General features: G+C 38.3%; 2 protein-coding genes and 1 long non-coding RNA gene across 3 annotated transcripts; all 3 read right to left on the bottom strand.

Annotated features, from left to right (window-relative positions):
• Positions 1–35,266: 35,266 nt before the first annotated feature.
• LOC133571849 (uncharacterized) lies at positions 35,267–46,023 on the bottom strand. The gene is made up of 2 exons (XM_061924362.2): positions 45,935–46,023; positions 35,267–36,596 (listed from the first exon to the last, which is right to left on the bottom strand). Exon 2 carries the CDS (start codon positions 36,578–36,580, stop codon positions 35,336–35,338), a length of 1,245 nt encoding a protein of 414 aa, XP_061780346.1. The 5' UTR covers positions 36,581–36,596; positions 45,935–46,023; the 3' UTR covers positions 35,267–35,335.
• Positions 46,024–60,860: 14,837 nt separating this feature from the next.
• Positions 60,861–64,848, bottom strand: LOC140676702 (uncharacterized). Its single transcript, XM_072911835.1, has 2 exons — positions 62,069–64,848; positions 60,861–61,313 (listed from the first exon to the last, which is right to left on the bottom strand). The coding sequence occupies exon 1, from the start codon at positions 64,644–64,646 to the stop codon at positions 62,511–62,513; it is 2,136 nt and encodes a 711-aa protein (XP_072767936.1). The 5' UTR covers positions 64,647–64,848; the 3' UTR covers positions 60,861–61,313; positions 62,069–62,510.
• Positions 64,849–68,930: 4,082 nt separating this feature from the next.
• LOC140676706 (uncharacterized) lies at positions 68,931–70,373 on the bottom strand. The gene is made up of 2 exons (XR_012048599.1): positions 70,150–70,373; positions 68,931–69,396 (listed from the first exon to the last, which is right to left on the bottom strand). It is a non-coding gene; the product is annotated as an uncharacterized lncRNA (long non-coding RNA).
• Between the last annotated feature and the right edge of the window lie 1,716 nt (positions 70,374–72,089).

Genomic DNA, 72,089 nt, shown 5'->3' with positions numbered 1-72,089 from the left:
AGATTAATAATAAATTTTTAGGGTTTTGTCCCTCATAATGTTGACAAAATAATAGATTGGAAAATGACACAATATGTTACTGCATATGTCAGCAGCTAAATTAGGAGCCTTTGTTTGTTTACTTACTACTAAAAGACAAGTTGTCTTGTATGTTCACTATTTTATTTAAGGACAAACTTGCAATAAGAAACATATGTTTAATGTACCCTAAGATTTGTTGTTAAAATAAAGCCAATAATGCAATTTTTTGTGGTCCGCTTCATTTAGAAAAGTATCGAAAAGTATGGAAATAATTTCAGTACCGGTACCAAAATATTGGTATCGGGACAACACTACGCCAGAGTAGGGTAGTGGCCACAAAAAGGTGAAGTTGGCACCTAAAAGGGCAAAGCAGCGAGTGAGAACATTACAAGAATGGCACGTATGTTTAATGTCACATGAACACATTATCAGGCACGAGAGGAATGTGCCATGTTTGATAAAGTGCATTCTATATGGTGCATGCTGGGCTTATTGAAAAGGCCTTGTGTTGTCACGGTCCTATGAAAGATTGGCACACAAGATGTCCTCTGACGCTCCTCTAATTGCAACAATCAGCACATATTGAGACGGTCTTCGCTTTCCACGCAGGGAAAATGGTGTGTCTGGCTGGAGTGCAGTCCCTAAGGGACGATGCACACAGGACATTGCATTATCTGCCGGGAGTTAGGACACTGAACAGCAGCATGAAATATGGTCTTATGTCAGTTGGGGCTGAGGTTACACACTCGCCTTCGTCTACTTTTTATCGCCGTAAAGAATTACGCTTTTGTACGACAGCATGGTGAGAGGATAATAAATCTGCTGCCGTTCCTTTCTGTGTCAAACAGTTTGAAATGCGTAGCCATTTATGACCAATGTGCTTACTCATACAGGGATATTTCATTTGCATCGGAGAAGGATTCTTGCTTTGAAGTTTAAAAGAACACAATTTGCTGCTTCTATGTGCATCTTGAACTGACTCCACCATCTTGTGGTCCACTTCTGGATCTTTTGACCTTTCCATATTGCACAGTGGAAGCTCCATTTACGAATTAGTCTATTCGCAAACACTTCGATTTGCCAACTTTTAGATCACTGGCGCACCACGTCATATTATGTGGCCCGCGAAAGCCTGGAAATAATATGCGTTAATAAAGTACTTTGTCTTTTCTCACTGAATGTCTTTCTTATTTCCATTTGACATTAAAAAATACATGTACTGTATATCTTTTAGACTGTAATATCTAATAATCAGGGGTGTCAAAAAATCTGATTTTCGAATGAATAGCTATTCTTAATTGTAACGATTCTTAACTGATTATATATAAATATATATATATATATATATATATATATATATATATATATATATATATATATATATATATATATATATATATATATATATATATATATATATAATATATTATATATATTAGAGATGTCCGATAATATCGGACTGCCGATATTATCGGCCGATAAATGCTTTCAAATGTAATATCGGAAATTATCGGTTTCAAAATTATCGGTATCGGTTTCAAAAAGTAAAATGTATGACTTTTTAAAACGCAGCTGTGTACACGGACGTAGGGAGACGTACAGAGCGCCAATAAACCTTTAAGGCACTGCCTTTGTGTGCCGGCCCAGTCACATAATATCTACAGCATTTCACACACACAAGTGAATGCAAATCATACTTGGTCAACAGCCATACAGGTCACACTGAGGGTGGCCGTATAAACAACTTTAACACTGTTAAAAATATGTGCCACACTGTGAAACCACACCAAACAAGAATGACAAACACATTTCGGGAGAACATCCGCACCGTAACACAACATAAACACAACAGAACAAATACCCAGAACCCCTTGCAGCACTAACTTTTCCGAGACGCTACAATATCATCACAACAAAATTAGGCATAATAATGTGTTAATTCCACGACTGTATATATCGGTATCGTTTGATATCGGTATCGGTAATTAAGAGTTGGACAATATCGGAATATCGGCTATCGGCAAAAAAGCCATTATTGGACATCTCTAATATATATATATATATATATATATATATATATATATATATATATATATATATATATATATATATATATATATATAGTAACATAGTAATATTTCCTTCAGTGCCTTTAAATGTTTTTGCCAAAAGATGTTTTTGCGACACATTTTCACCATCATATGTTTCCATGCCACATTAAGTGAGAAAAAAATTTACATTTCAATCGTCCAAAATGATGATAATTGGATTTTCCAATGAATCGCGATTCTTATTTGTAACGATTCAAAAAATTATCAAAAATCGCTTTAAAAAATATTTTTCTATATTTATTTATTTATTTATTTAAATCTGTCCTGTCCAGCCACTCAAGAAACTGAGTATATGTGCATATTTATGTGTATATATGTGTGTGTATATATGCATATCTAAATATACAGTCGTGGTCAAAAGTTGACATACACTTGTAAAGAACATAATGTCATGGCTGTCTTGAGTTTCCAATAATTTCTACAACTCTTATTTTTTTGTGATAGAGTGATTGGAGCACATACTTGTTGGTCCCAAAAAACATTCATGAAGTTTGGTTCTTTTATGAATTTATTATGGGTCTACTGAAAATGTGAGCAAATCTGCTGGGTCAAAAGTATACATACAGCAATGTTAATATTTGCTTACATGTCCCTTGGCAAGTTTCACTGCAATAAGGCGCTTTTGGTAGCCATCCACAAGCCTCTGGTTGACTTTTTGACCACTCTTGACAAAATTGGTGCAGTTTAGCTAAATTTGTTGGTTTGTTTCTTCAGTATTGTCCTCGCGTTTAAGTCAGGACTTTGGGAAGGCCATTCTAAAACCTTATTTCTAGCCTGATTTAGCCATTCCTTTACCACTTTTGACGTGTGTTTGGGGTCATTGTCCTGTTGGAACACCCAACTGCGCCCAAGACCCAACATCCGGGCTGATGATTTTAGGTTGTCCTGAAGAATTTGGAGGTAAATCCTCCTTTTTCATTGTCCCATTTACTCTTTGTAAAGTACCAGTTCCATTGGCAGCAAAACAGGCCCAGAGCATAATACTACCACCACCATGCTTGACGGTAGGAGTGATGTTCCTGGGATTAAAGGCCTCACCTTTTCTCCTCCTCCAAATTGAGCTATATATATATATATATATATATATATACATACATAAACATATATTTAAATATGTATGCACTGTATATATGTATATATACATACATACATACTTATATATATATTTATGTATGTATATATATATATATATATATGTTATCCTGTGATTCTTATTTGTAACCATTCTTAATCGATTCAAAAAAATCAAAAATCAATTAAAAAAAGTATATATATATATTTATATATATAGTAATATATATTTATTTCCTTCTGTATCTTTCAATGTTTTTGCCAGTAGATGTATTTGCCAGACACATTTTCAGCACCAAATATGTTTCCATCCCCCCATAAAGTGAAAAAATATGAACAATTCAATCGTCCAAAGTGGTGATAATAATAAAAGGTGTATTTTCATTTTGGTTTCCATGTCATTTGCCAGTTAATAGAGCAACCAGCGCGCTTGAAAAGAAGTGCATTCGATTATCACCTGCAGAAAGAACCCGACACATTGGATGTGATCGTATCAGTGGAGGTGATTCGAAGCATTTTTTACTAGCTTTGGAACGATCACGCGGTACAGTCGTGTTCCACAGAAACCATTTTCTGCCCAGTGACTCATGAGGCGTTTAAGTACATTTTGTCCAGCCGAGTTCAGATTCATTGAGTCTGTTTAACGATCATGCTAACAGGAGTCTATCTGAGGCAAATTTGTTGGGTCATTACTTTTGCATCGATTGACTGAATGATTGAAATGTATTTCGGGGGGACAAAACCATGTTTTATGTGATTTTAGAGGCAAGGTAATACTTGGGCACCCCAGTCTTTGGACGGCCATTTTTTTGTTGGATATGTTATTTTTTGATTGATGCAAAATTTCCTCACGGTTTTGTGTCAGTTATCGTACGGCCAAACATTTCCGGTAACAAGCTACTTAAATTATGTGGAATGGAGCGCCCAAAAAAAAGAGGTGTTGCAAAATAAAAATAAAATGTGTGTACAAGCACTTTGTTATAGAACAGGGGTCGGCAACTCAAAATGTTGAAAGAGCCATATTGGACCAAAAATACAAAAACAAATCTGTCTGGAGCCGCAACAAATTAAAAGCCATATTACATAAAGATAGTGTGTCATGAGATATACATTAAATTGAGATGACTTAAAGGAAACTAAATGACCTCAAATATAGCTACAAATGAGGCATAATGATGCAATATGTACATATGGCTAGCCTAAATAGCATGTTAGCATCGATTAGCTTGCAGTCTTGCAGTGACCAAATATGTCTGATTAGCACTCCACACAAGTCAATAACATCAACAAAACTCACCTTTGTGGATTCATGCACAAAGTTAAAAGTTTGGTGGACAAAATGAGACAGAAAAAGAAGTGGCATAAAACACGTCCTCGAAAGTCGGACAAAGTTATACATGTAAACAAACCACGGTGAGTTCAAGGACCGCCAAAATTAGTAGGACAAAAAGGCGCTCGCCAAATACTTGAGCCAGTGAAGCATGTTTGATATAAACAGTGTGCTTTATAACAATTAGGGAGGTTTGTGTCATGTTTTTCCTCCTACAGAAACCATATTAAAACAAAAAATATATTTTTTCCCCCTCATCTTTTTCCATTTTTCATACATTTTTGAAAAAGCTCCAGAGAGCCACTAGGGCGGCGCTAAAGAGCCGCATGCGGCTCTAGAGCCGCGGGTTGCCGACCCCTGTTATAGAAGGTATTGCCAGGAGATAAAACGATATCAATATACATCGTGATAGATACATAATAGATATTGATTGATAATAAATATCAATAAAAAAATGTGTTCGATAAAACGTTATTTTCTTCTTTGTTGGAAGAGAGCGGAAGTTTGGTTGCATGAACAAAGGCACTCGCTCTCTGGTCACCAAGCAACGCAGGAAGTGGCATGCTAACAGCCAATCAGGTAACAGTATCAACTATCAAGTTTGGTGGCGCCATCTTGTTGTCTGGCGGTTGATTCTTTGCATGGAGTGGGAAGAGAAGGTAAAAATGAAGAAATTGTGGATAAAACAGGAAAAGTCACCTGGACAGTTTTTTTGGATTTGTTTCAAATGGACCATAGTCAGACCAATGTGGTCTGTAAATGAAGCAAGGCGCTCATCCGCCACCTTAGCCGCGCTCACCCTTTAGAGCACAGCTGTAACTTCCTGGCACTAAACCTGCAGAAAATAGTTCTTCTCAGGTTTCTCTTTGTTACACTTTATTAAACATTTCTTACATATTCCTTATTTTTGTACCTTCATCTTAAGTACTTATTGTTAAGTGTTCAATGTGGTTTTGCAATTTTGTTTACATTGTTTTGATTGTTTTTTTTTATTTTTTAAATTGCAAAACCGATTCTTGAGAATTGTGAATTGGGATGTGAATTGATTTATTTGAGCACCCCTACTTTTTAGGATAGGATAGACTTTTATTTACACCACAGTAGGGAAATGAGTGCAGATTTTTTACATACAGTTACAGAAGTAAAGAAAAACAAAAACAATTGGAATAAATTCTAAATATTACTCACTAATATGTACAGATAGAAGATACAATACAACAACAGAAAACACACACACAAAAAAAAAAAACTTTTAGTAACAAGAACACAGTGGAATGAAAAACAAAAAACAAATCCAGCCGTGCCATGTTACGCTACCTCGGTTGTACGTGACATCCCGCCCAGTTGCCAACTCCACTCCAGCAGCACTGAGAGCGGACACGGCCAAACTACATCGAGGTATTGCAGCCATTTTCAATGCCAACAAAGAAAAAAAACGCTCCAACGTAAGTTAAGTAAATGCTCTCGCTCACGTTGGCTTTGCTCCTGACATGCGACTAATTAGCATTAGCTTATTTACATGGCGATTTCAACACCTCCAAATGTGTTAATGAAAACCACAACTAAGATGCACGTTACAAGCAAAAATAACAATACTACTTACAGTATTAACACTTTTTAGGGCACAACAAAAAAACAAAACATGAACCATACACTACTGCCATCTAATGTATTGGACTTGCAACTGTAATTACAACTTGTTATCATTGCTGCATATAAGATAAGGAAAATAATAAAACAAGATTAAACAACAGTTATCATAGTCAACTCATTTATTATTATTATTATTATTATTATTATTATTATTATTATTATTATTATTATTATTAATATTATTATTATTATTATTATTATATTATTATTATTGTTGTTGTTGTTGTTATTATTATTATTATTATTATCAAAAGACTTAGACTTAGACAAACTTTATTGATCCACAAGGGAAATGTGTCCACACAGTAGCTCAGTTTCAAAGGATGGAAAGGGTAAGGATGGAAAGGATAATGCAGGTATTAAGTAGAATAAAATGTACCATAGTAGCAATATAAAATATAACATATATGTAATATTTACATATTTAAAAAAAAATATAATAAAAAAAAATAAAAAAAAATATATATATATATATATATATATATACATATATATATATATATATATATATATATATATATGGTATTTATATATACAATATATATATATATATATATATACAATATATAACAACTCCCAATTACCATGTACAATATTACAGTATATGTAACAGCTGCAGCAAAAAAAATAAATAAAATAAAATAAAAGCGCAGCATAAAATACAGAGTAGATCCAGCAGAAAATATGCATTATAAACAAAGAGAGGAAGATGACAAAACAATTAATATTTATCAACGCACACACAAAAGTACAGAAAATGGTACCGTATTGGTTCAAATGTGAATGGAACCCATGCGGAACTCGAGCAATCGGACATAGACCACTTGTCGATATACGTTATGCAGTAAGTACTTGAAAGTATGTTCCTTTTCACACCTGTAGGGGGAGCCTGGGAGCATTTTCCCACAATTGTTTGTCTTATAAACAACCGTGCGAGGTCTGAACTGTAATTGAGGAAAACACATTCTCCCCCTATTGTCACAGATGTTTGCGCTCGCGTTCCCACTGTCCTCCGAGGAAATACAAGTCTCATTGTCCCCTCGGAAAGGGGAGGGGGGGGGGGGTAGCTTTGAAGCCCAAATTCGAATCCATCAAAAAGCTGTGGCTGTTTGAAGGCCGTCCAAACGCAGGGGAATGCTGAAAACCAGTTGTGAGTAAATGATTCTAAAACGTAACGATTTCAGCGTCTTTGAGTCATGCTCTGCTTTCATGTGCTTGATCTGCACGCATGGATCGACATTATTAATATCATTATTATTGTTAAGATGCATTGGCTGAGGCAAACGCCTTAATCCAAATCATGATGTAACGATGCAATCAGACTTTATAGGAAACAGCAGCAAGGGACATGCAGTCACAATGTTCTCCATATTGTTTCTTCCTCATCCTCATCCTCATCCTCATCCTCGCGGTGCAACCCAATAACATCCATTCGCCCGCGGGGTACAATTAGGCCCCCCTTTTTTCTTTTTCTTTTTTTTTGTCCTGATGCCATCATCTGGTTAGAACACGACCGGGCCTTCTCAAAAATATGTCTGTATCGCTAACACGATTTATCCGATTAGGGCCATCGCTGGACCACAATGGGGGCTGTTTCTCTTTCTCACACACACACACACACACACACACACACACACACACACACACACACACACACACACACACACACACACACACACTCTTGTATTTGTTACCTTCTTGAGACCTCCATTAGGACCACCCTTTCTAGATACAAACGTATATAAAGATGTGTATTTACACCATTAATAATATATACAAACCATGCAAATATAATAACGCTTGTTGTGAAACATTTGTTGGAATTTCACAAGTAAAAGACCACAATTTCACAAGAAAAAAGGTAGAATTTTGGCAGTATTAAAATAAAAGTCGGAATTTTACTCAACGCAAGAAAAACCTTCACATTTGTGCAATATTATGATAAATGTTGTAATTTTACTCCACAAAAGTCGCAATTTTACAAGAAAAGCTTAAAATTTTGGCAATTTAAGGAAAAGAGTCGTAATTTTACTCGACAAAAGTCACAACTTTATAAGAAAACTTTAAAATGTTGGCAATATTATAATAATAATCGGAATTTTACTTACAAAAGTCATAATTTTACTCAAAAAATGTCACTATTTTACAAGAACCACAAAAAAATGGGCAATATTGTGATAAAAGTCAGAATTTGATATGACAAATGTCACCATTTTACATTAAAAAGTAATAATTTTACATAAAAAAGTAATCATTTTACATCAAAAAGTAATAATTTTACATCAAAAAAGTAATAATTTTACATCAAAAAAGTAATAATTTTACATAAAAAATTAATAATTTTACGAGAAAATATTGCAAGATTAGAGAAACAGAAAGAATATGGGAAATGGTTCCCAACTTTATAAGAAAAAAGTCGACACATTGTGAGAAAAAGACTGCTTTTAGTAAATTCATTTTTTATTTTTTATTTTTTTTAAAAATGTACTTCAAGTTATTACAGTATGTCTCTATATACATATTTGTTTTATCTATTTTTTATTAATTTTGGCCAAAGTTGGCGCATTTCAATTTCTTGCACACACTTGTTATTTCATATTGACCAGAGGGGGAGCACTTCAATTTTTTACATCCATCCATCCATTTTCTACCGCTTATTCCCTTTGGGGTCGCGGGGGGCGCTGGAGCCTATCTCAGCTACAATCGGGCGGAAGGCGGGGTACACCCTGGACAAGTCGCCACCTCATCGCAGGGCCAACACAGATAGACAGACAACATTCACACTCACATCCACACACTAGGGCCAATTTAGTGTTGCCAACACACTTGTTATTTCATATGTTGACCAGAGGGGGAGCACTTTTAAAACCGACGCACAGTCCAATTGAAAAATCCCTCCTTTTTGGGACCACCCTAATTTTGATAGATTTCATCACCTGTGGTGCAAATAAGACATTCTCTATTAGATGCAATGGTTTTCCGTATTGGCACCATGATTTCGGTCCTAACTTGTCCTCATATCGAAGGTACTTTTCCTTGTTGATGTCTCAAGAAAGGTAGACATACAAGAACACACACACGCACACACACACACACACACACACACACACACACACACACACACACTCTTGTTTTTGTCACCTTCTTGAGACCTCCTTTAGGACCACCCTTTCTAGATATATAAAGATGTGTATTTACACCATTATTAATATATACATACTATGCAATTATAAAAACGCTTGTTGTGAAAAATGAGTTGGAATTTCACAAGAAAAAGGTCACAATTTCAGAAGAAAAACTTAGAATTTTGGCAGTATTATAATAAAAGTCGTAATTTTACTGAACGCAAGAAAAACTAAAACATTTGTGCAATATTATGATAAAAGTTGTAATTTCACTCCACAAAAGTTGCAATTTTACAAGAAAAGCTTAAAATTTTGGCAATTTAAGGAAAAGAGGCGTAATTTTACTCGACAAAAGTCACAACTTTATAAGAAAACTTTAAAATGTTGCCAATGTTATAATAATAATCGGAATTTTACTTACAAAAGACATTATTTTACTCAAAAGATTTCAGTATTTTACAAGAAACACAAAAAAATGGGCAATATTGTGATGAAAGTCAGAATTTGATATGACAAATGTCACCATTTTGCATTAGAAAGCAATAATTTTGCATTAAAAGTTATAATATTTACATAAAAAAGTAATAATTTTACGAAAAACTATTGCGATATTAGTGAAACAGAAAGAATATGGGAAATTGTTCCCAACTTTATAAGAAAAAAGTCGACACATTGTGAGAAAAAGACTGCTTTTAGTAAATGTATTATTTTATTGTAATTTTAATTTTTTTATTTACTTCAAGTTATTACAGTATGTCTCTATATACATACTTGTTTTATCTATTTTTTATTAATTTTGGCCAAAGTTGGCGCATTTCAATTTCTTACACACACTTGTTATTTCATATATTGACCAGAGGGGGAGCACTTCAAATTTTTACACACACTTGTTATTTCATATGTTGACCAGAGGGGGAGCACTTTTAAAACCGACGCACGGTCCATTTGAAAAATCCCTCCTTTTTGGGACCACCCTAATTTTGATAGATTTCACCACCTGTGGTGCAAATGAGACATTCTCTATTAGATGCAATGGTTTTCCGTATTGGGACCATGATTTCGGTCCTAACTTGTCCTCATATGGAAGGTACTTTTCCTTGTTGATGTCTCAAGAAAGGTAGACATACAAGAACACACACACACACACACACAACAGCTGTCACACATGTTACTGATGCACTGCAGGGAGAAAAGAAAGACAAGACGACAAAAAAAATTGTTTTTTAAATCAGTCGAAACTTGTTCTTGAAGTTTTTAGTGATCAGATCAGTGCAAAGATGAGTGGCAAATTTTACTCCAAACTACAGTGGAACCTCGATTTAAAAACACGAACAGGGTTTGTAAATAGAAAAGTTTGTAAAGTGAGGCAAATTCAGGGCTCGAATTTAACCACGGCAACTGCGGCAAAAGCCGCAACCGCCCTTGTCATTTGCCGTCATGCCCTAAAAAATTTACCAAATTGTTACTTGTTAATGGACGAGGGATGTAACAGTATACGGTATAATGATTATTTGCGATAAAATCCCAGACGGTTAGTAATACGTCTAATTCTTGAATTATCGAAAAACCGTCATTTACTAATGCATTTTAGGCAACACCAAGTTAGGCGCACACACACACTAGCGTCGTTTGGCTTGATTATCATGGTGGACTAGCTACACGGACTTTGCTCGGGAAATTTCCCCTCGGAGTAAAAGGAGCCAAGCGCTTGGTTTAACGTCGTTTTCCCTCCGTGCGTTTTAGAGCTCACTGCTGTGTTTAGATGGCGACAGGTGTGGACAATATTGGAGACAGGCGCACTTGTCCCCACACTAAAAGTGTACAGCGAAGGAGAAAACTTTAATCAATACAGCGTTCATCGGCTGCTGTGACTGAGCGTTAATGAGGTGAGGAAACATGCAGCCGGTGATGTGTCGTGAACGCTGTCACAACTTGTTTATAAAGTCTTTAGTTTGTTTACTGGGATGTTCACTCCTTTATTTAACTGCCAACAGTGTTCAAATAACATCAATACTAGCTAAAATGTTTCGTCATCTCATCGAACTGAACGAAGGCTGTGAAGATTGTGTATTCGATGTGAGAGGGTTCACTCCTCTTTATTTTTGTTGGCCAAACTGTTGTACTGAACCAAGAGAAGAACAAAGCTTGGTTATTAGACTTCCTCTTCATTAGCCAAACTGCTTTGTGTTTTATCTTAATATCAAAAAGTAAACGCACGTTTTTTTTTACATTACATATTCATCTGACACATCATTTTGTTAATGTGTTATTGTGTATAGTTGATTCTTATATGACATATTTCTGCTCTAACTCTTAATGGATCTGTCCCGATACAGCATCTACATCTACATATAAATGTACCTCCCTCTATCAAAATGTAAAAATAGAGATAAAGGCATCATGAAATGACAAAAAAGCTGACAAGTTTATATTAATAATTAATAAAAACAGTTTATATATATATATATATATATATATATATATATATATATATATATATATATATATATATATATATATATATATATATATATATATATATATATATATATATATACACCGTATTTTTCGGACTATAAGTCACAGTTTTTTTCATAGTTTGGTCGGGGATGCGACTTATACTCAGGAGCGACTTATGTGTGAAATTATTAACACATTACCGTAAAATATCAAATAATATTATTTATCTCATTCACGTAAGAGACTAGACGTATAAGATTTCATGGGATTTAGCGATCGGGAGTGACAGATTGTTTGGTAAACGTATAGCATGTTCTATATGTTATAGTTATTTGAATGACTCTTACCATAATATGTTACGTTAACATACCAGGCACGTTCTCAGTTGGTTATTTATGCCTCATATAACATACACTTATTCAGCCTGTTGTTCACTATTCTTTATTTATTTTAAATTGCCTTTCAAATGTCTATTCTTGGTGTTGGGTTTTATCAAATAAATGTCCCCCAAAAATGCGACTTATATATGTTTTTTTCCTTCTTTATTATGCATTTTCGGCAGGTGCGACTTATACTCCGGTGCGACTTATACTCCGAAAAATACGGTGTATATATATATATGTATTTATACTGTATATATACAGTATATATATATATATATATAAACCAGTGAAGTTGGCACGTTGTGTAATTCGTAAATAAAAACAGAATACAATGATTTGCAAATCCTTTTCAATTTATATTCAATGTACTTATATTCATGCATACTTTGGAGCCCCTGCCTCAAAAGAAAATAATGTTTGCCTTGGTGCCTTTCTAACTTGCCTTGGTGCCCTAAAATATGAGCCCTCCTTTAAGGCAACACTTGCCTTGACCTTACAAGTTAAAATTCGAGGCCTGCAAATTTCTCCATAAGACACAATGTAAATATGACAAAAGTCCATATAAGTCCACACGATATAAAGCGCTGTATATCAAACGCATAACAAGGGGAGATGAAAGGAGACAGTTTGCTTTTTATCCTTGACTTTCACGACCATATTGCTTCGATAATAAACATTTTAAAAGGTAAATTATACTTATTTTAACACCAACAGAGGAGAGAAAGAAGCAGACAGAGTGTATGTGTGTGTGTGTGTGTGTGTGTGTGTGTGTGTGTGTGTGGGTAAGAACGAGAGGTAGTCTTCCCCTCTGCTGTAAAATGAGTCCGCTTTTGCATATTTTTCTAGAAAGCTCCGTTCTCATCTAGGCCTGGGCTGATAACAAATTGAGCTGGACGAAGTATTGACTTACAAATTGTTGCCGACAACCGATATTATTGTCATTATTTCCTTGAGACCAAGTTAACCACTGATGTCATGACAACACATAATAATCATGGAAGGATACCCTTTCAAATGCAACCAACTTGTGTTTCTCGAATATTTTAGCATTATAATTGAAATGTACACTTTTAAACACCAAGTTAAATAAAACAAACAAATAATAGAAAATAAAATATACTCTGTCTGTAAGCAAATTTGGCACTTAAATAAAAATCCCAACCAAAATCAATACATTAGTTTCTGTCTCTGTTAAGGAGGGGGTAGGGCACCCTCAAATATACACAACCAAAACAATAAGTATAATTGATAAGTAAAGTTATTGTGATCAGAATAGGGTCTAGCGTTAGAAAATGCAAATGATCTATCCTTCGTCATGGCAAGCTAATACATTGTACCTATTATACCAAGGTCCGACTACCTAAGATGCATGGCGCCATCCCAGCAGGCACAAGACATTGATACAACGCTGATTATACATACATGTCCTTTAAAACTGACTTTGGAACAACGTTGCAAAATAGTTGTATTTGTAAACTGAGACAACGTTGATGTCCAACGTTGGATCCACGTTGTTGGTTGGGAAAACGACCAAATTTCAACGGTCAAATCAACGTCACAACCTGACATTGATTAAACATCATCAGAAAGCATGTTGTTTCAACGTTGTATTTGTGTTGTAGAATATTGGTTGGGAAAATGACCATAATTCTATGGTCAAATCAATGTCAGAACTCAACATTGATTAAACCTTGTCAAAAAGTATGTGGTTTCAACGTTGTATTTGTGTTGAAAAATATTGGTTGGGAAAATGAGCAAAATTCAATGGTCGAATCAACGTCAGAACCCAACATTGATTAAACGTCATCAAAAAGCATGTTGTTTCAACGTTGTATTTATGTTGAAAAATATTGGTTGGGAAAATGACCAAATTTCAATGGTCAAATCAACGTCAGAACCCGACATTGATTAAACGTTTTTAAGAAGCAAGTTGTTTCAACGTTGTATTTGTGTTGAAAAATATTGGTTGGGAAAATGACCAAAATTCAATGGTCAAATCAACGTCAGAACCCGACATTGATTAAACGTCGTCAAAAAGCATGTTGTTTCAACGTTAGGTTTATGTTGAAAAATATTGGTTGGAAAATGACCAAATTTCAATGGTCAAATCAACGTCAGAACCCGACATTGATTAAACGTCGTCAAAAAGCATGTTGTTTCAACGTTGTATTTATGTTGAAAAATATTGGTTGGGAAAATGACCAAATTTCAATGGTCAAATCAACGTCAGAACCCAACATGGATGAAGCGTCGTCAAAAAGTATGTTGCTTCAACATTGTATCTGTGTTGAAAAATATTGGTTGGGAAAATGACCAAATTTTAATGGTCAAATCAACGTCAGAACCCGACATTGATTAAATGTTGTCAAAATTCATGTTGTTTCAACGTTGTATTTGTGTTGTAGAATATTGGTTGGGAGAATTACCATAATTCAATGGTCAAATCAACGTCAGAAACCAACATTGATTAAACGTCGTCAAAAAGTATGTTGTTTCAACGTTGTATTTGTGTTGAAAAATATTGGCTGGGAAATAAGACCAAATTGCAATGGTTAAATCAACGTCAGAACCCGACATTGATTAAACGTTGTCAAAAAGCATGTTGTTTCAACGTTGTATTTGTGTTGTAGAATATTGGTTGGGAGAATTACCATAATTCAATGGTCAAATCAACGTCAGAAACCAACATTGATTAAACGTCGTCAAAAAGTATGTTGTTTCAACGTTGTATTTGTGTTGAAAAATATTGGCTGGGAAATAAGACCAAATTGCAATGGTTAAATCAACGTCAGAACCCGACATTGATTAAACGTTGTCAAAAAGCATGTTGTTTCAACGTTGTATTTGTGTTGAAAAATATTGGTTGGGAAAATGACCACATTTCAATGGTTAAATCAACGTCAGAACCCGACATTGATTAATCGTTGTCAAAAAGCAAGTTGTTTCAACGTTGTATTTGTGTTGAAAAATATTGGTTGGGAAAATGACCAAAATTCAATGGTCAAATCAACGTCAGAACCCAAGATGGATGAAGCGTCGTCAAAAAGTATGTTGTTTCAACGTTGTATCTGTGTTGAAAAATATTGGTTGGGAAAATTACCAAATATCAATGGTCAAATTAAAGTCAGAACCCGACATTGATTAAAGGTTGTCAAAATCCATGTTGTTTCAACGTTGTATTTGTGTTGTAGAATATTGGTTGGGAAAATTACCATAATTCAATGGTTAAATCAACGTCAGAACCCGACATTGATTAAACGTTGTCAAAAAGCATGTTGTTTCAACGTTGTATTTGTGTTGAAAAATATTGGTTGGGAAAATGACCAAAATTCAATGGTCAAATCAACGTCAGAACCCAAGATGGATGAAGCGTCGTCAAAAAGTATGTTGTTTCAACGTTGTATCTGTGTTGAAAAATATTGGTTGGGAAAATTACCAAATGTCAATGGTCAAATTAAAGTCAGAACCCGACAGTGATAAAAGGTTGTCAAAATCCATGTTGTTTCAACGTTGTATTTGTGTTGTAGAATATTGGTTGGGAAAATTACCATAATTCAATGGTCAAATCAATGTCAGAAACCAACATTAATTAAACGTCGTCAAAAAGTATGTTGTTTTAACGTTGTATTTGTGTTGAAAAATATTGGCTGGGAAATAAGACCAAATTGCAATGGTTAAATCAACGTCAGAACCCGACATTGATTAAACGTTGTCAAAAAGCAAGTTGTTTCAACGTTATATTTGTGTTGAAAAATATTGGTTGGGAAAATGACCAAATTTCATTGGTCAAATCAACGTCAGAACCCGACATTGATTAAACGTTGTCAAAAAGCAAGTTGTTTCAACGTTGTATTTGTGTTGAAAAATATTGGTTGGGAAAATGACCAAAATTCAATGGTCAAATCAACGTCAAAACCCAAGATGGATGAAGCGTCGTCAAAAAGTATGTTGTTTCAACGTTGTATCTGTGTTGAAAAATATTGGTTGGGAAAATTACCAAATATCAATGGTCAAATTAAAGTCAGAACCCGACATTGATTAAAGGTTGTCAAAATCCATGTTGTTTCAACGTTGTATTTGTGTTGTAGAATATTGGTTGGGAAAATTACCATAATTCAATGGTTAAATCAACGTCAGAACCCGACATTGATTAAACGTTGTCAAAAAGCATGTTGTTTCAACGTTGTATTTGTGTTGAAAAATATTGGTTGGGAAAATTACCAAATGTCAATGGTCAAATTAAAGTCAGAACCCGACATTGATAAAAGGTTGTCAAAATCCATGTTGTTTCAACGTTGTATTTGTGTTGTAGAATATTGGTTGGGAAAATTACCATAATTCAATGGTCAAATCAATGTCAGAAACCAACATTAATTAAACGTAGTCAAAAACTATGTTGTTTCAACGTTGTATTTGTGTTGAAAAATATTGGTTGGGAAAAAGGACCAAATTGCAATGGCTAAATCGACGTCAGAACCTAACATTGATTAAACGTTGTCAAAAAGCATGTTGTTTCAACGTTGTATATGTGTTGCAAAATATTGGTTGGGAAAATGACCAAAATTCAATGGTGAAATCAACATCAGAACCCAACATTGATTAAACGTCGTCAAAAACATGTTGTTTCAACTTTAGGTTTGAGTTGGCTAGTATGTTTGGCTCTGCACATCCCCACGCAGTCATTGGACAGCATCTTTTCATACTTTTTCCGTGGTAATCGGCGAAAAGATTAAACCTGGAAGTGACTGAAAGTGTATTCCAGCTCCAGCCTTTAGGCCATTGCCTTCTAATTTTCCCCCAAAATGCTTTCCCGATGATGTGGATTATTTGAAGAGGAGGAGATTGGAAGGTTGAAGACAATGAATGATTTTCCAGTTGCCAGGCGAGGCGATGGGGCGCGTTACGGGGATTGCCGCTTATCACGCCGCCTGCCATCAGGACGTGCAGCCATATGTAAATAAGATTCGGAGAACAGTCTTCTCTCGCTTTGCAGCCAATGAGCCAGATTGCATGCAGGGATTGAGCACGGTGAAAACGCTATGTGACAGTAGAAAGGCTCCCAATCGTTCAAAAGTCTGTTTTTCACCTACAGTAGAAGCTCCATTTACGAACTGCTCTGTTTGTGAACGTTTTCGAGTTACAGACTTTTAGATCGAGCCAAATACGCCTTGGTGTGCGAACCGTGTCTCTGTGTCTCGAAAGCTTCAATTAATTATTTTGTGTCACGCCTGCAGCCAAAAAACAGGGCACGGTCCCCAGACACAGAGTCACTTCTTCAAAACCAATATTCTACAACACAAATACAACGTTGAAACAACATGCTTTTTGACGACGTTTAACCAATGTCAGGTGGTGACGTTGATTTGACTATTGAAATTTGGTCATTTCCCAACCAATATTCCACAACACAAATACAACGTTGAAACAACATGCTTTTTGACAACGTTTATTCAACGTCGGGTTCTGACGTTGATTTGACCATTGAATTTTGGTAATTTCCCAACCAGTATTCTACAACACAAATACAACGTTGAAACAACCTGCTTTTTGACGACGTTTAACCAATGTCAGGTGGTGATGTTGATTTGACCATTGAAATTTGGTCATTTCGCAACCAATATTCTACAACACAAATACAACATTGAAACAACATGCTTTTTGACTAAGTTTTTTCAACGTCAGGTTGTGACGACGATTTGACCATTGAAATTTAGTCATTTCCCAACCAATATTCCACAACACAATTACAACGTTGAAACAACATGTTTTTTGACAACGTTTATTCAACGTCGGGTTCTGAAGTTGATTTGACCATTGAATTTTGGTAATTTCCCAACCAGTATTCTACAACACAAATACAACGTTGAAACAACATGCTTTTTGACGACGTTTTTTTAACGTCAGGTTGTGATGACAATTTGACTATTGAATTTTAGAAATTTCCCAACCAATATTCCACAACACAAATACAACGTTGAAACAACATGCTTTTTGACAACGTGTATTCAACGTCGGGTTCTGACGCTGATTTGACCATTGAAGTGTGGTCATTTCCCAACCAATATTCCACAACAAAAATACAACGTTGAAACAACATGCTTTTTGACGACGTTAAATGAATGTCAGGTTGTGACGTTGATTTAATCATTGAAATTTGGTCATTTCCCAACTAATATTCTACAACACAAATACAACATTGAAACAACATGCTTTTTGACAACGTTTATTCAACGTCGGGTTCTGATGTTGATTTGGCCATTGAATTTTGGTAATTTCCCAACCAGTATTCTACAACACAAATACAACGTTGAAACAACATGCTTTTTGACGACGTTTTTTGAACGTCAGGTTGTGACGACAATTTGACTATTGAATTTTAGAAATTTCCCAACCAATATTCCACAACACAAATACAACGTTGAAATAACATGTTTTTTGACGACATTTGATGAATGTCAGGTTGTGATGTTGATTTGACTATTGAAATTTGGCCATTTCCCAACCAATATTCCACAACAAAAATACAACGTTGAAACAACATGCTTTTTGATTACGTTTAATGAATGTCAGGTTGTGACGTTGATTTAACCATTGAAATTTGGTCATTTCCCAACTAATATTCTACAACACAAATACAACATTGAAACAACACGTTTTTTGACAACGTTTGATGAATGTCAGGTTGTGATGTTGATTTGACTATGGAAATTTGGTAATTTCCCAACCAGTATTCTACAACACAAATACAACGTTGAAACAACATGCTTTTTGACGACGTTTTTTTAACGTCAGGTTGTGACGACAATTTGACTATTGAATTTTAGAAATTTCCCAACCAATATTCCACAACACAAATACAACGTTGAAACAACATGCTTTTTGACAACGTGTATTCAACGTCGGGTTCTGACGCTGATTTGACCATTGAAGTGTGGTCATTTCCCAACCAATATTCCACAACAAAAATACAACGTTGAAACAACATGCTTTTTGACGACGTTAAATGAATGTCAGGTTGTGACGTTGATTTAATCATTGAAATTTGGTCATTTCCCAACTAATATTCTACAACACAAATACAACATTGAAACAACATGCTTTTTGACAACGTTTATTCAACGTCGGGTTCTGATGTTGATTTGACCATTGAATTTTGGTAATTTCCCAACCAGTATTCTACAACACAAATACAACGTTGAAACAACATGCTTTTTGACGACGTTTTTTGAACGTCAGGTTGTGACGACAATTTGACTATTGAATTTTAGAAATTTCCCAACCAATATTCCACAACACAAATACAACGTTGAAATAACATGTTTTTTGACGACATTTGATGAATGTCAGGTTGTGATGTTGATTTGACTATTGAAATTTGGCCATTTCCCAACCAATATTCCACAACAAAAATACAACGTTGAAACAACATGCTTTTTGATGACGTTTAATGAATGTCAGGTTGTGACGTTGATTTAACCATTGAAATTTGGTCATTTCCCAACTAATATTCTACAACACAAATACAACATTGAAACAACACGTTTTTTGACAACGTTTGATGAATGTCAGGTTGTGATGTTGATTTGACTATGGAAATTTGGTAATTTCCCAACCAGTATTCTACAACACAAATACAACGTTGAAACAACATGCTTTTTGACGACGTTTTTTGAACGTCAGGTTGTGACGACAATTTGACTATTGAATTTTAGTAATTTCCCAACCAATATTCCACAACACAAATACAACGTTGAAATAACATGTTTTTTGACGACATTTGATGAATGTCAGGTTGTGATGTTGATTTGACTATTGAAATTTGGCCATTTCCCAACCAATATTCCACAACAAAAATACAACGTTGAAACAACATGCTTTTTGATGACGTTTAATGAATGTCAGGTTGTGACGTTGATTTAACCATTGAAATTTGGTCATTTCCCAACTAATATTCTACAACACAAATACAACATTGAAACAACATGCTTTTTGACTAAGTTTTTTCAACGTCAGGTTGTGACAACGATTTGACCATTGAATTTTAGTCATTCCCAACCAGTATTCTACAACACAAATACAATGTTGAAACAACATGCTTTCTGACAACGTTTATTCAACATCGGGTTCTGACGTTGATTTGACCATTGAATTTTGGTAATTTCCCAACCAGTATTCTACAACACAAATACAACGTTGAAACAACATGCTTTTTGACGACGTTTAATCAATGTCAGGTTGTGATGTTGATTTGACAATTGAAATTTGGCCATTTCCCCAACCAATATTCCACAACACAATTACAACGTTGAAACAACATGCTGTTTGACAACGTTTAATCAATGTCAGGTAATGACGTTGATTTGACTATTGAAATTTGGTCATTTCCCAACTAATATTCTACAACACAAATACAACGTTGAAACAACATGCTTTTTGACGACGTTTTTTCAACGTCAAGTTGTGACGACAATTTGACTATTGAATTTGAGTAATTTCCCAACCAATATTCCACAACACAAATACAACGTTGAAACAACATGCTTTTTGACTACATTTATTCAATGTCAGGTTGTGACGTTGATTTGACCATTGAAATTTGGTCGTGTCCCAACCAACAACATGGATCCAACTTTAGACATCAACGTTGTCTCAATTCACAAATACAACTATTTTGCAACGTTGTTTCAAAGTCAGTTTTGAAGAACATGTACGTATCATCAACGTTGTATCAATGTCTTTATGCCTGCTGGGCAGTAGGTCTGGATTAGTTTCGCTAAAAGCGTGAACAAATGCGTTTCCTCGATGTGCAGACCTGATAAGTACGAATGAGATAGAGATGATACGGTATTATTGATTGATTTTTGATTGAGACTTTTATTAGTAGATTGCCCAGTACAGTACATATTTCGTACAATTGACCACTCAATGGTAACACCCGAATAAGTTTTTCAACTTGTTTAAGTCGGCGTCCACTTAAATTGATTCATGATACAGATATATACTATCATCATAATGCAGTCATCACACAAGTTAATCATCAGAGTGTATACATTGAATTATTTACATTATTTACATTATTTACAATCCGGAGTGTGGGATGTGGAGGGTTTGGTTGATATCAGCACTTCGGTCATCAACAATTGCATCATCAGAGAAATGGACATTGAAACAGTGTAGGTCTGACTTGGTAGGATATGTACAGCAAGTAGTGGAAATAGAGAGATCAGAAAGCATAAGAATAAATATCTACATTTGATTATTTACAATCTGGGGAGGTGGGATGTGGAAGGGAGGGTGTTAGTTTAGGGTTGCAGTTGCCCGGAGGTGTTCTTTTAGTGCGGTTTTGAAGGAGGATTAAGATGCCCTTTCTTTTACACCTGTTGGGAGTGCATTCCATATTGATGTGGCATAGAAGGAGAATGAGTTAAAACCTTTGTTAGATCGGAATCCGGGTTTAACGTGGTTAGTGGAGCTCCCCCTGGTGTTGTGGTTATGGCGGTCATTTACGTTATGGAAGTAGTTTGACATGTACTTCGGTATCAGGGAGGTGTAGCGGATTATTATTATTATTATCTGCTCAAAGAGGTTTGAGCCTTGGATAAATGAACCAAACCCCACTCCTAATGCTTTAGTCACACGCAGGATTCTCACAGGAATGAGGCGGAAAATTGCTAACATTACACTCACTTTTCAAACAGCGGCATCAGGAAAAATTAAATGCTCAAATGTAAAAATGTCCTGACAAGGGTTATGACTTTATTTTAATTATTTCAATTCATTTTTAAGATATGTAGCGAAGCCCCATACACACAGGGGATAAAAGGTGGAATAATGTCTTTTTTTTTTTTTGGACGTCATGAAAAGCAGCTACTTCAGAGGAGAGTTTAAGTGGAGCAAAGAGGGAGATAATAAATGTTCCCCACTGGTGCTCGTAAACGGGCTCTGGAGACACATAAAACTGTTAGAACCTCATTTAAATCTGACTTTTGCATGATGGAGTACCTGTCGAAGCAAAGCAGCGCCTACTTCTACCAGTCGGATCCAGCCGCACCGACAGTGTTTGCACTGGCAAACATGTGAGGGGAAAAAGCGCCGCTGTCAAAATCCGAGTCCAGACCTCCGAGTGACAACTTTGCGAGGAACATGGAGACCCGCTCTTCACGTGTTCTTGGCTCTTTCAGAACTCACTGGGAGACTGCGGCTTTTTTTCCATGCAGCATCCTTTCAGCGACGTGGAGAAAAGACCAAAAAAACCATATAAAGTGCTGTGATCTGAGAGCAAGAACCTTCATTCACGCGTGTCTCCTAAGTGGATGGCAGAGCACCGCTTTTAATGCACTCGGAAAAAGAGATGTCTTTTGACTCAATCCCTTTTTTGTCTCCTGCTTCTAAAAACATCTTCAAAACCCATTACCTCAACTGTACTCCATGTACTTGTATTAGTTGGATTCCACTTCTTGTCCATCCTGTCCCTTCTATGTACTTTGTAGGAACCAGAGTACACCAGATACTACCACCTACTGTACCGGTTACAGTGCATCCTGAAGGTATTCACGGCCGTAGGCGCCGACCCCGTGGGTGCTTCGGGGCCCGAGCACCCGCGAGGGATTGATGGCAACTTTCAATCTTTAAAATCGTTTTTGAAAAATCAATCTTGCTGTTGTCAATTTTGTGGCGAATTTGGTCCGCCTCACATTATAAATAAGTTACACATAATATAGTCTATAATTAACAAATTCCAACCAAGATTTAAAGGGGAACATTATCACAATTTCAGAATTGTTAAAACCATTAAAAATCAGTTCCCAGCGGCTTATTATATTTTTTGAAGTTTTTTTCAAAATTTTACCCATCACGCAATATCCCTAAAAAAAGCTTCAAAGTGCCTGATTTTAACCATCGTTATAAACACCCGTCCATTTTCCTGTGACGTCACATAGTGAATACAAACAAACATGGCGGAAAGAACAGCAAGCTACACAGATGTTTTTTTACACTGAATTTTTCTGCAACAAACCTTTTTTTTTGTTACACTGAAATGTTTATACGCTGTTTTTTTTACACTGAATTGTATACAAAAGGTCATTCTACACTGAATGTATTTTACACTGAATTTTTATACATAGAGTATTTCTATACTGATTTTTTTACACTGTATTTTTCTGCTACAAATTTCCTTACACTGAATTTTTTTGCACTGAATTGTTTATACATTGGGGGTTTTTACACTGAATTGTATTCAAAAAATGATTCTACACTGAATGTATTTTACACTGAATTTTTATACATAGGTTTTTTCTACACTGAATGTATTTTACACTGAATTTTCTGCAACAAATTTTCTTACACTGAATTTTTTGCACTGAATTGTTTATACACTGGTTTTTTTTTACGCTGAATTGTATACAAAAGGTAATTCTACACTGAATGTATTTTACTCTGAATTTTTCTGCAATAGATTTTCTCACACTAATTTGTTTTGCACTGAAATGTTTATACCGGTACACTGTTTTTTTTTACACTGAATTGTATACAAAGGATGTTTCTACACTGACTTTTTTTACACCAAATTTTTATACATAGGATTTTTTTTTTACACTGAATTTTTCTTAAACACATTTTCTTACACTTAATATTTTTGTACAGTGATTTTTTTTTATGTACTTATTCTTTTTTACAATTTTTTTTCCCACTGTATTATTACACACTCAAATTGAAAACACTGTATTTTTATAAACTACATTTTTAAACACGAACATACATTTTTGCTCACAAATGCCCCCCCAAAAAGCTTCCGTAATAAAGACACAAATTAAGCCCTGTAACTTCTTTCCATGCCACTGTCTAACAGCCCACCTCTTTTTCTGTTTAGTTCATCTGTCATCCTTGCCTCCATCTACTCACCCCCATCCTGTTCAGCCAATTGAACACCCACCTGTCTTCCTATCATTTAATCTAATATGTACATCTGTCCATTCGCCATCCATCCACCCACCAGTCAAGCCACATACCCGTCTGTCCGCCTGCTTCCATGACGCCTCATCCTTACCCGCCATTGCTGATTAATGCTTTTTTATGCCCATCACACTCGTAATAATAGATTATTATTTCCCTGTTGATATTTGCTTACTTTCTGCTGTTACATGCTCCCATCGACACTTTCTAAAGCATACTAAGCGCTTCTTTATTAGCATGCCTGCTCTTAACTTTTTTCTCGGTGATGTATTTAGTTATCATTATTTATTTATTATTCTAATAATTGAATATTAACATTATATAAAAGTTCAACTCCTACCTTGTTTACTTTCGTGACAACCTACTTAAAGTTTTGTAATCAATCGGCAATATCAAGCAGCTAAAATACGCCAAACATTGGATAAGTGAAGAGAGAATGTTTTGCATTTTTCCCATCATCCCTTGAAATGGATTTAAATGGGTGTCATTTTGATTTTTTTTTTTTTATGTTGATTGGACTTTTTTTTTTATAACATCCTCAAAGTTCAATGAGCAGGTTGTGTTACATGTGACCGTGTTTGTTGAATTTTTGTACTGGTTGATTTTTTTTTTTTTTTTTCAGCACGGTGACTAGGGAAGGTTGTTTGGATTGGGTCATATAAGTAAATGCTGCACTTCATTAACTAAAAAGCGTAAATAAAGGTGTAGTTTCTTTTGTTGGCCACCAGATGACGACAAAATCGCAGCCAACAGACCACAGGATATTTATTCAATTCAAGATTCAAGATTCAAGATTAAAGATGCTTTATTATTGTCTATTCTTTAACATGTACAAATGGGTTAAATGGTTAATGGGTTATACTTGTATAGCGCTTTTCTACCTTCAAGGTACTCAAAGCGCTTTGACAGTATTTCCACATTCACCCATTCACACACACATTCACACACTGATGGCGGGAGCTGCCATGCAAGGCGCTAACCAGCACCCATCAGGAGCAAGGGTGAAGTGTCTTGCCCAAAGACACAACGGACGTGACTAGGATGGTAGAGGAAGGGGATTGAACCCCAGTAACCAGCAACCCTCCGATTGCTGGCACGGCCACTCTACCAACTTCGCCACGCCGTCAAGACAAGACAAAGAAGACAAGACATATAAGAACTGAAATTTCATTTTTGGCACAGTCCCACTAAGAGCAGACATACGTTACAAGGGGACAAGACGGGATCGCCGACGGATCCGCCACTTACAGCGCTCCTTAAAAAAAGATGGGAAAAAGGTGATATTGGGAAAGGGGGGAAGAGTAAAAAAAATATCAGTCTAAGGCTGGACCCTCGGGAGGGGTCCAGACTGAGTCCAAGGAAAAAACCTCACATAGCATAGCACACATAAACATGATACATATAATCACAACAACTCCCAACAGGGGGCGGGGGAATTTGGGGCCCTGGAGGTCGGCCTGCTGTTATAAAGCGCTACTCAGCCGTCCATAACCCCTAAGAGGAAATAAGCAGTGGTGAAGGCGTTGATTGGGGGAGGGGCGGGTGCATGCATGTATGCCCAATTAACTTGGGTGAGATGTTGAAATGTTTTTGTGGACTGGGGCCGATCTCAAAGTTCGACACCAGGTGTTATTGAAAAAAAGGAAAGTCAAATTATATATCTAAACGATCGTAGACCCCCCCAAAAAAACACAAATAGAGGAGTTTGTGAATCGATAATCCATTGTAATACATTGCCGGAATTGTATTGTGTTGAGAATCGATTCTGAATCAAACCGTCTCCTCGGAACTCGGAATTAAATCATGAGGCGTCCAAAGATTCACACGCCTCTATCCCAACCACCTGTTTTTGTCTTTGTGTCTCATCCTACCAACCTCAACCAACCAGTCTTTTTGTCTGTCCAACAGCCTCATTTTCAAGCCAGCTCTCATATTGGCTGTCATTACTTTGAGTTTTTCCTTCCCCCCGGTTTGTTTTCACGAAGCCGGCACTGCACGTTGCGTGTGCTGGACGTCTGGAATGTCAGAGCAGACGTGATAAGTTCCCTTCAGGAGGAAACCTGGCTTGGACCAGAATAGGAACCGCTTGATTGGACCTTTGTTGTGCTGGACTGCCTGCGGCGGCACGATAGAGCATGATAGATTGTTTGCTCGCCGCGTTTGACACGTTCACACGGAGTTAGGACATCTTTGCTCGAATGGACCTTGTCCGCGTTTCATTTCCTGCTGAAACCCGGGAGAACACGATACCGACAACACCCAGAGTGGTACTGATAGTTATGAATAACATTGTGTAAGAATGTATGCGGAATGTCACTCGTGTGGACATTTCTGTAGGTCAGTTCATATTTCTTTGCACAGGAAATGTACGCACATTGCTTTTTTTAAACGCCCCCAAAAAGGCAGACCAAAGCAAGTTTAAGCTTAAGAAGTGTATTTTATTTTGTCAACAGATAATACAATAGAACAGTGTTTCTAGTTACCATTGTTGGACCGCCAATAAATATGTTTCCCAGCTGTGGTACGTACAGGCCAGTTGTAATACACTTTTTCACCACTTGTGGCCGTGTTGACAATATCAAACAAACAGAAGAAGTGTGGCGCTAAAGTCATAGAGATGTTTCTCATCCATCCATCCATCCATCTTCTTCCGCTTATCCGAGGTCGGGTCGCGGGGGCAGCAGCCTAAGCAGGGAAGCCCAGACTTTCCTCTCCCCAGCTACTTCGTCCAGCTCTTCTCGGGGGATCCCGAGGCGTTCCCAGGCCAGCCGGGAGACATAGTCTTCCCAACATGTCCTGGGTCTTCCCCATGGCCTCTTACGGGTTGGACGTGCCCTAAACACCTCCCTAGGGAGACGTTCGGGTGGCATCCTGACTAGATGCCCGAACCACCTCATCTGGCTCCTCTCGATGTGGAGGAGCAGCGGCTTTACTTTGAGCTTCTCCCGGATGGCAGAGCTTCTCACCCTATCTCTAAGGGAGAGCCCCGCCATTTCGGCCGCCTGTACACGTGATCTTGTCCTTTTGGTCATAACCCAAAGCTCATGACCATAGGTGAGGATGGGAACGTAGATCGACCGGTAAATTGAGAGCTTTGCCTTCCGGCTCAGCTCCTTCTTCACCACAACGGATCGATACAGCGTCCGCATTACTGAAGATGCCGCACCGATCCGCCTGTCTATCTCACGATCCACTCTTCCCCCACTCATGAACAAGACTCCTCGGTACTTGAACTCCTCCACTTGGGGCAGGGTCTCCTCCCCAACCCGGAGATGGCACACCACCCTTTTCCGGGCGAGAACCATGGACTTGGAGGTGCTGATTCTCATCCCAGTCGCTTCACACTCGGCTGCGAACCGATCCAGTGAGAGCTGAAGATCCTGGCCAGATGAAGCTATCAGGACCACATCATCTGCAAAAAGCAGAGACCTAATCCTGCAGCCACCAAACCGGATCCCCTCAACGCTTTGACTGTGCCTAGAAATTCTGTCCATAAAAGTTATGAACAGAATCGGTGACAAGGGCAGCCTTGGCGGAGTCCAACCCTCACTGGAAACGTGTCCGACTTACTGCCGGCAATGCGGACCAAGCTCTGACACTGATCGTACAGGGAGCGGACCGCCACAATCAGACAGTCCGATACCCCATACTCTCTGAGCACTCCCCACAGCCCAATCAGCAGGTGCCCCGCGATCACGGTTCCAAATAGTTAGATGTCTTCCACGTCCTCGATGGAAAGGACTGAGAGGCACATGATTCTCCATTTGTCCCAGGAATCTCTCACATTCCCCGCAGCAATGGTTCCATCAGGGCAGCCAGGCTCCCCAGAACCTCTTTTTCTCGTCGAAAAGATTGTGTCAATAGAGTCGAGAGTCCAGCTAATCAATTCCATGTCTGATGATTAGATTTGGAAGACAGCGCAAAGAAAGAGGCTTCCAAAAAAGTTTAGACAAGACAAGACAAAAGACGGGAGGAGAAAAAAATGTGACCGCCCCTCACCAGAGGCAAGACAGAAAAGCTACTTGTTTATGTTGACAAATGTGCTGTTTTACACTGCAGTATTGTTCAATTGAGGACACTTATACATCACATATCTAGCTTGTGTGCTACTATGTGCTTAGATGTTGTGTAGCTGTTGGCTCTTAGTAGCCTATTGCCTAACATGATTTATTTTTGTAAACAACTTGAATCAGCTTTGCACCAGTAAACTGCTTTGATGAGAGCTTTTATTGGGGTTTTTAGATGCAAATCGAAATCATCCGATACTTTTTATGTTACCTACGATAAAGTTTTTTGTTATTTTTTCGTTGTGCTGCACTGATTTAAACACTGCTAAGAACATTACAGATTCGGAAAAAAATCTGTCCCAAGATACATGTGCGATAGTACTATAATATAACATAATTCAGTAATAATACAATATTGCATAATGTTGTGTGTTTATCCTATTAAAGTAGAAAGGGGTCAGTGAATCGTCGTTATGTGGACACACACAATGACATAAGTGGCTAGTTTGGAAGATAAGCCAGATTGTTCTGCTTATCTCTGACTTCAATTGACTTTAATTGATTCATGTGGCGTGACCCAGCTGTCTGCCCTGTGACGCATGAAACCGTACATCCATAAGTTTGTTAGCACTTGGTGCTACGGCGGCCTCATATCCTGAATCCATTCTCTAAAAAGGACAGCAAATATTGATCCTTGGAGATTGCGTTCATATCTTCACGGCCAATTTTGATGAGCGAGCACCGGTGAAGACATACTGAATAAATATAATACATGGTATAAATCTTGTAAACTAGTTTAGAAACATGACACACTAATTTGCTTTTAAATACACAGTGGTTTGGCTCCTGCAATGTACAGTATATATATATATATATATATATGCATGTATACATATATGTATATGTATGTATATATACAGTATATATACATATATGTATGTATACAGTATACTTATATATACACACACACACACACATAATCCAGAATCGATTCAAAACGGTTCTCAATTGCAAATCTATACTGTTTTAGTAACGGTGGATGCCAGTTCTATGATCAACTACATTCCTCCTTAAAATAGATAAACAGCTCTAAAATATTTCTATATTACTTAAAAGAAAACTGGTTTTGCTTGATACAATTCTACCAAAACAGTTAATTAATAAAGTCAAATACAAATAAGGCAACAAGAGAAGTATCCAATACTTCTCATTTCTAAAGTAAATCTGTACAGCACATATGAACATTTACAACAATATGATTTGTCCGAGTGGCTGGACAGGACAGATAAAAAATAAATAAATAATAATAATAAAAATAATTAAAAAATAATAATAATTAAAAAAAAAAAAATATATATATATATATATATATATATATATATATATATATATATATATATATATATATATATATAAACAAAACAAACCAGCCAAAAAAGAACAGAAAACGGAACGACATCATCTGGTACAACCCCCCATACAGCAAAAACGTCTCAACGAACATTGGACACAAATTCCTCAATCTGATTGACAAACACTTCCCCAAAGACAACATCCTAAGAAAAGTATTCAACAAGAACAACATTAAATTGAGCTACAGCTGCATGAACAATATACGACAAATCATCTCAAACCACAACAAAACAATTGCAAATGAGCCGTCGGCCCTCAGACAGAGCGACTCCAAAACCAACAAAGGATGTAATTGTCGAAAGAAACCTGATTGCCCCCTCAACGGGGGGTGCTTACAAACATCAGTTGTCTACCAATCTAAGGTAATACGCAAGGACATTAACACATCCGACACATATGTAGGATTAACCGAGGGAGAATTCAAAACCAGATGGAACAATCACAAGGCTTCTTTCAGGAACAAAAACCTGCGAAATACCACAGAACTCAGCAAACACATTTGGGATCTCAAAGACAATAATGTTGAATATTCAATAACATGGCAAATTCTTGCATCCAGCACACCTTACAATAGTGGTAATAAAAGATGCAACCTATGCTTGAAAGAGAAACTGTTTATTATTTACCGTCCAGACCTGTCATCCCTCAACAAGCGCAGCGAAATTGTAACAACATGCCGCCATAGACGGAAACACCTCCTAGGTAACACATGAGCCAATCACCACGCCCCTAGGCCAGCCTGTACCCACCCACTCTGTGCCCTATATAAACCATGGTATGCAAATGCTCCCATTAAAATCTCCTGATGATTGAGGGTACCCCCCTCATGAAACAGGCCTGTAGAGATGAAATAGTCTTGTGATTTTTTCCCCACACATACATATATTGCGCTCTACTACGGTATCGAGCACTATTTTTTGGATAACCTTATTAAGACATATATATATATATATATATATATATATATATATATATATATATATATATATATATATATATATAGGGCAGCACGGTGGAACAGGGGTTAGTGCATGTGCCTCACAATACGAAGGTCCTGAGTAGGACTGAGTTCAATCCCGGGCTCGGGATCTTTCTGTATGGAGTTTGCATGTTCTCCCCGTGACTGCGTGGGTTCCCGCCGGGTACTCCGGCTTCCTACCCACCGCCAAAGACATGCACCTGGGGATAGGTTGATTGGCGACACTAAATTGGCCCTAGTGTGTGAATGTGAGTGTGAATGTTGTCTGTGTTGGTCCTGCGATGAGGTGGCGACTTGTCCAGGGTGTACCCCGCCTTCCGCCCGAATGCAGCTGAGATAGGCTCCAGCACCCCCCGCGACCCCAAAAGGGACAAGCGGTAGAAAACGGATGGATGAAAAATAAGAGTTGTAGAAATTATTGGAATCTCAAGACAGCCATGACATTATGTTCTTCACAAAAAAAAAAAAAGTATCGCCGCGTATGTGTGTGTGTGTGTGTGAGAGAGAATGTGTCTGTCTTTGTCGTCTTACTTGTTACACAATTGCGCCATTTGTCCCTCGTTAGTGGGACCTGAGTGGGGTGGGAGGGTGGGTGGGTGGTTTGGGTTTTAAGGGAAAGGGTATGAATCATTTACTGCCTTTAAAATTGTACTGTTTTGACTTGTACTTTTTTCTGTCTGTTTGAAAATGCCAATAAAAAAAGTTGGAAAAAAAAAAAAAAGTATCCCATTAGTCAATTATGTATGCAGATTAATCACACAATTTATTTTGACTCTACATGCTCCTTTACCGTTGTGATACGGTCAATCATATGGTCAATGTGTAAATACAAATAAATAAATACATATATAAATAAAAATAAACGATAATGAAAAAAATGCAATAGTAATATATATTAAAACATTAAATAAAGTTTGATACACATTTCCTGACTGGACTTCAGATAAAAGTTTTGAACAAATAAATAACGTAAATTTTAATAAAACATTTAAAAAAATGTTCCTGTATGACATTCTGACAATAAAATTGCATTTGTGTCTAAATATTAGGGTCTTTTTAAAAATAATTTGAAATATGCCAGCTAGTAATAAACTTTGTTTAATCATGATTAATCCAAATACAAAAGTTTGATGAATTATATTTTTTTTTTAATTATAATTTGACAGACAGATTGATACTTTATTGACACAGAGAGAAATGCAAGGCATCTAGTAGCACTATACAATACATTATTTACAAGAAAAAGTAAACACACACACACATATAATTAATCACAATTAGGGATGTCCGATAATGGCTTTTTGCCGGAATCCGATATTCCGATATTGTCCAACTATTTAATTACCGATACCGATATCAACCGATACCGATATCAACCGATATATGCAGTCGTGGAATTAACACATTATTATGCCTAATTTGGACAACCAGGTATGGTGAAGATAAGGTACTTTTAAAAATTTTTAACAAAATAAGATAAATAAATTAAAAACATTTTCTTGAATAAAAAAAGAAAGTAAAACAATATAAAAACAGTTACATAGAAACTAGTAATTAATGAAAATTAGTAAAATTAACTGTTAAAGGTTAGTACTATTAGTGGACCAGCAGCACGCACAATCATGTGTGCTTACGGACTGTATCCCTTGCAGACAATATTGATATATATTGATATATAATGTAGGAACCAGAATATTAATAACAGAAAGAAACAACCCTTTTGTGTGAATGAGTGTAAATGGGGGAGGGAGGTTTTTTGGGTTGGTGCACTAATTGTAAGTGTATCTTGTGTTTTTTATGTTGATTTAATAAAAAGTAAAAAAATAAAAAAATAAAAACGATACTGATAAAAAAAAAAACGATACTGATAATTTCCGATATTACATTTTGACGCATTTATCGGCCGATAATATCGGCAGGCCGATATTATTGGACATCTCTAATCACAATTTATAGCATTGAGATGATACCGTGCAAATATGCCCTCCACCCCCCAGAAAAAACTCAGAAATACTGAACAGAATGTTTATTTCCCATTGAGTTGATGTCATCCTAACAGTCTACATTGTCACTGTAAATCCAGGATTATTGTTAATAATAAAGTCTTTTGTGAACACAAAGGACCCTAACAGTGATCCAGCAGTCAAAAAAAATGGAATTTGACCTAAAATGCCCTGCAAAACATGGTCCAAAAGACAAACAGAAACCCACAGTATATCACAAAAGAGAGTACACCCCTCACATTTCAGGAAGTATTTTACTATAGAAATGAAGTTTGAATATACTTCAGAGTATTCTGTATTTGAGGGATGTGCGATATGTCTTCAAATCAACGCCACCATATACTGTATATTACATCCTCCTGCGATAACGCTTTAAAAGTTAAAGTTAAAGTTAAAGTTAAAGTACCAATGATTGTCACACACACACTAGGTGTGGCGAGATTATTCTCTGCATTTGACCCATCACCCTTGATCACCCCCTGGGAGGTGAGGGGAGCAGTGGGCAGCAGCGGTGGCCGCGCCCGGGAATCATTTTGGTGATTTAACCCCCAATTCCAACCCTTGATGCTGAGTGCCAAGCAGGGAGGTAATGGGTCCCATTTTTTTATAGTCTTTGGTATGACTCGGCCGGGGTTTGAACTCACAACCTACCGATCTCAGGGCGGACACTCTAACCACTAGGCCACTGAGTAGGTTTACATCACAGTTCGTTATTTTTGTATGTAAATATTAATAGAACAATTTCATAATAAGTTACAAAGGCTCCTAGTTTAGCTGCTGATTTATGGGGTAACATATTGCGCAATTTCCAGTTGTTTTATTTTCTTAAAACTATCATTAATCTTCCAGCCAACAGTAATCTTCAAGTAAGATAAATAATTAGTTTTAATGTTTCTTTAACCATTTCATTTATCATTTATATGTATATATATATATATATATATATATACATATATATATATATATATATATATATATATATATATATATATATATATATATATATATATATATATATATATATATATATATATATATATATATACGTATATATGTATGTATGCATATGTATATATATATATATATATATATATATATATATATATATATATATACGTATATATGTATGTATGCATATGTATATATATGTATGTATGTATATATATATACATACATATATATATATAAACACATGTATATGTATATGTATATATATATACATATATACGTATATATGTATGTATGCATATGTATATATATATATGTATGTATATATATATATACATACATATATATATAAACACATGTATATATATATGTATATATACATATATATATACCTATATATATATATATATATATAAATACATACATACATATACATGTATGTATATATATATATATATATATATATATATATATATACATATGTATGTATATATATATATATATATATATATATATATATATATATATATATATATATATATATATATATATATATATATATATATATATATATATATATATATATATATATATATATATTATTATTATTTTATTTTTTTTTATTCTATTTTTTTTTTCACTTGGGACTTTCCGCAGGCCGGATTTTGGACGCTGGCGGGCCGTAGTTTGGGGACCCCTGATATAGAGAGACCCCGAGACCAGGAATTGAACGCAGGACCTTCTCGCAATTTCAGCAAGCATTTCAAGGGACAATACTAGCAGCTTTGGTGTACAGATACGTTTTCGGAGTCTTGAGTAGCAGCATTCGATACCGAGGCCTGGGCCGATAACACATTTTGCTCTGCGATATATGGACCTGCAAATTATTGCCAAAAAACAATATTATTTGTAGTATTTTTGGAGACCAAGTTAACCACTGATGTCATGACAACACATAACAATCATGGAAGTATACCCTTTCAAATGCAACCAACTTGTGTTTCTTGTATATTTTAGCATTATAATAGAAATATACACATATATATATATATATATATATATATATATATATATATATATATATATATATATATATATATATATATATATATATATATACTGTATGTGTGTATATATTTATATATATATATTTTTTAATAATAAAAAAATATATATATATTTATATATATATATTTTTTTTTATTATTATTATTTTTGATCTGTTCTTTCTAATCCATTTTCTACCGCTTGTTACTCTCAGGCAAACCATATTGTCTAAAAATGCATTTTCCCATCGATAACGTGACATCATCGCGCTCGGAATATATATATACCGCATTTTTCGGAGTATAAGTCGCACCGGAGTATAAGTCGCACAATGCATAATAAAGAAAGAAAAAAACATATATAAATCGCACTGGAGCCCGGCCAAACTATGAAAAAAACTGTGACTTATAGTCCGAAAAATACGGTATATATATATATATATATATATATATATATATATATATATATATATATATATATACCTGTATACATGCATACACAGCCCGGCCCCCTGGCCAAATTTTTTTAACCCAATTCCCCTGAGTCAAAAAGTTTGGGGACCCCTGGTCTATGTGGTGTTTGCATGTTCTCCCCGTGACTGCGTGGGTTCCTTCCGGGTACTCCGGCTTCCTCCCACTTCCAGAGACATGCACCTGGGGATCGGTTCGTTGGTTAATTGGCGACACTAAACTGGCCCTCGTGTGTCAATGTTGTTAGGCTCCAGCCCCCCCCCCCACCACCCCAAAAGGTACAAGCGATAGACAATGGATGAAATGTGAAGGACGCACTCACTTTTCTCAGATACTGTACTCGGGACTCCCCGATGCTCTCACTTCCACTCCCCTCGGCTCAGCTGCAGGGAGACGTACTGGCAAAAACAAACCCCGCCCACCAGGTGACCCAGGCGGGAGTCGGGCTGAGGGAAAGGGAAGTGTTTTTTGGCCAGGCAGCAGGCGTAACCCGACGAGAAAATGCACAGGGCTTTTTCAAAGGCCTCCTTTGCGTCCACCTGCGACTCGAACGCCTCCTCGAACTCGCCCTCGCAGCCGTCCAAACAAACGTAGACCAGATATAAGTTGGAATTGGAGAGGCAGCCCATGAGGAGCTTCTCCTCGCGGAGGATGGCATTGGCCCGCCCCGCGGCTTTCTGCATCGCCCCCACCACGTGCTTCTCGTCGTCGATTTTCCAGAGCAAAAGCTGAACAAGCAACCCGATTGGAACGGAGAAGAAACTCACAATGGTTACTACCCACGCTCCAACATGGGAATAGCCCACTTCTACAGGAAGAATTATTTGTGTCACTAATCCTGTCGAGTAAATAAATAGCCCAAGTACTGAGATGAACATGATCAAACCACTTATGTAGAGCACAACTCTCATCCAGAGAGGCCGCAGCCACACTTCATTTTTAGACACACTGTTGATGATGGCGATGGCCTTCCGGTACTTGTCCTTGTCCTCAATAATCAGCAGCAGTTGGTCTGGCACAACCATGTCACTGAACGTACCCGAATCCCACTTGTGAAGATTTTCCACGTTGGCAGCAGTCAAAGGCTGCAGGGCCTTGCCGTTGTAGATGGACGGAGGCTGGTAGGGAACCACCGTGGCGCCTAGAAGCTGCCGGTTGTTGGTGAAGAGCACCTTGAGCAGCTTGGCCAGGAACTCGGTGTCGCCGGCCTCCAGGTAAGTGAGGTGGCACAGGTGAAGCGGGACGCACACTCCCGGCTCCAGCAGCACGGGGACGATGGGCTTCCTCTCCAGGCAGTCTCGGAACAAAGACATGTTGGCCTCCAGGAGGCACCAGTGGCTCCGCACGAACTCCGAGCTGAGCACCAGCAGGACCTTCTGGCTCTCCTGGATGCACTCGGACATGTTCTCCAGCACGGTGCGGCCAGGTGTGAAGTCGCGCTCGTGGTAGCAGACTTGCAGGCCGCCGGCCTCCAGCTGGTCTATGAGGGAGTGCGTCCACTGGTGGTCTGTGCTGCTGTAGCTGATGAAAACGTGGAAAGTCTCGCCTTCCATCAGAGCGGGAGGAGCGTCGGTGGACGCCGTCAGGGAGTTATTCTCAGCCATATCTTGGAGGAAAGACCTAGGAGATGATGCACTTTTAATCTTTGGCAAACAATGACTTCTTATTGTGAAATAACTCAAAGAATCATGAATACGCGACAATATTGAAACGCCGGTCTACATCCCAAGCCAAAGTACAGTCGTGACTTGTTTATCGCGACTAATAGGTTCAAAGTCCGACCAGGGTAAACACATTTCTCACGTACAGTAGGGAAGGGATTCATATGGAGTTACCATATTTTTGGACAATCAAGCGCCCTGGGATTGATTGAAACTTTTATTAGTAGATTGCTCAGTACAGTACATATTCCGTACAATTGACCACTCAATGGTAGCACCCGAATAAGTTTTTCAACTTGTTTAAGTCCACGTTAATCAATTCATGGTATAAATATATACTATCAGCATAATACAGTCATCACACAAGTATATACATTGACTTATTTACATTATTTACTTTTTTTTTTTTTTTTGTCCTGTCCAGCTTCTCAGGCAAATCATATAGTTGATGTAGATGCCCATGTCGGCTGTTCAGATTTTTACTTTACAAAAGAGAAGTGAAGGATACTTCTCTTGTTGCCTTATTTGTATTTGACTTTATTAAATGTATTTATATTATCATTTGGTGCAGCCGGGCCGGAGCAGGAGGGGATAGAAAGAGAAAAAAAAGAAGACAGAGGGGGAAATTGTGGGGACAAGAAAGAGATTAGACAGAGAGACAACAACAACAACAACAATAGAGCAACATCAGCAAATACGACATGTACAAATATGATGGTAAAAGTAATAACAAAGCAGTTAGCGAAAATAAAAAATAATACAGAAATGACAATGAGCATTATTACACTACAAATGGAGCAATACAAATACCAATAGAAATAGCGCTATTCATAATGAACAATACCAATACTTTACCTTTATTATCAACAATACAGTTGTTCAAATGCAACAATGCATATACGTAATGATAACTTGAGATACGAAAGAAAAATGGATGGGAAGAAAGAGAAGCAACCTACATTAACCTTGTAGATTGTTATAGTAACAATAGGTTAAGCTTTGTCAGTGTGTCATGTTTAATATAAACAGTGTACTTTATAACTATTAGGGAGGTTTGTGTCATGTTTTTCCTTCTACAGAAACCATATCAACACACACACAAAAAAATATTTTTCCATTTTTCATACATTTTTGAAAAAGCTCCAGAGAGCCACTAGGGCGGCGCTAAAGAGCCGCATGCGGCTCTAGAGCCGCGGGTTGCCGACCCCCGCCCTAGGGCAACAACGTTAATATATGTTTGATGAAACGTGATTATGTGCATGAGTGTACGTATGCATATGTACTTGTATATGTACAGAATGTGTATATGTGTTTGTACAGTGAATGTATATGTACAGTATGTGTATATGTGTGTTTGTACAGTGAATGTATATGTACAGAATGTGTATATGTGTTTGTACAGTGAGTGTATATGTACAGTATGTGTATGTGTATGTTGGTATATTGAATGTGCGTGTGGATATACGAACTTTAAGTATAAGTAGTATTTACATTATTTACAATACGGGGGTTGGGATGTGGAGGGGGTTGGGGCGGGGGGGGGGGGGGTAGGTTTGGTTGATATCAGCACTTCAGTCATCAACAATTATATCATCTGAGAAATGGACATTGAAACAGTGTAGGTCTGACTTGGTAGGATATGTACAGCGAGCAGTGATATGACCCGCATCCACTACATTTTTGAAGAAAAACATATTTTTCCACATATTAGCCGCACGGGACTATAGGACGCAGACATATACGTTGTGAAACTGGTTATTTACGCAGAAAGGTTCTGTAAATGTTTATTTATATGCCTTAATCGTTTCCAAACGGTGCCTGTAACACGGCAGTAAAACGGCTAATCAAACAAAACAGAAGTCAGCGTCATGGGCACGCTTTGATACAACGTTGATTATTTTACGTGCATGTCCTTTAAAACGGACTTTGAAACAACGTGGCGAAATAGTTGTATTTGTAAATGGAGACAACGCTGATGTCCAACGTTGGATGTTGGTTGGGAAATTACCAAATTTTCAAAGGTCAAATGAACGTCACAACCTGACATTGATTAAACGTCATCAAAAAGCATGTTGTTCCAACGTTATGTTTGAGTTGCTCAACGTCAGGACCTCAACGTTGTTTCAATGTCTTGTGCCTGCTAGGAACACACACATTCATAAATGTGTTAGCATATTAGCTCATGCTAACAACGCTAGCGTCATTACATGATGATAGCATGTACAAATATGCATTAAAAACACTCCCACAGACATCACACATTGGACAGTTTAATACGTATGAACAGTTTTAGTTATATTGTAAAACTTGCAAACGTTACTTGGAGTGATGAATGAAGAATCTTTACGAGTAGAATCGCTATGGACGGCTAAAAGGCAGAACGTCACTCTACCTCCCGCTTGAAAGCACTAAATGGAAGGACACTGCGGTACATGCGGTGAGCAAACTCTTCCAATAGATGGCGCCCATAGCGCAAACACTAAAAAGTATTTGCTTGTTTGTTTGTTTTTAACCATTGTTATTAGACTTAGACTTAGACTTCCTTTTTATTGTCATTCAAATTTGAACTTTACAGCACAGATAAGAACAAAATTTCGTTGCATAAGCTCATGGTAGTGCAGGATAAAAAAGCAATAAGGTGCATATATAAATAAATAAATATATATAAATAATATATAAATATATATATAAAATAAAAAAATAAATATACATATATATATAAATAAATAAATAGATTACTGTCCAGATAAATATATTGCACTTTTTCACATGCGTCCACGTTTATGGATGTATGTTATATTATCTTTTTTATTCCAGCGAGTTAATCCATTTTGGGGGGAGTTGAGGGGATAATTTAATTTAATTATGATGCGTTCAAGAGTCTTATGGCTTGAGGGAAGAAGCTGTTACAGAACCTGGAGGTTCTGCTTCGGAGGCTGCGGAACCTCTTTCTAGAGTCCAACAGTGAAAACAGTCCTTGGTGGGGGTGGGAGGAGTCTTTGCAGATTTTCTGAGCCCTGGTCAGGCAGCGGCTTTTTGCGATCTCCTGGATAGGAGGAAGAGGAGTCCTGATGATCTTTTCCGCCGTCCTCACCACTTTCTGGAGAGACTTCCAGTCTGAGGCATTGCAGGCTCCAGTCCAGACAGAGATGCTGTTGGTCAGCAGGCTCTCTATAGTGCCTCTGTAGAATGTGGTGAGAATGGGGGGAGGGAGCTGTGCTCTTTTTATCCGACGCAAAAAGTGCATGCGCTGCTGAGCTCTTTTTACAAGAGCTCCGGTATTATGACTATAAGCAAAGAAAAACCCATAAATTAGTCTTATACACCGCAGGGTTCAAAATGTAGGAAAAAAGCAGCGGCTTGTAGCTCGGAATTTACGGTAATCATTTTCCAATGCACTATGCTGAAGATGATGGAAAGTGCCACTCTACATAGCAACTGACGCTGTGGTCAAAGTTGGAATTGCCACAAAATATATTTCAAGTTATTCAAAACTCTACTGCCATCTGGCTGCTTAAGTGGAGAGCGCACCTCTTACAGTTTGTCGCTACATCTGTAAGTGCAAGTTAAAACTCTACTATGCAAGGCGAAAACCGTTTATCAACAACACCCAGAAACGCCACCGGCTTCGCTGGGCCCGAGCTCATCTAAAATGGACTGATGCAAAGTGGAAAACTGTTCTGTGGTCTGCCAAGTCCACATTTCAAATTGTTTTTGGTTAAACTGTGGACGTTATGTCCTCCGGACCAAAGAGGAAAAGAACCAACCGGATTGTTCTTGACACAAAGTTGAAAAGCCAGCATCTGTGATGGTATGGGGGTGTATTAGTGCCCAAGGCATGGGTAACTTACACATCTGTGAAGGCACCATTAATGCTGAAAGGTACATACAGGTTTTGGAGAAACATATGTTGCCATCCAAGCAACTTTACCATGGACGCTTATTTCAGCAAGACAATGCCAAGCCACGTGTTACATCAACGTGGCTTCATAGTAAAAGAGTGCAGGTACTAGACTGGCCTGCCTGTAGTCCAGACCTGTGTCCCATTGAAAATGTGTGGCGCATTATGAAGCCTAAAATACCACAACGGAGACCCCCGGACTGTTGAACAACTTAAGCGAGCAAAAATGGGAAATAATTCCACATGAAAAGCTTAAAAAATTGGTCTCCTCAGTTCCCAAACGTTTACTGAGTGTTGTTAAAAGGAAAGGCCATGTAGCACAGTGGTAAAAATACCCCCGTGACAACTTTTTTGCAACGTGTTGCTGCCATTAGATTTTAAGTTACTGATTATTTGCAAAAAAAAACAAGTTTCTCAGTTCGAACATTTAATATCTTATCTTTGCAGTCTATTCAATTGAGTATAAGTTGAAAAGGATTTGCAAATCATTAAATTCTGTTTTGTATTCAAGAGTAATGATGTGCTCGTTTTTTTTCGGAGAATCCTGCTTATGAACCTGACCCCAGAAATTAAACCGCCGTAGATTACGCACAAGTTTAACGGGGGACAAATGAACTTGAACTGATTTTGCATTCTGAAATTATTCCCCGATATAAAAACTGTCTCCATTGATGAAATATAGACAAGTTTCAAATCTCTTGTCTATTGGACCCACCAATTGTACTTATTTTGTCCAGGTAGCGAGCCTTTGGAATAGGTACACTTTGTATCGGTACGATCCCTTGGATTTTTTTATTTTTATTTTGTACAGTCCATTTTAATCCGGTTTGCTGCTCCCCCTCTCACCGCCATGTAAACAAAAGCTTTGGCCAACAAAAATGGCCACCACGGCCCCACAATGCATTGCGAAATCCCGCGCCCTTCCGAGCCCTATTGCCAAACTGTCACGTTGGAAATATGTACATGAGGATGACGAATGTGAAATTTCGACACCAATGGATCTGACGTCCACCCAATGCCTTCGTTGACGTCTCCACTGCTTTGTGATCCCATGGACAAAATGGCGAACCCATTTGTAAAAAGCTTCTTTTAAAACATGGTGACAGTTCAGAAAATTTCTCGGGGATTAGGGGTGTCCAATTCATTTGTTATTTAGGGGCCCTTTTGCAATTATGGCTGCCCTCTGAGGGCCACTTGTAACAGTGAATGTATATGAATATAAACATGTAATAGCCTTGTTACACAGTTTTTGATTACTATATTATTTACTTACAGATTAAAGGATAACTTGCTCTGAAATCATTACTGTAAATAGAAAAGTTAGCTTTGCATCATAAGCCCCCTTTAAAATATAAAGTTTTTTTGTTTTTTTTACACTGCATGGAAAATAGAAAAAAAATAAATGTTTATTTTTATTTTTTATTTTTTTTACAGTGTAGTAGTATTTTGGTAAAGGTATGAAAGAGTAAGTAAGTAAGCATGGGCGTAGGAACCGAGGGAGACGGCTATTGGAGAAAAACGCATTTGTCCCACCCAAAAAATACACTGCGGAGGTATACGTGCTTTTATTTTGAAAGCCCAACCGTGCATCATGTGACAGACAGGCCTCTTCCTCTGACTGTGGGCAGTTTGAGTAAAAAAAAAAAGTTTTATATATATACATATATAAATATATACATATATATATATATATATATATATATATATATATATATATATATATATATATATATATATATATATATATATATATATATTTATTTATTTATTTAAGTATTTTTTTTGGACTCTTTTACAATAGGAAGCCATTTTTCCAATGTGGGCTTATTTACTGGCAGGGGCGTAAGAATGAGTTTAACATTTGGGGGCACCCACAAATTTTTTTTAAATAATAATAATAATTATAATATATATATATATATATATATATATATATATATATATCAGTGGAAAGAAAAAAAATAAAAAATTAAAAAAAATTTTATTAAATTGTTATATGTATCCAGTGATTATACTATAAAGTTATTTTCCATTTAACTTCACCCGTTTTAGATTATTTGTATTTAAAATCGCTGAATTTTCACATTTTCCGTTCAAATACTGAGAAGAGACGGTGCGGTGAACAGCAGCCAGTTGAGGCACGTCACTGCGTTGTGCCTCAACATGGATTGCGGACTCGGCTAACTGCTGGTCCGCTGTGCAGTGAGACCGTATTGCTATATGAATTATATTATACATTTCCATAGTTTAGTTAGCTAAGGTATATAATGTACAGTGTATTTTGTCAACAACTGTATGTGTGTAAAGTATTTCTTGTGCTGAGCGATAATAGTTAATGAGGTCATTAGAGACAACAATCTTAACGTCATTGGTCTTAGCGAAACCTGGCTCAAACCAGACGATTTTTTTGCGCTAAATGAGGCATCTCCTCCTAACTATACGAATGCGCATATTGCCCGTCCCCTTAAAAGGGGTGGGGGGGGGGGGGGGGGGGGTCGCACTAATATACAATGAAAACTTTAACCTTACCCCTAACCTAAATAACAAATACAAATCGTTTGAGGTGCTTACTATGAGGTCTGTCGCACCGCTGCCTCTCGATATGGCTGTTATCTACCGCCCCCCAGGGCCCTACTCGGACTTTATTAATGAATTCTCAGAGTTCGTTGCTGATCTAGTGACGCACGCAGACAATATAATCATAATGGGGGACTTTAATATCCATATGAATACCCCATCGGACCCTCAGTGCGTGGCGCTCCAGACTATAATTGATAGCTGTGGTCTTACACAAATAATAAATGAACCTACGCATCGCAACGGCAATACGATAGATCTAGTGCTGGTCAGGGGTGTCACCACCTCCAAAGTTATGGTACTCCCGTATACTAAAGTAATGTCCGATCATTACCTTATAAAATTCGAAGTTCTGACTCATTGTCAACAAACTAATAATAATAATAACTGCTATAGCAGCCGCAACATTAATGCTGCCACAACGATGACTCTTGCTGACCTACTGCCTTCGGTAATGGCACCATTCCCAAATTATGTCGGCTCTATTGATAACCCCACTAACAACTTTGACAATGCCCTGCGCAAAACCATTGATAGTATAGCACCGCTAAAACAAAAAAGGGCCCCTAAAAGGCGCACCCCATGGTTTACAGAAGAAACCAGAGCTCATAAATTATCATGTAGAAAGTTGGAACGCAAATGGCGCGCGACCAAGCTTGAGGTTTTCCATCAAGCATGGAGTGATAGTTTAATATTGTATAAACGCATGCTTACCTTAGCTAAAGCTAAATATTACTCAAATCTCATCCGCCTCAACAAAAACGACCCAAAATTTTTTTTTAGTACAGAAGCATCGCTAACCCAACAAGGGACTCCTCCCAATAGCTCCACCCACTCGGCAGATGACTTTATGAATTTCTTTAATAAGAACATTGAACTCATTAGAAAGGAGATTAAACAGGTCCGGTGGCCATGGATGAAGTGCTGGCTGTCCAGAGTCGGGACCCGGGGTGGACCGCTCGCCTGTGCATCGGCTGAGAACATCTCTGCGCTGCTGACCCGTCTCCGCTCGGGATGGTGTCCTGCTGGCCCCACTATGGACTGGACTCTTACTATTATGTTGGATCCACTATGGACTGGACTCTCACAATATTATGTCAGACCCACTCGACATCCATTGCTTTCGGTCTCCCCTAGAGGGGGGGGGTTACCCACATATGCGGTCCTCTCCAAGGTTTCTCATAGTCATTCACATCGACGTCCCACTGGGGTGAGTTTTTCCTTGCCCTTATGTGGGCTTTGTACCGAGGATGTCGTTGTGGCTTGTGCAGCCCTTTGAGACACTTGTGATTTAGGGCTATATAAATAAAGATTGATTAAAAGATTGAATAAAACGGCTGCAAAAGACACACTGGCTGAGGCTCGCCTCCTGCACCCCCGCCGTAGAATGCACGGCAACCCCTGACAGGAGTGTTATATCAACTAAAGCCCACACTTAAACTTTCCACGTGCAAGATTGAATCTATTTAAAAAAGTTATTTCATAAGAAGCCAAAAAGTGCAAAAACAATAATGTTCGTGTTGGAGGAGTTGTGAATGACTGCAGGGCCACAACATTAGGTACACCTGCAGACTGCAGGTGTACCTAATTCACAACTCCTCCAACACGAACATTATTGTTTTTGCACTTATTAAATAACTTTTGTAACCTATTTTTATGGGCTTTCCTCTTTGTGATGTTAAGTTCCTGTTATGCGCTGTTATACAGTATATGCCTTGAGCTCTTATTTTGAAGGCGCTAAGAGCGGAAGTGATGACACGTTGGAGTGGAGCGGAAGTTTTTGAAAGAAGGTAAATAAAGTGGTCCTCGTGTAAACTGGAGCCTCCGTGTTTGTTATTTTGTAGTTTCATACAGTATAGGCGACATTTATAAACCCTCGGTTACACTTTTTTAAATAGATTCAATCTTGCACGTGGAAAGTTTAAGTGAGGGCTTTAGTTGATATAACACTCTCATCAGGGATTGCATTAATCCAGCACAATAGCGGCTCATGGATTTATTTTATAAGTAAAGGTAAGACCATAATAACGTTTTTTCTATTAAATGTGCTTTTTTGTGTGCTACAGTTTGTATGTGTAAAGTTAAAGTTAAGTTAAAGTAGCAATGATTGTCACACACACACTAGGTGTAATGAAATTTGTCCTCTGCATTTGACCCATCCCCTTGATCACCCCCTGGGAGGTGAGGGGAGCAGTGGGCAGCAGCGGCGCGGCGCCCGGGAATAATTTTTGGTGATTTAATAACCCCCAATTCCAAGCCTTGATGCTGAGTGCCAAGCAGGGAAGAATGCTGGTATGAGCTTTTAAACACAACCCGTTAACTGCTGCCAATCAAATGGTGAATAAGATATTCTTTAGGGTTCATATGTTTGTAAATCTGACTGTGATGAAGTCAGTGCCTCATCAGCCATCAACCTCACCGCACGTCACTGATATATATAAATATTATCTCTTTTTTTTTTTATTCCCACGCCCCTGCTTCCTATTGTAAAAGAGTCCACCATAGAGGAAGAGGAAGAAAAAAAACAGTTTCACTTTCAGGAAAACGAATGTTACATCCACTTTTTTTTTTTACCTGCTCCTTTTAAAGAGTTGCATGGCATACTGTATGTACAAAGTTATTCACATCCTTGATGCAAAAACAAGCATGTGGAAGATAGTTTTGGACTAAAAACAGTTGTCAGTACACTACAGCTTGCTCGGTCGGGGTCATGCTGCTTCAGCGCTTATTTTTTTTCTGGAATATACTACTTTTCTTTCTGCACTTCCTGTGAATGAAAAGTATAAATGCACATATCGCCGCAGAGTGAACATTCCTACCTGTTTATGGCCGACTGAGTCACGCACAGTAACCACACTGTGTGGAAGACAGCAAGAATTGAAAGTAAACACGAGAAGCAGATAAGTTCACTATTCTCTGCTTTTTTGTTTTTTTTATTTAAAGAAACAGTACGTACTTCTCTTTCCTGGATACAAAGCTTCATGTATGTTTCGTTAAAATGGCCTCGCAATCAAATGTCACATGTGTACATAGCTCTCCTTCAGCCGCTATTTGGATTTGGATTATTTCCTTTTCAGCTAATTGATCGTATTGCCGCTTTTGTACTTCATATTTTCTGCAGGGTGTAAACGAAAGTAAACGGGCGATGAAACTTAACGCCGTTTTCCTATTGGCGGGAAAAAAGCTTGTCCCTTAAAAAGGTGGGAAACAGGTACACATTGAGTAAAAAAATATTCAGTCTAAGGCTGGACTCCTTTGGAGGGGGTTCAGACTGAGGCCAGGAAAAAAAATCTCAATAGCCATAGCACACTAACAAGTTACAAAGAACACACAAGACTTGCAACAGAAGGGATGGAGTAGGGGGCTACAGTGCCATTTTCTTTGGTGTTGTGTGTCGGGGCGGCAGCATGACCGCGAGGGACAGCAACCGGCTGGACAGGATCAGGAAACGTGTCTCGGTGACGGGGGGAAAATATGGACTCTGTGGGGAGCTGTGCTTGAGAGAAGGACGGGGGGCTCTCAGGCAGGGCATCCTGGGTAACCCCAGACATCTTCTGCATGACACTATGGCCGCTCAGACGAGTAACCGTAGCAACGGGCTCCTCTCATTACACAGAACGGAACGTTTGAAGAGATCTTTGCTCCTTCGGCCATAAGACTGAACTATACATGTGCACTTTATCACTGCTGTTGCGATCCTTGAGAATGATGTATATGTGTAAATGTCAAGCATCTATTTATTATTATGGCTACAGCCCAAAGTCGACATCCAATCGGAACCGTTCCAGTTTTGAAACGTTCGGCTAATGTTGCAGTTGCAGACTAATTTACATTGCATGCTATGCTAATGGTGCATTCAAGGTGTACAGCACACGGATATCGGAATTTTTTTTCTCAGGGGAGAGATACAGCCAAGCGCTTGTTGCAGGGTTGCTGAGTCTGCATTTATTTAGCACTGAAATGAAGCAAAGATAGCTACTTCTTTTTTCGATCTACTGTTTACGTTGGCACCGGTGCTTTTTATGGAACCGAAATCCTACTGCCAATGCTAGCGAGTTGGCTGTTGTGGACGTGAGCACCGATGCCGCATTTTGAATATCTCCATTGTAGGGCTGGGTGATAAAACCATAAAACCCCCAAAAATGTGTTCTAAAAAACGTTCGAAATTGTTTTTCCTTTTCGTCAAAAAAAAAGCGGAAGTTGGTTGCATTAAGAAAGAAACTTGCTCTCTGGTAACCGAGCAACGCAGGAAGTGATCACTGATCAGTGGGCGTGACACACGAACAGCCAATCAGGTAACAGTATCAACTGTTACCTGATGTGACCAATTCATTTTTACCCGGGGCCGCATGAGCAACCTGAGCACTACTGGAGGGCCACACCGACAATATTTCAATAAAATTTAGCTCAAATTATTTTTGATGTACCGTAAGATAAATAATAATAATAATAATAATTTAATTTAACCTAACTTAACTTTATACAAAAGCATATTGCTTTTGATGGGTTTATTTTTAACACTGTCTTACACAACACTTCCTGATTTATAATACAATGCAAAAATGTCAATTTCTGTCACTTTATCCTGCATCCTCTTTAAAAGTCCAACATTTTTCCCCGTCAGATTTGGACAACCATCTGTTGTCACACCTGCCAGCTTGTCCCATTTCAGTCCTAACATGTCCAAACACGCATTTACCTATGTGAACAAGTCATTACCTGTGGTTGTCTCTTTAATTGACTGCATGGCTGCCTGATTTGAAAGTCTGCAGTTATCCCACGTAAGAAGATGAGCAGCTGGGCGGTGTTACGTACATCTCAGCTCTCATCCAAAGCCAGCGAAAAACAGTCAAAGTCGGCCGTTCTGTTCTTCAGCTGAAGCTCCAAGTTTCCAGCGATGGTCTCAACCCGCCTTGTTACAGTGTGTCGGGAGAGTGACACGTTCTCAAATGCGCCCCTCTTCTCCAGGCATATCAGCGCAACAGAGTCCAATAAGCACTCCTTAATAAACTCTCCGTCAGAAAACGCCTTACTTGTTCTGTCGATTTTGTGAGAAATGACGAAACCTGTCCTGATGGTTGCATCTCTGGGGGTGTGAAATTTGGCAAAAAGTCTTTGTTGGGTTTGCAGTTTTACCATCAACGCATCAGCCTCCCTTGCCCGCGCTTCATCAGACAGATTCCGGTATTTTTCCTCGTGCTTCGTCGTGTAGTGGCGATTCAAATTATATTCTTTAAACACAGCAACCTGTGTACCACAAATTAAGCACACGGCTTTACCTTTAATTTCTGTAAAGAAATACTTGGCAGTCCATGTCTTGTTGAAAACACGCCATTCGTCATCAACTTTTCTCTTTTTAACGTCTCGGGGATAACTGGGCATCACTTGTCGCTGTGCACCTTCACTCACAGGTTACACACAGACATATGCCCATAAATAACACTTTTCAAAATAAAAGCAGCACAGTTGTATTGCACGCACGACATAGATGTTTTTTTAAATGTATTTTGTTATTTGTGATTGCCGCTGTTCACATTCACTCACAATCGCGCACGAGCATACGTCCACACGGAAGTAATACAAATAACGCTTTTCAAAACAAAAGCAGCACCGATGTATTGCATAGATACTTTTTAAAATGTATTTTGTAATTTATGATTGGCCTCATTCGGGCCGGACAGGGACGCACAAAGGGCCCGCGGGCCGCCGAATGCCCAGGTCTACTTTAGGCCATGTCCACACTCAGACCACGTTCACACTGCAGGCCAAAGTGGCCCAGATTTTTTTTAATCAGAATTGCGTTTAGACGGAAGTCACATTTGAAAAGATCATTTTCCAATCGGATTCGGACTATCTCCTGATGTGGCCTGAATCTGACGCCATAATATCAGATTTGAAGTACTTTGGAGCGTTTAGACTGGCAAAAAAAATCCAATCTGTGTCACTTGAGGGCAAAAAAAATCAGATTTGGTGTTCAGTGTAAACAGGGCCTTTATGAACGCATTTAGGCCTTTACTTTTGTCCTTAAAAATGCAGACTTTTGAAAACGGGTCTGATTTTGGTTTGAAGACTTGAAAATTTTGGGGACCTTTTCAGACTTTTCCAACTTTTCTCCCCCACTTCCCGTGTGACTTTGCTGGGGGCGTTTTGGACATGTTGGGCAACCCTGGACTCGTCTTTTAAAACAGTTTCGCGTCTTTTGGGCTCACAGAGGTGTCCACACGGATGTCTGCATGAGCCCCTGTCGCTCAGGTCCTTGAAGTGCCGTTAAAAAAAGGACCAGGAAAAAAAAGGGGAAATACCCCAAAATTGTGTCCCAAACTGTTTTCCACCAGGCATGCTTTAAACGCATACTTGCCAATAAGTAGGGTAGGAGTATATTTACAGCTAGAATTCACCAAGTCAAGTATTTCATATATATATATAAGAAATACTTGACTTTCAGTGAATTCTAGCTATATATATATATATTTATTTATTTATTTATTTAATTATATTTATATATAAATAAGAGAAATACTTGAATTTCAGTGTTTATTTACTTACACATATATACACACACATAACACTCATTGTTGAGTTAAGGGTTGAATTGTCCATCCTTGTTCTATTCTCTGTCACTATTTTTCTAACCATGCTGAACACACTCTCTGATGATGCATTCTGCTTCGTCTCCTTGTTGTGTGCGCAGTTGTGCACTGCACTCTCTAAAAGCTGTAGATGTTATTGTCATATATGCATGCACAGTAGATGGCAGTATTGTCCTGTTTAAGAGTGTCACAACATTGCTGTTTACGGCAGACGAACTGCTTTACGGTAGACGAAAACGTGACTGCTGTTGTTGTGTGTTGTTACCGCGCTGGGAGGACGTTAATGAAACTGCCTAACAATAAACCCACATAAGAAACCAAGAGCTCGCCCTCAATCATTCTACAGTTATAACATGATTGGGCAGGCACGCTGTTTATATTGTGGGAAAGCGGACAAGAAAACAGGCTGTCGAACACGTCACTCAGGTCCGCCTGAAGTCCGGAAGATTTTCGGGAGAAAATTTGTCCCGGGAGGTTTTCGGGAGAGGCGCTGAATTTCGGGAGTCTCCCGGAAAATCCGGGAGGGTTGGCAAGTATGTTTAAATTGGACATCAACGTCGTTCATCTCCAACGTTTAATTTGGTGTGCAGTGTAAACAGAGCCTTTATGAACGCATTTAGGCTTTTACTTTTGTCCTTAAAAATGCAGACTTTTGCAAACGCTGGCCAAGGCGAAGAGTTCCAAAACTGTCCGCCTCAGCGTATGCGTGCACACGGCACAAACGGAGACTCGTGATGACATCACTGTTGTGCGCTGTCATTTCCAATATAGTCAACAACACTGCCTTGCTGCGTGTTTGAACGTAAACACAACTATTTTCACTCAACATGGATAGAAAAGACGCATGGATATGATCGCTGTCGAACCTCCACCTGATGGGACAACTTTGACAAGCAATGCTTTTTGCTTTGTGTCATAAGAAATGTTTTTAATCCTTATTTAACGACAGATCATGGAGTTATTTACTCATGTTTGTCAGTTTGCACCGGCGTGAACATGCGTGCGTAAACCTAAAAGAAAATAATGGCACATGAATTACTGTATTGATGATTAAATGCATTATAATTCCACGGGGCACAAGCACTTAAACATTCAGGACGTTTCCTTGGCTCCTTGTTCGTGTGCACTGATTAGAAATAACGGACACTTGACTGCACATGTAACCATGGTGTTGATTAAGCATGTTATAATTCCACGAGTGATGGTATTCATAATGCTCTGTGTAAGTGCAGCTATAATGCATGTCAGTCTATCTCTAGTACCTTATTTTTCCGACTTTAAGGCGCACTTAAAATCCTTTCATTTCCTCAAAAAGTGCACCTTATACCTCAGTGCGCCCAATGTGCGGATTAATTCTGCTTGTGCTTACCGAACTCGAAGCGATTTTATTTGGTACATGGTGTAATGGCAGGTGTGACCAGTAGATGGCAGTCACACATAAGAGATACGTGTGGAGTCAATAAATGACGCTAGCAAGTACAGGTTGGCAAGCAAGCCCAAAGCTTTTGAGAATATAGAACATTGCACACGGCGCTCATAAATCTGCCAAAATGTTAAAGTACGACTTTGGTAAGCTACAAAGCCAAATCGCATGATGGATTGTCAGAGAATTACGACTACCATAGTCAGACGTACTGCGCTTCAACATACGGGTGTTGTTATGGTGTGTGTAAGGAGCCCATTAGCAGACATATTATCTGGAGTTTTGTTTCGTGATATTATTCAAAACCAAATGTTTTTTTTACGAAAACAATAATTTTTTTCTCCCAAGGTCACGAGTGTGAGTGAATTTATAAGGAGGGTTAACAAGCGCGAGCATCATCCAAACAAAGCCAGTTAAATGTCACCAATAAATGTCACCATATTATTTCTTTAAGTTGTTGGAGCCCTCACAGAAGCACAATGTCAAGACCTAACAGCTGGGTTCCAAAATGAAGTCACACATATTTGTTTACATTTTAGAAGAGGAAGCATGGCTGTGGAGTTGAACCTGCTGCATTCTAGTGGAGCGTGATGTTTCTTTGGCTCAAGACGGAGGAAAAATGCGATGAAAAACTGCCAAGGCTCTCACGCTAGCTTGATTCTGTGCATGACTTTACTGTAAATGTTACACAACATATTTTTGTATGTTAGTAAGAGTCACCCCTTCTAGGTGCCACTATTTTATAATCAACATTTAAAATGGCCTTTAAATATAAGTGTGTGTGTGTGTGTGTGTAGATATAGATATGTGTATAGATTATATTATATGTATAGATATATACAGTATATATATATGCATATATGTCCATATCTCTATATATATATATATACAGCGTTGGGTTAGTTACTGAAAAGCAGTAACTAGTTACAGTTACTAGTTACTTCATTTCAAAAGTAACTCAGTTACTAACTCAGTTACTTACACCAAAAAGTAATGCGTTACTGTGAAAAGTAACTATTTAGTTACTTCTTTTTTCTTTTTTTTTTAAAGCTCCAATTAATGCCCTTTTAGCCTTTATTTCAGTACTGTTATTGCACTGGAGAATAATACAATCTGTTGATCAACTTGACATGCATTTGCATCACTCAACTCTGCTAAGCAATGTGGTCGACATACAACACACAAAGACAAAGATTTGTTACAAAGGCCAATTTGTTTCTGGCCAGAACAAATTGACAAAACTATTTTAAATAGCTGCAACATAACATACATAAGTAACAAACAGCATAATAACAGCATAGCTGTAAAGCAAGAAAGGCACACACTACATACACAAAGTCTAACCAGGCATTTTCTTCCTCAAGTAATTCTTATACAAAATCATGTCTGAAACCCAGAACACTACACATTTCCCCAGTTTTAGTTTAGGGATAAGGAAAGATTGGCCTGGCCCACTAGGATCCCTCTTTATGTTTGTGAACTTTATAGTCTATACATTTAGAGTGATGTGATAATCAAACACTCTAGAAGTCTAGAATGAAAGAGTATATAAGAGAATTGACAGCAACGTTCCCTCTCAGGAGCGCGCATGTGCAATTGCGCACTGCTCAAGCGTCCTCTGCGCACGGCAAATCTATGCCATGCACAAAATCAAATAAAAAAATAAGCGCATAACAATTTTCGACACGACACGGACACGACAGAGAAAACCGTTTTCGTCATCATTGTTCAAATATTGTAACGTCTGTCGAGACGCTTTGAGGACATGAATTCCATCCATCAATTTACTGAGCAAAACTCTTTACTGTCGGCCATAAACACATCACCAAAACATTAGTAAAAAAAATGATATCTAGCAAAACTGGTCATTTTCTGCAGTACAAACCAGAACAAAAGCAACTTTGTTATATCAACAGCAGCCGCTCGCTCTCTCACGTGCGCCAACACTTGCACATATGGCACTTAGCCAGTGATGCGTTTACAGCCACACAAAAAGTCGGACAACTCCAACACCACACATAAAGTGTCATTCCAGGTCGTTACACTATGATTTACCAATCAAATGTGTGCTTATTCTAGTGTCATTTATTAGGAATCTTAATTTATAAATATTAATCATTAAATGCTGTTAGTATATTAAATAAATACTAATAAAAATATATTTTTTACAAACAGGAAGTTGCAGGAATGTACACATGATCCCCTGCTTACATCTCATTGTGCAACATGTGAATGTTTTAATGGGAACTAAATGCAATGTCTGAAAGGGGTACAAATTATTTCCAAAGCAGGACCTCCACCCAGACAAACAATACAAGTACACAGTTCATGAAAAACAATATTTTTTGTTATTGTCATTATAAGTGGGCCTAAACACTTATATTAGAAATGGAAATGACTGCTGTCATTTGATTATAATAATAAGAGAATGTTGTCTGTCTATCTGTGTTGGCCCTGTGATGAGGTGGGGACTTGTCCAGGGTGTACCCTGACTTCCGCCCGAATGCAGCTGAGATAGGCTCCAGCGACCCCGAAAGGGACAAGCGGTAGAAAATGGATGGATGGATGGAGATGTAAGTTGTTATTTAGTGAGGTTTGGGACAGGTGTGCTGCTGGTGTAGCCACAGTGTGCACGTCTAAAGTTGCTCACATAGACTCCACTCAATGCTCAGGGACTTTTTGCGTTTGCTCCCACATGAACAATTAGAGGGAACATTGATTGACAGAGTGTGTACCTTCTGAGAAGAGGCAAAGTTAATCCTTAAATGGTGGAGGTGAAGTGGCATCAGAGTCTCTGTCTCTCTTTACTAGCTTCGTCGAAGCATGTTGCTATGTAGCTTGTTTCAGCAGATTTGAATTGCTGTTTTGGGCAGTAGATGGCATCTTTGATCCAAAGCACAATTTACATTTAACTAAAATGTTATTTTCTTTGTGCTCGACAAAAGAAAAGTAGTGAAAATATCTCCATGTTAGCAAACTCGACGATCAGACACGCCCCCCCCCACACTCTCGCTCCCCACACTCACACTCAGACACACCCACACAGAGCGCATGTCTCTCTCCCTTCTCCGGCTTGTGACACAAGAAGAATCAGCTCAGCGCTCCGATAAAACACACTTTATACTACATAAAAAGTAACGTAAAATAACGCAGTAACGCATCATGTAGTAACGGTAACTGAGTTACTGAATATAAAAAAATAACGCGTTAGATTACTAGTTACCGCCGAAACTAACGGCGTTACAGTAACGCGTTACTTTGTAACGCGTTAGTCCCAACACTGTATATATATATATATATATATAGAGATATGGACATATATAGATATACAGTATGTTTAGATAGTTCTGTGGTCAGATGAAACAAAAATTGAGCTGTTTGGCCACAATACCCAGCAATATGTTTGGAGGAGAAAAGGTGAGGTCTTTAAACCCAGGAACACCACCCTACCGTCAAGCATGGTGGTGGTAGTATTATGCTCTGGGCCTGTTTTGCTGCCAATGGAACTGGTGCTTTACAGAGTAAATGGGACAATGAAAAAGGAGGATTACCTCCAAATTCTTCAGGACAACCTAAAATCATCAGCCCGGAGGTTGAGTCTTGGGCGCAGTTGGGTGTTCCAACAGGACAATGACCCCAAACACACATCAAAAGTGGTAAAGGAATGGCTAAATCAGGCTAGAATTAAGGTTTTAAATGGCCTTTCCAAAGTCCTGACTTAAAAGTGTGGACAATGCTGAAGAAACAAGTCCATGTCAGAAAACCAACAAATTTAGCTGTACTGCACCAATTTTGTCAAGAGGAATGGTCAAAATTTAACCAGAAGCTTGTGGATGGCTGCTAAAAGCACCTTATTGCAGTGAAACTTGCCAAGGGACATGTAACCAAATATTAACATTGCTGTATGCATACTTTTGACCCAGCAGATTTGGTCACATTTTCAGTAGAACCATAATAAACTCATAAAAGAACCAAACTTCATAAAAAAAAATGTTTGTGACCAACAAGTATGTGCTCCAATCACTCTATCACAAAAATAAAAGAGTTGTAGAAATTATTGGAAACTCAAGACAGCCATGACATTATGTTCTTTACAAGTGTATGTACACTTTTGATCGCGACTGTATACACATACACATATATACACACTTATATATATATATATATATATATATATATATATATATATATATATATATATATATATATATATATATATATATTTATATACATACACACATAAGTATACACACACATAAATACAGATACACACACATATATACTTATACATATACATATATATATATATATATATATATATATATATATATATATATATATATATATATATATATATGTATGTGTGGGAAAAAAATCACAAGACTATTTCATCTCTACAGGCCTGTTTCATGAGGGGGGGTACCCTCAATCGTCAGGAGATTTTAATGGGAGCATTCGCATACCATGGTTTATATAGGGCACAGAGTGGGTGGGTACAGGCTGGCCTAGGGGCGTGGTGATTGGCTCATGTGTTACCTAGGAGGTGTTTCCGTCTATGGCGGCATGTTGTTACAATTTCGCTGCGCTTGTTGAGGGATGACAGGTCTGGACGGTAAATAATAAACAGTTTCTCTTTCAAGCATAGGTTGCATCTTTTATTACCACTATTGTAAGGTGTGCTGGATGCAAGAATTTGCCATGTTATTGAATATTCAACATTATTGTCTTTGAGGTCCCAAATGTGTTTGCTGAGTTCTGTGGTATTTCGCAGGTTTTTGTTCCTGAAAGAAGCCTTGTGATTGTTCCATCTGGTTTTGAATTCTCCCTCGGTTAATCCTACATATGTGTCGGATGTGTTAATGTCCTTGCGTATTACCTTAGATTGGTAGACAACTGATGTTTGTAAGCACCCCCCGTTGAGAGGGCAATCAGGTTTCTTTCGACAATTACATCCTTTGTTGGTTTTGGAGTCGCTCTGTCTGAGGGCCGACGGCTCATTTGCAATTGTTTTGTTGTGGTTTGAGATGATTTGTCGTATATTGTTCATGCAGCTGTAGCTCAATTTAATGTTGTTCTTGTTGAATACTTTTCTTAGGATGTTGTCTTTGGGAAAGTGTTTGTCAATCAGATTGAGGAATTTGTGTCCAATGTTCGTTGAGACGTTTTTGCTGTATGGGGGGTTGTACCAGATGATGTCGTTCCGTTTTCTGTTCTTTTTTGGCTGGTTTCCTGGCGTGGGTTCATAGGTGAGGGTGAAATTGTATCCGCTTTCATCAAGGGCTTTTTGGTACGGGGGGGTTGCTTGGTCAAATTCAGCTTTGCTAGATGACAGCATCGATAGCCTTTTATTGATTCCGGTAGGTATTCTTTTCGTGGTGGTGGGTGGGTGGTTGCTGTCATGGTGCACGTATTGGAGTGTTGTGTTGGGTTTCGTGAATGGTTGGTAGCTGTTATTTCTCAGGTTGAAAGTGACGTCAAGGAAGTTGACGGTTTGCTTGTTGGCTTCAATCGTGATCCGTAGGCCGTTCTCTTTGAAAATTTGGCATATGCGCTTCTTGGTATTCTCGCTGCTCCTTGGCGAGGCGCGACACACTGCCAGTCCGTCATCACGGTAAATACCAAGGTTCAGATTGAGGCTAGCGAGCTGGGAGAGGAGGAAACTCCCAACGAGTTCACACGTTTCTGCTCCGTCAAAACTTCCCATAGTGACGTCAAATGTTGCATTGTTCTTTTTTTGCCATGGTGTGCTGTTGTGGATGATCAACTTCCTTGACGTCACTTTCAACCTGAGAAATAACAGCTACCAACCATTCACGAAACCCAACACAACACTCCAATACGTGCACCATGACAGCAACCACCCACCCACCCACCACCACGAAAAGAATACCTACCGGAATCAATAAAAGGCTATCGATGCTGTCATCTAGCAAAGCTGAATTTGACCAAGCAACCCCCCCGTACCAAAAAGCCCTTGATGAAAGCGGATACAATTTCACCCTCACCTATGAATCCACGCCAGGAAACCAGCCAAAAAAGAACAGAAAACGGAACGACATCATCTGGTACAACCCCCCATACAGCAAAAACGTCTCAACGAACATTGGACACAAATTCCTCAATCTGATTGACAAACACTTTCCCAAAGACAACATCCTAAGAAAAGTATTCAACAAGAACAACATTAAATTGAGCTACAGCTGCATGAACAATATACGACAAATCATCTCAAACCACAACAAAACAATTGCAAATGAGCCGTCGGCCCTCAGACAGAGCGACTCCAAAACCAACAAAGGATGTAATTGTCGAAAGAAACCTGATTGCCCTCTCAACGGGGGGTGCTTACAAACATCAGTTGTCTACCAATCTAAGGTAATACGCAAGGACATTAACACATCCGACACATATGTAGGATTAACCGAGGGAGAATTCAAAACCAGATGGAACAATCACAAGGCTTCTTTCAGGAACAAAAACCTGCGAAATACCACAGAACTCAGCAAACACATTTGGGACCTCAAAGACAATAATGTTGAATATTCAATAACATGGCAAATTCTTGCATCCAGCACACCTTACAATAGTGGTAATAAAAGATGCAACCTATGCTTGAAAGAGAAACTGTTTATTATTTACCGTCCAGACCTGTCATCCCTCAACAAGCGCAGCGAAATTGTAACAACATGCCGCCATAGACGGAAACACCTCCTAGGTAACACATGAGCCAATCACCACGCCCCTAGGCCAGCCTGTACCCACCCACTCTGTGCCCTATATAAACCATGGTATGCAAATGCTCCCATTAAAATCTCCTGACGATTGAGGGTACCCCCCCTCATGAAACAGGCCTGTAGAGATGAAATAGTCTTGTGATTTTTTTCCCACACATACATATATTGCGCTCTACTACGGTATCGAGCACTATTTTTTGGATAACCTTATTAAGACATATATATATATATATATATATACACACACATATATATTATAAATATACACACATATGTATACACACACACACACACACACACACACACATAAATGTGCACATATTTACAGATTTACAGACACACACACACACACATATATATATATATATATATATATATATATATATATATATACACACATATATATTATAAATATACACACACACACAAACATATATATATATATATATATATATACATATATATTATAAATATACACACACACAAACATATTTATATATATATATATATATATATATATATATATATATATATATATATATATACACATATGTATTATAAATATACATACACACAAACATATATATATATATATATATATATATATATATATATACACATATGTATTATAAATATACATACACACAAACATATATATATATATATATATACATATAATAATAATAATAATAATAATGGATTAAATTTATATAATATATATATATATATATATATACACATATACATATATATATATATATATATATATATATATATATATATATATATATATATATATATATATATATATATATATATCCAGCACCCCCCACAACCCCAAAAGGGACAAGCGGTAGAAATGGATGGATGGATGGATATATATTCCTGCTTTATAAAAAAAAACAGTAAATACAAAAGGTTGTATTTACTAATGTAGGATAATGAAATATACTTAAAAATAAAACAACCACACACAGCACCCTTGAAGAAATTTGAGAAATGTTGCCGCATGCTCTGAATGGTAAAAAGTCGCCCCATCTGATGGATGATATAAAAATTTAAAAAAATTTAAATTTCGGAACAAACAAAAATGCCTTAGTTTTTGTTCCGACACATGAAGTATCAAAAGTGTCGTGTTCAATGAGATAAATTCCAGAAAAAAACAGGAACATGATCTGGTAAATATGAACTGTTCCGGTTCAAATGTATTGAAGTTTTCCCTTTAGACTTTTGGCTCACATGACATTAATTCCTTTTGTTCCGTTACTGCTTCTTTCTCTACCTGCAAGCTGACGGCCATGTCTTGAATAACAATAATAGATATAATCAAACCTTGTATAGACCTCCTTTAAGCACCCACGGTCGGGCTATGATAGCATCTCATTTGCTGCAAATAAAGCGGCATCACCGCTCGGCTATATTTCTGTCTGTATTTAGAAATGTGCCTGTGCGTAATCAAAGCTTAAACAACCACAGACAAGAGTCGCTCGTCTCGCTGTCTGCACATCCAACCACTTTTCATTAGAGCTCAAATACAAAGCTTTTTTTAACTCGACTTCCTCCTCCTTGTTGGCTTTATTAAAAGTCGCAGAAAACAAAGTTGCCTATAAAATAGAGTGCCGTGCTAGGATTTGAATTGTGATTTTTGACCCGTGCATCCTTCATACAGACATCAGATAGATTTCGAGCATTATTCAATGAAAAATTCAAGACAATTACTACTTTTTTGTCACAGTATATCGACATGAATATTCATAAATAAACGGTTTGTCTTTAGTAATAAATTAAGAAAAAACTCTAAATAAAACAACAAATAATTAATTTTTTCGAAAAACACAAATCAAACTAAACAGCATAACGTTTTTCCCGATGCCCTGACTCACCACCATAAATTCCAGAAATACTAGCATTCCGATAAAGTTAGCATGTGTCAAGTACCAAGTTATTTGACTATGCAGTGTACGGCTGCAAAATTAGCTAAAACAGTTAGCATGCTAACACTTAGCATGTGTCATGTCGCAAGTTATATGACTGAGGTGTATGGCTTCAAAATTTGCTGATTAAGTTAGCATGCGTTAAGTACCAAATCATATGACTCTGCAGGTATACTTCTGTAAAATGTGCTAAAAAAAAGAAGAAAAAGTTATCATGCTAACAGTTAGCACGTGTCAAGTCGCAAGTTATATGACTGATGTGTATGGCTGCAAAATTTGCTGAAAAAGTTAGCATGTGTCAAGTATGAAATCATATAACTCTGACGTATACTGCTTTAAAATTAGCTAAAAAAAAAGTTATCATGCCAACAGTTAGCATATGTCAAGTCGCAAGTTACATGACTGAGGTATATGGCTGCAAAATGTGCTAATAAACTTGGCATGTGTAAAGTACCAAATCATATGACTCTGCAGGTATACTTCTGTAAAATGTGCTACAAAATTTGTTTTTATCCTGCTAACAGTTAGCATGTGTCAAGTTGCAAGGTTGCAAGTTCTATGACTGAGGTGTATGGCTGCAAAATTTGCTGATTAAGTTAGCATGCATTAAGTACCAAATCATATGACTCAGAGGTACACTGCTGTAAAATTTGCTTTAAAAATGTGTATCATGCTAACAGTTAGCACATGTCAAGTCGCAAGTTATATGACTGAGGTGTATGGCTGCAAAATTTGCTGATTAAGTTAGCATGTGTCAAGTACAGAATCATATGACTCTGAGGTACACTGCTGTAAAATTTGCTTTAAAAAAAATTATCATGCTAACAGTGAGCATGTGTCAAGCCGCAGGTTAAATGACTGACGTATATGGCTGCAAAATGTGCTAATAAATTTGGCACTTTTCAAGTCCCAAATCATATGACTCTGTAGGTATACTTCTGTAAAATTTGTGTAGCACCCCTACTGTAGGATAGCAGGTTAGTACAACAATTAAGATTTCTAGGTTCTTGGCTGTATAATTGAGAGACTCGCAATGAGACGTTACGTACTTAGTGGACCACAGAACAACTGCTGGCAAATTTATTGCACAATAATAAACGATAACACATGAACAGTGTGCTTTTTAAATTGAAAATACCCCCCAAAAATAAAATAAAAATAGACCTCTGTTGCAAAATTCAAAAGTAGCAAAATAGAAGAAATGTCCTTTTTAAATTGTCCTTTCAAAAAATACAATCTACCCGGGTAGTAATAAATTGAACACTGTCTATATTCCTTTGTTGGGAATCCTTAGTTCTATTGTAATCTGTTATTCCATACTGATTCGGTTCGATACTTGCGACTCTGATGGTGGATCAGTTCAGTTATAGATCACTGCAGAGTGTGGAGACCGATGCAGCTGGCCACACCACATCCAAACGCTCCCTCTCCGCAGACTCTCACTCACTGGGACTGGCTCGCCATCATAACTCAAGTCCAGCTTGGAACCAGACTTCAGGATCATACAAAAAACCAATCTGTACATAGCAGTACAGAATGTAATCAGTTAGAATACTCTTTTTACTCTTAGTTCTCTTCCATATGGTACCATATTAACTTCAATTTTTAAATCACTAAACACAGTTACTCATTTTAACCATTTAGTCATGGACATATGAATACTGGTCGGTTCACACTGTACTCCATATAAGTCTGTAAGACTTTAACAGCAGCATCAAATCATGAAAACTATAGTAGCTTCACTTTTTACTTAAGACTTCAATGAATGAAATGAGTTACATCCATTTAAGGATTTTTTTACCTTTTTATCTTTAAATTATGAACTGTGAATTATCACTTTTTAAACCATCACAAAATAAAATAAATGATTATTTAACTGAAATCACATTTTGGTCATCATGTATTATAATGATTATCATTTTAACTGTATCAATTTAATAAATGAAATGTGTCAACAGTTCCCCTTTAAGCAGCATGACAAGGGTGCTTTTAGCAGCATTGGAATGAATGCAGCTTCTCTGCTCACTGCATAAGGCTGAACACAGTAACATTAAATATACATCTCTTTTACACAAAACGAAAATACAATAAAGTTATCCAACTGCAACATGCTAACATGTCACAAGGCATTCTTTAAATACATCATATTACTCCAATTGGTTTTGTACATCTTAACTCTGTGTCTTGTTATCAGACTCCTCTCTTTAGCACTAACAGGATGCTAGGCTAACAGCTAACAGACTGTAGGCCTCATTTACAAAATAACACTTACTGGAGTTCTCAGCAGTACAAAACACAGCAATCCAACTCCCCCTGGGACCAGGCTATCTTATGCTGCTTTTCCAACACTCGGTTTGAGAATTGACAAGTATTTTAACGTATAAACCTTGTCTTTGCAACACAACGAAATGACTCGTGCCTTCACTGTGACGTTCAGTGAAGGAATGCCGGGAATGACAAAGGTGCATGCGACCTCTACTGGCCAACATGTGAATAACGTGCTGCGTGCATGCATAATTAATTTAACCCTGTAGTGACCACATGACTTTGACAAATCAATTTTAACATTTTTTAATTTACAATAGTGACTTTGGCACACCATAGATCAGAAATTAATAATAGGAGAATATATTCGTGACACTATATTTCCATATGGGTTACACACTCCCCCCTTAAGTCAGCATGAGTCCCTTCATGTGCTATAACATCTTGACTCAAATTGCTATAACCTCATGACTGTCGTAGTCACCTAAGGAAATGAGTGCGTGATTGAAACTGTCTAAAAGTCTTTGAGCAAAAGAGATGAGGGGTTTACCCAACTGTGGGTAGTTCAATCGGTCTGGTAGCTGCCGTGACCTAATAGATCGGCGTACCATATTGCCTTCCCCACAGTCATTAGGTAAGTCGGTTCCCTCGGCTTGATTATCCTGAGCTTCTGGAATTTCAGTGTTATTTCCCGGTTCTCCATTTTCATTACTCTCCAACTGGTGATCTCCAACCACTTCAGGAAATTCCTTTTCTTTTTCAACTGGCAACGCAGGCTCATTACCAGCAGAGGACTCCACTTGTGACTGGGTTTGTAGTGTCTCGCCCACTTCCTTTTCTGTGGGAGGATTGTCAGCTACAACCAGCTGTTTAGGGATGTCATAGACCTTTGTAAACCTCTTCTCAGTGAGAGCTGAGGTTTCCTCGGGAAGGACTGTGTACTCCTCTTCAGACTCAGAACTTTCCTCTTCTTGGATCTGAGGAGAACTTTGTCTTGTCCTGGGACGACGAATCGGCCTTGGCTGATTGGATTCCTCATCCTCGACTTCAACCAATTGCCCGCACGGCAGCAGAAGATCCCTGTGTAAAGTGCGAACTGGACCATCTTCATCCACTGGCTGGACCTTGTAAACAGGTAAGTCTCCCATCTGTTGTAAGACACTGTACACAGCGGACTCCCACTTGTCAGCGAGTTTGTGTTTGTTCCTCAGACGGACATTTCTCACCAGTACTCTATCTCCCATTTCAAGTGTGGACTCTCTGACTTGTTTATTCCACTGCTGCTTATTCCTCTCAGCAACTTTCTGGGAGTTTTCAATGGCTGTTTGATAACTCTCCTCGAGTCGAGACTTGAGATTTCGCACATATTGGGAGTGAGATACTGGTGTTCCTTCCCTGACGGGTAGGTTGAATGCAATATCAACTGGAAGCCTGGGTTGTCTCCCAAACATTAACTCATAGGGACTGAACCCGGTGACCTCACTTCTGGTACAGTTGTAGGCATGTGTTAGTGGTTTAACAAAATCACGCCAGTGACTCTTTTCTTTTTCTTTCAGAGTACCCAACATACCAAGAAGGGTGCGGTTGAACCGCTCAACCGGGTTTCCCCTCGGGTGATAAGGACTGGTTCTCACTTTCTTGATACCGGCTATAGCACACAGTTCTTTAATAGTGTGGGATTCAAAATCTCTTCCCTGATCACTGTGCAGGCGTTCAGGAAAGCCGTAGTGCACCAGGAACTGCTCCCACAGACACTTCGCAACAGTAGTAGCTTTTTGGTCTTTCGTGGGTATGGCTACCGCGTATTTTGTAAAGTGGTCTGTGATGACCAGAATGTCCTTGGTATTGTGGGAATCAGGCTCCAGTGATAGGTAGTCCATGCAGACTAATTGCATTGGCCTACTTGTCTGGATACTGACCAGCGGTGCAGCTTTCTCAGGCGGAGTCTTCCTCCGAACACACCGGCCACAGGTTTTGACCTTGTGCTCAACATCCGCAGCCATTCGTGGCCAGTAGAATCTTGTCCTTACTAAGTCAATGGTACGGTCTATGCCCATGTGTCCCATGTCGTCATGGAGACACTTGAGTACAGTGACTCTGAGGGACTCTGGAAGAATGAGTTGATAGATTGTTTCCTCTTCACATTTTCGCTTCCTGTACAGGAGACCGTCTCTCATCTCAAGGCGCTTCCACTCCTTGAGCATCAGTTTGAGTTCAGGAGAATTAGGACCAATGCTCCGAGGTACTGGGCCTCCAGATTCCAACAGATGAATAACATGCTTGATGGCAGGGTCAGCTTCCTGTCTTTCTCGGAGGTCATCCTCATTGAAGATGGGTACCGTCACATGACCTAATAATTCTTCATCACTGTAGATGTCTGGAATAGCGTCGGCGTTGAGAGCTAGAGATTCAACCAACGTGATGGAAGGTAAGTTGTCGGTTTCTCTTATCATGTGTCGGTGACATAGGGCTGTAACTACATCTTCGGGTAAGTTTAGATGGTCAGGTGACGATGATAGATGATGTGAGGTGAATTGCTTTATTCTCTCTCTTTCTTCCAGTGAAGCGTCATCATCAACCAGCATTCCATGCGGTCGCCTGGAGAGACCATCGGCGTCTTGATTGCTCTTTCCAGCCCTGTACTTGATGTTGAAATTGAACGTAGAAAGGGCTGCTAGCCAGCGATAACTGGCAGAATCTAGCTTAGCTGAGGTGATTATGTAAGTTAACGGATTGTTATCCGTTACCACAGTGAAGTTGTTACCATAGAGATAGTCCTGGAACTTCTCTAGGATTGCCCATTTTAAAGCTAGAAACTCCAGCTTGTGTGCTGGATATCTTGCCTCACTAGATGAAAGGCCCCTACTGGCATAGGCGATGACCCTTTATTGGCCATCCTGCTCTTGGTATAAAGCAGCTCCTAAACCAGTAGTACTGGCATCTGTATGCAGTGTATAGGGGAGCTTTGCATCTGCGAACCCCAGGATGGGAGAAGATGTGAGCTTCACTATGATGCATTCAAAAGCGTCCTGACAAGCAGGTGTCCATCGTTCTGCGAACGGCTCTTTTGGATTTAAATATTTCCCTTTACATGTCGTCATCTTCTGGCCTTTTCTGAGAGGTGGATAGCCAGAAGTGAGACTGTTTAGTGGCTTTACTATTTTAGAATAGTCCTTGACGAAGCAGCGATAATAGCCGGCGAAGCCTAAAAAGGACTTCAATTCTTTTAGGGTCTGTGGCCTTGGCCACGTTTTCAGTGCAATGACTTTTTCAGGATCTGTCTCGACACCATCTCTTGAGACAATGTGTCCAAGATAACGTACAGACGTTTGAAAGAATCTGCACTTCTCGGGAGAGAGCTTGAGACCATATTCTCTTAGCCGTTGGAGGACATGCAGAAGCCTGGCCTCATGTTCCTCCAGGGAGGCAGAGAACACAATGAGATCATCAAGAAAGACAAGCACCTCTTTCAGGTTAATGTCACCCATACATTTTTCCATTAAGCGCTGAAATGTACTCGGCGCATTGGTTATCCCCTGGGGCATACGGTTGAACTCCCAAAACCCCAGGGGACAGACAAAAGCAGTCTTGGCTTTGTCACTCTCGTCCATACCAATCTGGTAATATCCGGACTTGAGGTCCATCACAGAAAACCACTGTGACCCGGTGAGGGCGGAGAATGCTTCTTCGAGGTTTGGTAATGCATAAGCATCCTTTATGGTTTGCGTATTCAACTTACGGTAATCGACACAAAGTCGGACATCACCGTTCTTTTTCTTTACAACGACTATGGGTGACGAGTAGGGTGACTCGGACTCCCTTATCACACCAGCTTCTAGCAGTGTTTTAAGGTGTTCCCTCACAGCCTCATAGTCATTGGGATGTATGGGTCTTGAACGCTGTTTAAAAGGCGTCTCTCGTCCTTGAGCTTTATACGATGCTTGACTTTGGTGGCATGACCAAAATCAAGGTCATGATGTGCAAACACATCAGAGTAACCATTTAGTTTCTCTGTGACTCTGGTTTTCCATTCCTCTGGTAGAGGAGAATTGCCGAAGTCAAACGTCAGGGTGTTGTTTGTGGACTGATTTGTAGAAGCGGTTGCACTACAACAGTTCACAGTATCTGCATTCTTGTCAGATAATGGACTTTTTTCAACAATCTTATCAGGAACATGTAGTTCTGCGACAACACTGTTTTTGGGTAGTGTTATGTCATGGTCTGTCTCGTTTCTCAGCCAAACAGCCAACTTGTGCTGAGGCTGCTGGGGCAAAGTGACGAGGCAACAGTCAACGAAAATGCCACCAGGTAAGACAGACTTTCTTGGCTGCTCCAGAACTGCCAATTTCTCCGTATTTGCAGGATTGACATTGACCTGGCCTTCCACAAGGACGTTATCATGTGCAGGAATAACTTGCTGTGGTTTCCCTTTGAGTGTCATTAGACCTATTTGCCCAGTGCTCTTTAGCTTTTGTCTGAATTCAAGTGCACTGAGGATTTGTTTGTAGCCATGAACAGTTGAAGTGGTCTTTTGAGTGTTGTGTTGGCACTCTTCATCATATAATACATCAAGTAAGTTGGTCCCTATTAGAACAGGCAGGTCAATGTTGGAGCGTTGATCAGGGACAACTAATGCTAGTGTGTTCACTTCAGGTGCAGTGTCAATAAACTCCTTTGGCAACCCAATACAGACTTCTACATAGCCCAAATATGGGACGGACTGACCATTAGCACCTTCCACATCAAGAAGATTGAATGGCTGGATAGGCTGTTCTGACAGGTGTTCTGTGTAGAATGAGTTTGAAATTGTGGTCACCTGAGACCCTGTGTCAAGAAGGCAGTAACACTTTACACCTGACACAGTCACATCACTGATGCATTTGTTGCCAATTAAACCTTTTGGTATTTTAGATTGGTGCTTTGTTCTGTGGGAATAACTTGAAACATTTTGTTTGGAGCTGGTGTTAGTCTTTGTTCCTGTTTGCTCCTCAACAGGAACAGAATTTAAAAATCCTGTTTGCTTTGTTCGTCCCACAGCTTTTGTTTCTCTTTGAGTTCTTGGCGTTTAGCCTCAACAACCTCCGGGTTGGGCTCGTTGGGACAAGCTGGCGCTATATGTCCATCTTCGCCACAGTTAAAGCAATACCACGGTCGTGGTTTCTTTTTGCCTCTTCGGACAGCCTCTGTCTTAGGCTCCCTTTCATTGGGTTTCTTTGGTTTAGCTCCCTTGGAGGTAGCCTTTGTGGAAGATTCATCCACGGACGCTTTCAGGTTTGCCAACTGGGCTTGAAGTTGTGCAAGTTGTTTTTGTATTTTCTTTGTACTCTCATTATAGTTGTCCTTTACTGCAGCGGCTGCTATGTCCCTCTCATCTGTATCAGAGTTGTACACGTTCACATTATTAGACTGCACTTTAGCTTTGTGAAATCCAACATGTTGCTTCATACGACGAGATCTGGCAGCCTGCTTGTCTTCCTCCGTCCTCACTAAAAGCAACAACTCGGAGAACGAGGGTGGGGCATCCTTCTGCAGTTGGGACAGCTGAAGATGTGTGATTAAACTATTGTTGAAACATCCCCTGCAGAACTGTTTCAGCAGTTGCCGGTCTGCGTCGCTGGCAGGAATGCCATTCCTCTTGACTACTTTGCTCAGTATTGACTGGAGGCGATGTAAATAAGCGGAAGCCTTTTCACCCGGCTCTGCGTCGGTAGTAAGGAATGCTGCAAATAGCTCATCAGCATCATCCACAGTACCGTAGGCTGAGTCAAGAACATGCAAATAGTCACGTGGGCTCGACTGGGGCTCAAGATGCTTTATAACATTTACAGCTGGAGGAAGGAGACTTTCTACAATCCTTCTGACCACTTGCTTGTCAGGGATTGTGGTATCGCTGAAGTAGAACTCGACATTACTACGCCAAGTGTCATAATCAACTTCCAGGCTGGGGCAGGGAGTTTTCCCAGAGAAAGGCCTCAACCTGGCATGGTGTGTTGACGACATGTCACTGCTCTTTACAATATGCTCCACGACCATTCTCTGCACCTCAGGTGTGTTAATTTGGTCAAGTGGTAGCTGAAAGGGTGATCTGGCACCACTAGGCAGGGTTTGATTAAGTGGGGCCGCATTCATATTTAGAGTGGACTGAGTTGGGGTCTGGGCAAATGCTGGTTCAACTCCACTCTTGTGAGGAGTAGACGAGGGGGTTTGGTGCTCAACCTCCTCATCTCGTTGAGCTGGCCGGCTTTCTTGAATTCTGGCCAACTCCTCTCGCAGGACCTTTTCAAAGTCTGTGCCACTCAATTTTGCAATGCCTTCAAGCTCACACAGGTAAAATTTGGTTATGTTTGAACCTGCATTAGCAGCATAAACACTAGATAAGAGCTGCACATAGTGTGTAATTTTGTCATCTGAAGAAGGTCTGTTATATGGTAAATCACGTGCAAGAACACTAACACCTTCCCCAGATTTAAACTCAACAATAGCAGAATTTGGGAATTTAGCATCGGAACTGTCAATTTTAACCACTCTTTCAATGGACCCATATTGATTCAAAAAGTCAAATACCTCCTCATCTACTTCAGTACCAGACATGCCACTGACCAGTACTGAACTGGGTACCTTAATGTTTTCAGACTTAATGACATCCATATTTCAAGTGTAAAGTCAGAGGTATTACAAAAATTGTGAACAAACGTTGCCAGAGCTGTTCTGTAATGTATGTACAGTATGAATTTGGAATCACAGCGCTCCTGGCTGGCTCGCCAAGTGTGTAGCACCCCTACTGTAGGATAGCAGGTTAGTACAACAATTAAGATTTCTAGGTTCTTGGCTGTATAATTGAGAGACTCGCAATGAGACGTTACGTACTCAGTGGACCACAGAACAACTGCTGGCAAATTTATTGCACAATAATAAACGATAACACATGAACAGTGTGCTTTTTAAATTGAAAATACCCCCCAAAAATAAAATAAAAATAGAGCTCTGTTGCAAAATTCAAAAGTAGCAAAATAGAAGAAATGTCCTTTTTAAATTGTCCTTTCAAAAAATACAATCTACCCGGGTAGTAATGAATTGAACACTGTCTATATTCCTTTGTTGGGAATCCTTAGTTCTATTGTAATCCGTTATTCCATACTGATTCGGTTTGATACTTGCGACTCTGATGGTGGATCAGTTCAGTTATAGATCACTGCAGAGTGTGGAGACCGATGCAGCTGGCCACAACACATCCAAACGCTCCCTCTCCGCAGACTCTCACTCACTGGGACTGGCTCGCCATCATAACTCAAGTCCAGCTTGGAACCAGACTTCAGGATCATACAAAAAACCAATCTGTACATAGCAGTACAGAATGTAATCAGTTAGAATACTCTTTTTACTCTTAGTTCTCTTCCATATGGTACCATATTAACTTCAATTTTAAATCACTAAACACAGTTACTCATTTTAACCATTTAGTCATGGACATATGAATACTGGTCGGTTCACACTGTACTCCATATAAGTCTGTAAGACTTTAACAGCAGCATCAAATCATGAAAACTATAGTAGCTTCACTTTTTACTTAAGACTTCAATGAATGAAATTAGTTACATCCATTTAAGGATTTTTTACCTTTTTATCTTTAAATTATGAACTGTGAATTATCACTTTTTAAACCATCACAAAATAAAATAAGTGATTATTTAACTGAAATCACATTTTGGTCATCATGTATAATAATGATTATCATTTTAACTGTATCAATTTAATAAATGAAATGTGTCAACAGTTCCCCTTTAAGCAGCATGACAAGGGTGCTTTTAGCAGCATTGGAATGAATGCAGCTTCTCTGCTCACTGCATAAGGCTGAACACAGTAACATTAAATATACATCTCTTTTACACAAAACGAAAATACAATAAAGTTATCCAACTGCAACATGCTAACATGTCACAAGGCATTCTTTAAATACATCATATTACTCCAATTGGTTTTGTACATCTTAACTCTGTGTCTTGTTATCAGACTCCTCTCTTTAGCACTAACAGGATGCTAGGCTAACAGCTAACAGACTGTAGGCCTCATTTACAAAATAACACTTACTGGAGTTCTCAGCAGTACAAAACACAGCAATCCAACTCCCCCTGGGACCAGGCTATCTTATGCTGCTTTTCCAACACTCGGTTTGAGAATTGACAAGTATTTTAACGTATAAACCTTGTCTTTGCAACACAACGAAATGACTCGTGCCTTCACTGTGACGTTCAGTGAAGGAATGCCGGGAATGACAAAGGTGCATGCGACCTCTACTGGCCAACATGTGAATAACGTGCTGCGTGCATGCATAATTAATTTAACCCTGTAGTGACCACATGACTTTGACAAATCAATTTTAACATTTTTTAAGTTACAATAGTGACTTTGGCACACCATAGATCAGAAATTAATAATAGGAGAATATATTCGTGACACTATATTTCCATATGGGTTACATTTGCTAAAAAAAAAACAACGTATGCTAGCAGTTAGCATGTGTCAAATCGCAAGTTATATGACTGAGGTACAGTATATGGCTGCAACATGTGCTAATAAACTTGGCATGTGTCAAGTACCAAATCATATGACTCTGCAGGTATACTTCTGTCAAATTTGCTGAAAAAACCCCAAAAGGTTATTATGCTAGCAATTAGCATGTGTCAAGTCGCAAGTTATATGACTGAGGTATGGCTGAAAAATTTGCTGATTAAGTTAGCATGTGTCAAGTACGAAATCATATGACTCTGACATATACTGCTTTAAAACGGCGACGGCGTGGCGAAGTTGGGAGAGTGGATGTGCCAGCAATCTGAGGGTTACTGGTTCAATCCCCACCTTCTACCATCCTCGTCACGTCCGTTGTGTACTTGAGCAAGACACTTCACCCTTGCTCCTGATGGGTCCTGGTTAGCGCCTTGCATGGCAGCTCCCGCCATCAGTGTGTGAATGTGTGTGTGAATGGGTGAATGTGGAAATAGTGTCAAAGCGCTTTGAGTTCCTTAAAAAAAGGTAGAAAAGCGCTATACAAGTACAACCCATTTACCATTTACCATTTTAGCTAAAAAAAAAAAGTTATCATGCTAACAGTTAGCATGTGTAGTATGCTGCAAAATGTGCTAATAAAATGTGTAAAGTACCAAATCATACGACTCTGCAGGTTTACTTCTGTCAAATTTGTTTTTAAAAAGTTAGCCTGCTAATGTTAGCATTAGCATAACAGACGTCTCCATTATAGACGTGTATTGCTGTAAAATATGCTAAAAAAAAAAAAAAAAAAGTTATCATGCTAACAGTTAGCACGTGTCAAGTAGCAAGTTATATGACTGAGGTGTATGGCTGAAATATTTGCTGATTAAGTTAGCATGTGTCAAGTACTAAATCATATGACTCTGCAGGTATACTTCTGTAAAATTTGTTTTAAAAAAGTTAGCATGCTAATGTTAGCATTTGCATAACAGACGTCTCCATTAAAGACATGTATTGCTGTAAAATTTGCTAATAAACTTGGCATGTGTCAAGTACCAAATCATATGACTCTGCAGGTATACTTCTGTAAAAAATTTCCTGAAAAAAACTCAAAAGGTTATCATGCTAGCAATTAGCATGTGTCAAGTCGCAAGTTATATGACTGAGGTGTATTGCTGCAAAATTTGCTGATTAAGTTAGCATGTCAAGTACGAAATCATATGACTCTGACATATACTGCTTTAAAATTATCTAAAAAAAAAAAGTGCTAATAAAATGTGTAAAGTACCAAATCATATGACTTTGCAGGTATACTTCTGTCAAATTTGTTTTAAAAAAAAAAGTTAGCATGCTAATGTTAGAATTAGCATAACAGACGTCTCCATTATAGACATGTATTGCTGTAAAATTTGCTAAAAATAAATAAATAAAGTTATCATGCTAACAGTTAGCATGTGTCAAGTCGCAAGTTATATAACCGAGGTGTATGGCTGCCAAATGTGCTAATAAACGTGGCTTGTGTCAAGTACCAAATCATATGA

This window comes from Nerophis lumbriciformis, linkage group LG29 (genome assembly GCF_033978685.3).
Source record: "Nerophis lumbriciformis linkage group LG29, RoL_Nlum_v2.1, whole genome shotgun sequence".
NCBI classification, from domain to species: domain Eukaryota; kingdom Metazoa; phylum Chordata; class Actinopteri; order Syngnathiformes; family Syngnathidae; genus Nerophis; species Nerophis lumbriciformis.
Note: the sequence above shows the minus strand (reverse complement) of the source record. Positions and strands in the feature narration are given on the sequence as shown.

Bases quoted from the DNA above. Each gene is read 5' to 3' on its own strand.
- LOC133571849 (XM_061924362.2), bottom strand. From the start codon at position 36,580: ATGGCTGAGAATAACTCCCTGACGGCGTCCACCGACGCTCCTCCCGCT.
- LOC140676702 (XM_072911835.1), bottom strand. From the start codon at position 64,646: ATGCTGGTTGATGATGACGCTTCACTGGAAGAAAGAGAGAGAATAAAG.